General features: G+C 42.9%; 4 protein-coding genes and 1 long non-coding RNA gene across 10 annotated transcripts; 1 reads left to right on the top strand and 4 right to left on the bottom strand.

Moving 5' to 3' along the window:
- Positions 1 to 1,681: 1,681 nt before the first annotated feature.
- LOC109998065 (sialic acid synthase) lies at positions 1,682 to 6,578 on the bottom strand. The gene is made up of 6 exons (XM_020652797.3): positions 6,318 to 6,578; positions 5,003 to 5,218; positions 4,823 to 4,922; positions 4,483 to 4,637; positions 2,807 to 3,073; positions 1,682 to 2,489 (listed from the first exon to the last, which is right to left on the bottom strand). Exons 1-6 carry the CDS (start codon positions 6,447 to 6,449, stop codon positions 2,280 to 2,282), a joined length of 1,080 nt encoding a protein of 359 aa, XP_020508453.1. The 5' UTR covers positions 6,450 to 6,578; the 3' UTR covers positions 1,682 to 2,279.
- Positions 6,579 to 10,533: 3,955 nt separating this feature from the next.
- On the top strand, positions 10,534 to 28,227 carry LOC109998056 (bifunctional UDP-N-acetylglucosamine 2-epimerase/N-acetylmannosamine kinase-like). Of its 2 annotated transcripts, XM_065954375.1 has the most exons (14): positions 10,534 to 10,687; positions 15,093 to 15,164; positions 15,469 to 15,617; positions 15,745 to 15,991; positions 16,177 to 16,384; positions 16,456 to 16,608; positions 17,354 to 17,566; positions 19,498 to 19,585; positions 20,191 to 20,401; positions 20,642 to 20,771; positions 20,858 to 21,079; positions 21,280 to 21,462; positions 23,232 to 23,348; positions 23,467 to 28,227. In XM_065954375.1, the coding sequence occupies exons 2-14, from the start codon at positions 15,111 to 15,113 to the stop codon at positions 23,700 to 23,702; spliced, it is 2,211 nt and encodes a 736-aa protein (XP_065810447.1). In that variant the 5' UTR covers positions 10,534 to 10,687; positions 15,093 to 15,110; the 3' UTR covers positions 23,703 to 28,227. The 2 variants fall into 2 exon arrangements, with proteins under 2 accessions (XP_065810447.1, XP_029136807.2); XM_029280974.2 differs by lacking the exon at positions 10,534 to 10,687 and having other exon boundaries at positions 14,625 to 15,164.
- On the bottom strand, positions 15,388 to 20,196 carry LOC114921227 (uncharacterized). The gene is made up of 2 exons (XR_010666383.1): positions 18,456 to 20,196; positions 15,388 to 17,551 (listed from the first exon to the last, which is right to left on the bottom strand). It is a non-coding gene; the product is annotated as an uncharacterized lncRNA (long non-coding RNA).
- Positions 28,228 to 29,354: 1,127 nt separating the features above from the next.
- Positions 29,355 to 40,930, bottom strand: clta (clathrin, light chain A). 3 transcript variants are annotated; one of them, XM_020652780.3, is made up of 7 exons: positions 40,650 to 40,930; positions 38,947 to 38,975; positions 37,873 to 37,990; positions 37,572 to 37,683; positions 36,051 to 36,104; positions 32,703 to 32,738; positions 29,355 to 30,531 (listed from the first exon to the last, which is right to left on the bottom strand). In XM_020652780.3, the coding sequence occupies exons 1-7, from the start codon at positions 40,825 to 40,827 to the stop codon at positions 30,360 to 30,362; spliced, it is 699 nt and encodes a 232-aa protein (XP_020508436.1). In that variant the 5' UTR covers positions 40,828 to 40,930; the 3' UTR covers positions 29,355 to 30,359. The 3 variants fall into 3 exon arrangements, with proteins under 3 accessions (XP_020508436.1, XP_065810457.1, XP_020508437.1); XM_065954385.1 differs by lacking the exon at positions 32,703 to 32,738; XM_020652781.3 differs by lacking the exons at positions 32,703 to 32,738; positions 36,051 to 36,104 and having other exon boundaries at positions 40,650 to 40,929.
- A 1,852-nt stretch (positions 40,931 to 42,782) lies between these two features.
- gne (glucosamine (UDP-N-acetyl)-2-epimerase/N-acetylmannosamine kinase) lies at positions 42,783 to 60,049 on the bottom strand. Of its 3 annotated transcripts, XM_065954350.1 has the most exons (15): positions 54,469 to 54,669; positions 50,255 to 50,278; positions 50,076 to 50,147; positions 49,721 to 49,869; positions 49,363 to 49,609; positions 48,969 to 49,176; positions 48,745 to 48,897; positions 48,429 to 48,641; positions 47,105 to 47,192; positions 46,239 to 46,449; positions 45,816 to 45,945; positions 45,508 to 45,729; positions 45,125 to 45,307; positions 44,030 to 44,146; positions 42,783 to 43,906 (listed from the first exon to the last, which is right to left on the bottom strand). In XM_065954350.1, the coding sequence occupies exons 1-15, from the start codon at positions 54,505 to 54,507 to the stop codon at positions 43,671 to 43,673; spliced, it is 2,292 nt and encodes a 763-aa protein (XP_065810422.1). In that variant the 5' UTR covers positions 54,508 to 54,669; the 3' UTR covers positions 42,783 to 43,670. The 3 variants fall into 3 exon arrangements, with proteins under 3 accessions (XP_065810422.1, XP_020508444.1, XP_020508442.1); XM_020652788.3 differs by lacking the exons at positions 50,255 to 50,278; positions 54,469 to 54,669 and adding an exon at positions 59,896 to 60,049; XM_020652786.3 differs by lacking the exon at positions 50,255 to 50,278 and having other exon boundaries at positions 54,469 to 54,668.
- Between the last annotated feature and the right edge of the window lie 10,050 nt (positions 60,050 to 70,099).

Raw genomic sequence — 70,099 nt, forward strand, 5'->3', positions numbered from 1 at the left:
TGTTGTCAGGCAGGTTGTGTTGAGGCTCAGGATTAAAGATACCAGACACACATCGCCATCTAGTGGTCAAAATACCACATGACCTCCCGGATAGTTTGCTAGCGTCAGGCTGCATCTTCTGACCTTTTATAAGCAGCAGGTCCTGAGCTTACAGTCTATGGTCCTGAGGAGCGCTAAGGCTGTACTGCCCCTTCACAGTGAGTTTGACCTTTGACCCTCAGGCCGTCGTTTTAGAGCGCCTGTGAAGAACACTAAAAGACTCCAGGGCTGTATCCGAATTGCCAAGTACCTACTCAATATGTCAGTAGGCAGTATGTACTATCCGTGCTGCATACTGTTAGTACCTACTATTCAGTAGACAGATATTTGTTCCTACTTCATCTGATTCATTCAGTATGGAAGTGACGTCATTTACGTTACCCGAACCGGCCGCACCACCTGTTTTTTTTTGTTTTTGTTTAGCTTTATTCAAGAGTAATGCACAGATACAGTCATATATTAAATAACTAAATAACATACAGTACATAAAGAAAAGTACAAATGAAAGACAGTAATATACAGAATATAAAATAAACCAATAAAGACACATTTAAATAGTGAAAAATTATTTAAATAGAGGGGGAAAGGTTTTAGAATAACGCAGATATTTGTTATATTTTCTGTTGTTAATTAAAAGTAGTGATTTCAGTCGGGACTTTAACTCTAGATTAAAAATTGATTAAATTAATCCACGCTCGTTTGTTTTGATTTGGAGAAGTGACGTGACGATTTACGTTTAATTTCGCACAGCATTGTGGGTGGTAAAATACAATTAATTCCCTGAAAGCAAGCATCCGATCCATACTGCATGAAACCCGGAAGTTAGTATCCATACTGAAATGTTCAGTATACTGAGGTGGACCCAAAAAATGCATACTGAATGACCACGAAAGTTCAGTATACTGAAACTCCATACTGAATAGTCGTACTGCATACTGAACTGTGGCTATTCGGAAAAGGGTCCTGGTCTCATTTGTCCCTGTTGCAATTCATATATTAAATATCAGTTAGCCCTTTGGTTGCTTTTTTTTGGTCACTTTACCAACTTAGTAAAAATCCCTTTTTGGTCTGAGCTCTTGCTGCGATGTTTTATAGTTTTCCAAATTTTGTTGTCTGATTGTTTAACTTTGTTCTAATTCAGATTTTACCCTGACGTCGTCCTTGTGTGTGTCGTCTTCTGTGTGCTCTGAGTTTGTTCTCTACCACACTCAAAGCGTGTGCTGAGGTCCGCTTCTGGAGCAACGGCGCTCGTACATGTGAGGGGCGTGGCTTTTGAGGGGAGGGGGCGGGTGTAGACGGAGGACTGAGGGAAGGCTACTTTCAAAATCATGCTAGTTTGAGAAAATGACCAGCTCTGCCTTTAATGAACAGTGTGTGTGTGTGTGGGTAGGGGGGTCCTCAGTCTATGTTGCCCTTATTTTGGGGGTCACGACCTGGAAAGTTTGGGAACCCCCGCACTAGGCTACCGGCGCCCTATTATATCGCTTTTTAGAATTTAAATTGAGGGTTGCTAAACACGAGGTACAGCAAATATTCAAACATTTGATCCATGCTAACAGAATAGCTACGATACAAACATGGCCGACTGCAGATCAAAACGCTGCGGGGTGTTGTTGCACAAAGAAGGAAACAAACAAGAGGAAACAGGTGAAATATTTTATTGAGATGTTTCATCTTCTCACCCTTCATTAGATTCCTGTGATATTCCCAAATGATAAGATTGATAAATGTGTGTGAACAACCTGATTAGGAGACAAGCTGCTATAGGGAGTCTGCAGATGACCGAGGAAATGTGCAAACACACGACTTCTAAAAAATCTCTGCAGACGAGCGTGTGCACATTTCCTCTCAGAGTTGAATCTAACTGGTGTCATGGTGGCTGCTCTCAAAGACGCTCTACGAGTACAAACCCAGCCGGATCACTCATATTTAAAGGACTGGAGGTGTCTGTGTATCGCTCTGAGACACTGACTGTTTGACCCTCACGCCCTGTGATGTCACTGCTGCGTCATGAGAGGCTCAATATTCATTTAATGTTTCAAAACCAGATCAAACTACCACCTGATGTGAGGCAACACAGAGTTTAACGAAGAGCCCGTTAGCGGAGTCAAATTAAATTATATTAAGGCGACTTTTGGAACATTTTAAATTCTTTGGCAAAGGAGAACAAACGAGGAAATCTCAAAAGATTCGATTACGGCGTTATTATCCTCTTCAAATACAAAAACTCTTGGCCTCCCTCAGCACTTGGCCTTCTTGCCGTATTTATCAACGACTTCCGGTGTGACGCTCTGGTCCTCCTCCACACTCTCCGTCACCTTCTTTCCCACCAGCTCGTAGATGTCCTCGGCTCGGACGCCCATCGGCTCGGCCACCTTCACCGTCAACATGTCCAGAGTCAGCGTCGCTCCTTTGGGGATTTGGACCTTGGCCACCACTGATTTACCCAGCTGGAAGATAGATAGACAGATAGATAGATAGATAGATAGATAGATAGATAGATAGATACTGTATTGATCCCGAGGGAAATTCAAAGCATCCAGTTGCAGGTTACAAAGACGTACATGACATGAAACATTTGTTACAAATTAACCACAAAACTGAAAAAAAGTGTTGACCTTCTGTTGTGTTGTTTATATATGTACCGCAATGTTTAAAAAGAAGATATTCTAAACAGACATTAAATAACAGTCAGAGAAGAGCGGCGTGTGAAAAAAAGCATCAAACTGGTTTTTCTGTGTTTCCCTGCAGAGAGACGATTTCCCACCTTGTCATGGCACGGCTTCTCGCACGGTAACATCTGCTTCAGGCCGCTCCCCATCGACCTCTCCACCAGCCGGATTCCCTGAACCAGCTCTGTCAGCTCATCGGGGGTCAGAGAAGCTTCGTGGTCGCTTCCTTTCCACGTCTTGTCCAAGGTCACGTGACGTTCGATGACCTTCGCCCCCAGAGCTACAGCCGCGATTGATATAGCAATCCCGGACTCGTGGCCGGAATATCCAATGGGAATGTCTGGAAATTCCTTCTGGTATTCCTACAAGACACAAGTGGCCAGGATGAGTTTTTCTATCCTCTGCGTTAATCTGACATTCTGCGTGATTTACTTATTTGCTGTCTTGAAGAGTTTAGACGATTAGATTTATGGGACTGATAAACTTCTTGGTTTATCTCACAGCCAGCTGTGAGTTAGCTTAGCTTAGCATGAAGACTGAAAACATGCAGACAGCGCTAGCCTTCCTTCATCCAACAGGAACTAAATCATCCTTAGCGACCTCCTTTTTGCTAAAGCGTTATTTAATGAATAAAGCTAGAACATAAACCGCTATGAACATAACTGGACACTGCTCGGATATTTAATGACATACTGTCGTTCAATGCAATAAACTTTATTAATCCCTCTTGGGGCAATTGGTGTGGAGCAGCTCGTACACGAGAAAAAAACACGAACAAAGACAAGTTGACGTACAAGCAACAGATTAGCCTACACAAGAGTTAAAACATAGATAAAGGAGACACTGATATTGGACAGACTGATTAAAAGTCGGCCAGACTGAAGATGAAATGAAAACACTAGAGTGATCAGTCAAATAAAAGAATAGATAAAAGATATGTGGCGCCAAAAGATAAAATCATTAAAAAGCATTCAGTAATCTGATCGCAGAGGGGATGAACGATTTAGAGTAGCGGTTAGTTTTACAGGCAGGTAAAACATAACGGTGACGTGATGGCAGCAGACAAAATTCACCTGGTCAAGAGTGCGTGACCAGAAGAGGCTAAAATACTCTCAGCCTTTCTGAGGATCTGCTGGTTACAATAAGAGTTTAAATCTCTGTTGTTTCAAGCCGATTATCTTAAAACAGATTTGAACAATTCCTGTAAGGCTGTTTCTGTCTTCAACTGAGAGGCTGTTGAACCAACAGATAAATGAAAAACAAAGGAGACTCTCAATAAAAAACTGGTAAAAGTGACAAAGTATCACAGGACTGACTGAGAAAGATATAGCTGTCGTAGCTGTTGCAAAGCAGTCAGTTAGCTTAGCTTAGCATCAGAGACTGGTCTTGGCTGCCCACATGTCTTGTCACTGTTCACTACTTCCCCTCCTTGGGCCACATTTCATAGGTTCAGTACTGACCACAGCAGACTGGGAACGCCCCAAAGAGCAGCAGAGTTGGGAGGCTCTCACCCAGTCATCTAACCATCACAGTCAAAGTCACTCACACTTTTAGTCTGGTTCTTTTATTCCTGCTTCCAACACCTCAACGTGAGGACAAAAAGTTCACTTCCTGCCTAACATATACCCCCCTACTGACAGGAACCATTTCTAACCAGATGATCAAATGTTATTTACTGAACCCACCTGATGTCATCACAGCTGATTGTTTCTTTTATTTTTTAAATGCTCATTATTAAACATATGAAAATCAGCTGCTGGCGTCATCTCACCATTATCACTCGGAGGTTGACGTCTTCGGCTTCCAGAGGGTAGGCGCTGGTGCACTGCAGGATGGCAAAGTTCTGGTTGTGTTTCTTCACCGTTTTGTAGACCTGACGCATCGTCTCCATCGACTGCATCCCGCTGGACACCACCATGGGCCGTCCTGAAACGTCATGTCCCACAGAGCTGTGACAGCCCGCACTTACAAGAACAACATTTAAGACACCTTTCTTTCTTTTTTACATACTCTGACAGGAAACCGAGACATTTTTATCACTACTTAACTCAACGTTAAATTACCCCTCATGGCTCGATCCTACACATTCACCTGCAGATGATGGGCCTCACCTTTCTTGGCTGTTTTCTCCAGATATGGGAAGTTGTTGGTGTCTCCAGAGCCCACTTTGAAGAAAGGCACATCGAGCTCATGCAGGAACTCCACTGCCATCTAAAGAGGGAATAATCCCAGGTGAACTAAACACCTTTCACAAACTGTCAAGAAACATTCACATAGAGTCTTGTTCTTACCTCATCCATCCCTGAGGCGGTGAAGAAGATCCCCACCTCCTCCGCGTAGCTCTGCAGCTCCCTGTACTGCTCATGGCTGAACTCCAGGTGGCGCTTGTGTTCACCGTAAGTTTTCCCCCAGGAGTTTTTGGTTTCATATTTGCGCTCCAGGGCTTTCTTGTTGAATTTATGTTCTAATTCACTTTTCTGGAACTTGGCACAATCGGCTCCACAGTCCTGTGAAGGTGGATATCAGTTAGGGATGAATAAACGAGGCGGGCTCGTAAAGTATTACTGACAACTAATGATTATTTATTTTAGAGTTCCTGTAGATTCCTTTCACATTATAGAAAGCAACAAATGTAAAGCGTTTGTGTGCCTCTATTTAGAGACAGGACAGTGGACAGAGTCTGAAACCAGCGAACGACACGCGGGAAGGAAGCCACAGGTCGGAATTGAACCTGGGTGGAGGATGACAGCATCTGCACGAGGCACACGCACAAACCACTAGGCCACAGGTGTCCCAGTGGGTCCGATGACAGCCTCTGCACATGGGGCGCACACACCAACCACTAGGCCACAGGCACCCCAGTAAAGCTCTACTCTTACAGGCAGGTTCCTGAGGAGGGGTATGCATTTAAATACAAACTGGAGGAAACCATATTTAATAACCGCAATTCTCCTTCAGGTTTTATTTGTTTTATAATCACTTTATAGCAAAAAAATAATAATTAATTTTAGATTCAAGCATTAAACAACGATTTAATGACTCAGATTATTGTCTCTCATATCACTCAAGCACTCATGGTAAATCTGTCAATGATTTCTGTTTATTCAGAACTTTTTTCTACATTATTTTATTAACATTATGATTTTTGTTACAGTTTTATATCCACAGACTGTAAATTGAATATGTATATTATATTTATATTGTTAAATATTGGTATTTTTGATTGTTTGTACATTTCCATAATTCAATAAAGTTTATTAAAAAAAAGTCAAAGTTCAGTCGCCAACGCCAAGTGCCAAACCCCATTTACAAATCTGGTAATTTTACTACACTGCTAATTATCTTTTTCTTTTTTTTAACCTGAGGCAAATTGCGAAGTTTATACAGTCTTAAGTCTATTAAATTACATATATATTACTAATATATGATTAACAAAAACTTGTCTTTCATTAAAATGATTCAAACGCGACACATTTAATCGGCGCTTTTTTAAACGGAGTTCTGTGAAAAACATTCGTCCCCCGTCGTGTTGTCTGGCGTTAAAGAGGCAGAAAAATCACTTAAATCCACATTTAAAATAAGCCGAAAGGTGTGCACTTTTATTACCTTTGCCATTTTTATCATTTTCTTGGCAATCTCAATGTCTCCCTGGTGGTTTTGTCCGATTTCAGCGATGATGAAGCACGGATGATTTCCTCCGATCATCCTACCGGGGCACAGCTCAAACTTTAGCGGCATTTCGATCACTAAATACGGACAGGTAACAACCAGATAAGGTGGCAATGAAGCTGAGAGGTGGACGGGTGGAGAGTTGCGCCTTCGAAAGCAGACCGGGGATCAGTAAATGTGATGCACACGTCTCTTCCACCGGGTGTTCCCGGATTTCCGCGTTGTGTAGTTCAACGTGAGAGCCGGAAGTTCTTACAAAATAAAAGCATGCAGTCATTCAATCGTTTTCTTCGAAGTAAAAAAGGACTGGAAGCAATAAAGTAATATTTTGCACAAGTAGGCTACATTAATTAGGACGCGGCTATTGTTTTTATTTTATTTTGTATAACCCCAGGTCTAAATTATGTAGGACATTGTGTAAAATGTAAATAAAAACAGAATGTGACGAGTTTCAAACATTGGGACGCCATATTTAATTAGATAAAAACCCACAAAATGTATTTAATGTTGAAACTGAGAAATGTCATTGATTATGGGTCAACACGTTTCATAAAAAGCTTCCTCTGTTTTCCACTTTTCCTTTTGAACGACACTGTAAGCGTTTTAAGGGCCTTTCAGATAGGATGCAGAGGGCGCTGCGCTCCGTGACGGCCCCTCGGAGCGTCCGATAGGAGGGAAGATCAGATCACAACAAACTGTGTCCCACTTTCCAGAGCTCAAGTTTAAAGACCCACTGGTGGGACATCGGAGAGAAAGCTCTTCTTAGGAAAGAAATGTCCGACAGTTTGGGAGTACCAGGTGTGTTTCAAACAGCAGCAGAAATGTGTTTCATGTTCATGAAGCGGCCGTTATAGTGAGCCTAAACTCTCCCACATCCTGACTTGCCCTGAGGATTTCCTCCAGGTGAATTCTCCTGATTATATCCTGCTGCGTTCTCACGTCAGCTCACTCTGACTTTCTGCAGAATAAATATGAGGAGGCTGGAGGAGAAACTCCGGGTGAAGTCTGATCAAAAATGTGGCTGTTTACGTTTACACATGCAGCTCCTCCTGCAAATATCAGGAATTTTTCAGGAGTTTTCTGCATGTTAGAAATCCCTTTACGTGAACAGTGAAAAACGTGAAAAGTCCCGCCTCCTCTCCACCTCTTAGTCTGTTTCTTTTGTCGGAAAGCTCTTTGGAGACATCATTTCCAAAAAAGCAACTGCCATCATTAGCCTTCTAAACTACACCTCAGACACAAGTGCATGACAACACTGAGACGATACGTCGTGTTTTATACATTCTAGTATCCTGTGTTCAGAGAGGGAGATGACTACACCTCAGTTTGGACAGCTGAATGAAGATTTGAATCCAGATTCCAGTTTAACTGGTTATTTTGACACACAAATACATCAAGGCTTCTTTCAATGTCATTCGGCCTCAGCTGTAATTTTCCACGTCTGTTGTTCCCTAGACAACAGCGCCTCCATGTCCTTGTTTAGTGCCCAGACGATCTGAAAGTCAGAAAATTCACCAGAAGCTGAGCCTGATCCTCAGCCCTGAGCCCCCTTCTGGACCAAAACAGGTACTATCACACCAGCGTCAGGTTTGTTTCCAAGAACGGAAGTGCATGATTTTTTAAACCAGTCACTTACGCCTTCTCACATGTGCACTCCTGGCTCTGAATACGTCCCCAGACGTTCTCACATCGGATCACCCCGATTTCACGTGGAAAATGTACTTCTGGACTTGCAGGAAAAAATCAGAGTAAAGTCAGAGTGAAAAATGTGTCTGCGTTCACACATGCCGCTCACAGTAAAAAGTTCAGGAAGTTTTCAGGAGTTTTGTGTAATTATGAAATCTCCACATAGACACACCTGCTCTGCACAGTGACAGCTTTGCAACATTTTGAAATAGGAAAGTTTAACCTTTTTTATTTCTACCACGCTATAAAGCATGCCCTGTCCTGTAATTTTTTAAACCCTTTTCATCCCCATAAATAACATTTGGCAACATAAATCTTCTTAGCTTGATTCTTTAGGGACTCAAACAAAGATGTGCAAAGTCACAATTTAAAGCACTTAGAAGATTTCATGAAAACTCTGGAAAGCAGGAGTTTCTCCTTGGAAATGTTATGGAAAGAGTATTTAACTACAACTGACAGTACAAGAATTAGCCTGTTGAAAAGAGCCAAAATAATTGATTTGGCAAATAGCCAATTATAGATTCTGAAAATTCAGGTGGGACCTTGGGTGGCCAATAAGAGCTTTAGGGGGGCACATGCCACCCCTGGCCTTTACTCTGGACACGCCCTTGATGGGCTAATATGTACTCTGTCCTAGCTCTACCTCATCCCAGGTCCCAAGTGACTTTGTTGAAAAGGTGATTTTGTTCACTTTGCATAAAAAGGAAACATGTAAAATTCACTTTTCAAAGCTGCCTACGTCAATCGTCGTAGAGATCAAATAAGTACCTCACTATTGTGTCACTCCTGTTTGACTTGATTCAAGTTTGAAACTTGTCAGTGAAATATTCACAACCTGTTTAAGCAGAATGTCCTGATGCGTCCTTAGAGACGAGCAGCAACAAGTTAAATCATGAAGACGTGCTGCTGTGGTGATTAAAAGCAGAAAAAAAAACATTTCACATTCGATGATTTGCTGAAATTAGATACTCTAATCCACACCTTAATATCACGAGATACCTGTTATTAGATTTTAAACACCAACAAACCCTCCTGGGATTAGCGCCCTGCATCGTGTGTCATCCTTTAACGATCCAGTCAGACCGGTTCGTCCTCGATTATCTTTTCTGTAAACACTTTTCCCCTCCTCTTCATCAAACCTCTTGTCTCAGATTCTTCCCAGGTTATTCCCATTCATTGTTTAACTCCTCTGAATTCTTTTCACACAATGCAGCTCTCTCTCTCTTTATATAATAATCTTGTCCTGCAGGATGATTTCATGTGAACTTCCACCAGCTCATTTTCTCTCGAACCTTCACTGGATTAATTTCCAGGTTCAGCAGGAGGAAAACTTTACAAACTGCAGCAAAACAGAAGAAAAAGGAAACAAATCCAAGTGACAAATTATTCAAAATGTACGGATAAGGAAGGGAACTGCATCCATCCATCCATTATTATTACAACTTTTCCTGTTCAGGAGCCAGCTGTCATTGGGCGAGAAACAGAATATATATATTTTTTTGTTTCAGAAAAAAATCCAGAAAGCCTGTTTGATGTCGCTGACAATTTAGGAGTAATGAGTAGATTGCTTTTCTCAGTGAAACCTGGCAAATCAAGAGACTATCTGTTTAATGAACATGAACACACAGGCTGAAATACACACACATGCACAAACAGGATCCTATGGAACTATGGAGCATTAATGGAGAGGTCTTAGAGTGAGGGGGCTGCCCACAGCGAGCGCTCCAGAGCAGTTTTGGGGTTTGGGCAAGGCACCTCGGCAGTGCTCAGGAAGTGCAGTACCTCTCCAGCTACCAGAACAATTTCTGGAACTGGTCCGTGCCGGGACCTAAACCGACGACCCTCCGGTTCCCAACCCAAGTCCCTACAGACTGAGCTCCTGCCGCCAGTCGATCCCAGAGCTGACATATAGACACAGACATCCAGCCACACTCATTCACACCTACGGGTAATTTAGAGTTACCAGTTAACCTAACGAGCATGTCTTTGGACTGTGGGAGGAAGCAGGAGTACCCGGAGAGAACCCACACATGCACGAGGAGATCATGCAGACTCCACACTGAGAGGCTCCTGTCAGATGGGGATTCAAACCAGGAACCTCCACGCTTTGAGGCTACAGCTCTAACCACTGCTGCCCTGCATTACCTCATATTGTCAATATGAAAAATGAAGGGATGCAACATCAGGAGGGTGGTGTTAAAAACTCTTGCAGCTATTCTTCATGCATACAGTGAGATTATTTCCTGAGTTTCTTCACACCCAGCTCCAACCTGTGGGTGAAGACACACTTAAAGTTTTAGTCTTGATGTCAACACATCGCATTGGATTTTTTTATGGCTTTAATTCAACCAACCACAAGCCTCTAACCAACCCAACCCAACTGTGTGACCTCATACGGCCCCTCCCCTCCTCCAGCCGTATGGTTATGCATACTCTACTCTCCTCTATTCCTTCTCTCCTCCACCCTGCCTGCTGGCTGTTGCATGCCAGTCTCTCACTGCCGAAAGAAAGCAATAAAGAGATTTAAAAAAAAAAAAAGGATTGTCCTAAAGCTAGATTGATGAGAATCTGCGAAGTGTTGGAAAGAAAAACGTACGGCTTTCTTATTCATAAACGCTAAAGTGAGTCACATTAATTCTCTTTATCCATTCATCTTGCTTCCTTTCTGTCTCACGGTGTCTGTTTATCTGTCTGTCATCTACCTCTGTCTTCGTCTGTGGTTGGGTTATTCCCTCTGGCTGCTGATGCTGTGTGGTGATGCTTGAGTAGAAGTCAAATGGTGTTAAATGAGATTCAGGTGAAGTCGCAGGTTTTGGTCCACAACACCTGACTTATTTTTTTATTTTTATTTTTTCCATAGAAAATTAAGGCAGCCTCACTGTCATGACTTTTCTGTGAATTTTGATCATTACTAAGATCACCACCAAATCTAAGAATATGTAGGCCTAAAAAAAAGTTTGAAATTCTATTATTTTGCACGTAAAAATTGTTAGGCTTTTGTTTTGAATTGATGTACTGTACAGTATTTTTCTTGCGGTTTGAATTGAACCATAATTTTATTTTGAAATTTTGTTCTGTCTTAAACTGAGAGTACTTTATTTACTGTTTGAAATGAACCATGCTTTTATTTTGAAATTGTGTTCTGTTTTAAGATGAGAGTACTTTACTTGCTGTTTGAATTGAACCATGCTTTTATTTTGAAAATGGATTCTGTCTCAAGCTGAGAGTACTTTACTTGCTATTTGCATTCAATTATGCATTCATTTTGAAATGTTGTCCTGTCTTAATCTGGGAGTACTCTACTTGCTGTTTGCTTTTATTTTGAAAGGCCCTTCTGGTAGATGGAAGGTTAGGACATGAAGTTCAGCACAGAAACAGGAAGTGGTTAGGGATCCCAAACTGAAGTCAAACAGCTCAAAGGAACTGTAACAAAGGTCAATGTGTGATGTCATAAGGTCAATGTGTGATGTCATAAGATGGATATTACTTTGGACTCGTCAGCTGAACTGTCTGAGAGTTTGTTAAAGTGAAATGAGACATTCAAAGATGCAGCAGTGTCCTTCTTTTACATCACTGAGACTACAGGGAGACACTGAGGATGACTATCTACGGTGAGCCTGAAGGGACAAAATATCATGAGGTTAATCGTGATTAACTAGTTAATGCTGACAGCTCTACTTATGACTCTTTTCTGGTGTGAGAAGTGGCAGCTGTTCACTAGTGACCACTTAAATAAACACTGTAGATTAAAGAGATGACGTCAACTTAATCTGTAAATATTTGGACAGCTCGTTGCTTAATGTCATAGCTTTTACAGCCAGGAAATAAAAAAGGACCCAGGCACAGATGTCGAACAACCCCCTGTAAAAACATGAACGTTGCACAGATGGGCCAGGATGTGCATCTCAGTTTGTTAGCTAACACATAATGGTAATTGTCTATTAACTGGCTAACATAATCAGCATCACGAACGTGTAATTTTCACTTCTATCTATCTGTCTATCTATCTATCTATCTTTGTAACTTAGGTGAAATAGTTTCTAAAGTTAGGAGATGATAAAAGTTTCTTAGCATCTCTAAAGTCTGTGACACTACTGTTGTGATGTCGCTCACTCCGTTAGCTAAAGGGCAGGAGCGATGGTTGCACATCTGTAGCTCAGTCAGAGAGCTCACATTTGTATCGTTTAAAACATTTCTTGCAGCAGAACACAGTTTTTGTTTGGCGTCCAGGCTCCGACCTCAGGAGCCTGGAGGTTTGAGGAGTGATGGGATGATATCTTTAACCCCCCAGTCGGAGTCTACAGGTGGATGCTGGAGTGGTGGTGGGGCTGAGCAAGAGTGCAGTATGGGTGCAGGTCAGAGCAGGAGAGAACGGAAATCCTGCAGCTTAAATAGACCTCTAATTAGAAGGAAGTGATGTCAGGTGACTGTTGAGAATGTCGCATGTCAAGTGTGAAACAGTGCAGATTGAGTTGGCTTTCCTGAACAGTGATGTGTCAGTAGAGTTTACCAGAAATAACGAGAACATGACAGAAGGCGTCAGCTGTCCAATCCGAGGGGGGAACTTGAGAAAACAAATAATATGGACGCCTCCGTTTACCTGCTTGGCTAAAGTTTAAGGACTTACATTCACTTCCATCCGGCCTGCGACCCTCGGCCAGGAAAAAGAGATGAAAAAATCCAACTTGGAACCTTTTTTTAATGAATGCTCAAAACTGTTGACAGATTACCACCCCCTGAAACGCACTATATAATTGATTTATGTTTACTAATTTTGACTACACTCTCTTCTCTCAATGTTTGGAGTGGGCCTCCTGTTATTTACATATCACCCCTGGTCTCAGTGAGCTCATTAAAAGGTTTCTGAAGTGGAGTTTTTAAGCCTAATGATGACGCTTGCCTTATTGGAATTGCTTACTCAACCAAACTTTGATCAACTTAGAAACATACAAAAAGCTGAGGTGAGCCTCAAGCCACTTATAAAGCAAACTTATAAAACACTTTTTGGCTTAATGAAGTAAAAATGTACAAGATATAAAAATCTGAACTCTGTACAGTGTGTGTCAAAAAAGCAAACTCTTTATACTGATAAACATGTTGATTAATGCTGTAAAAAATATTTTTGGATCATGGGACTTCCGGGGATTCTGCAGCCTGCCCCAAGTGGACACTTGATGAACTGCAGACTCTTGCAATTTCACATTGAGTTTAATCCCTGGACTCGTTTTCAAACCTTTATTTTATTTTTGACCGACACAGAGGTGTTGGAGGCGTCCCTAACACATGACTTGGTCCAACAGGGACTTATTCAAACCAGCAACATAATTTGTTTTGACAGTTTAGTAACCAGGTGACTTTTTGGAAGGAGACTTATAAAAGTTTCAGATGCTGAACAAACACCTCAAACATGAAAAGTCGTTATCCTTTAAATCTCAAAGTCTTTCAGGATATTTGCTCCTGCTTAGCCTACACAGTCACACATTCAGCTTTAAAGCATGCAAGGGTTGCCAAAGTGTTTTTGATTTTTATCTGCAATGTCCCCAGATCTCATACCATTCTCCTGCTTTCATGGTCCTTGGGAATCTGGTTCAACCTGTTTATGACAAACAGTTTTCATGTGTCCCAGACAATGTTCAAATGTTGACTTGAGTCTTACTGGATTAGTTGTTTTATTTTTGGGTCAGTGACTGATTGAAATGTTAAATTTTGTTATAAATTAAGTTAATCCTTGTTCTGTTCTCGTGTGAATGGCAGCATCAATCATCTCTTCAGCCGCCCAAAGGTGCCATTGTCTGAGGTTAATTCAAATAGTCACATGGTAAAGTTAGAATAGGGTAGTGATTTGCATTTTAAACTGCTAAGAAATAATCTTTTTGTGTGCTCTTTGCTGGAAATGTTGGGCGGTGTACCTGATATACTTACTTACTCAGCTTGATGAGAATCATCAGCAGAATATTAAGAAACATTTTGATAATTATATTGTCTATGAAGGATCCAACAACTTTTTTATCTTATGATTCAATTAGAAATCTTTATATGCAGATGATGTTATATTCTACATGTAGGATGCTGATATTGATTTGTTCTTTAAGGCTCACATATTCTGCTAAATCCACTTCACCGTGTTTCTCTAACACTAATATGTGTCTCTAGTCTGTCTACAAACCCCCCAATAATAAGAAAAATCCATCCACTCTGTCTTTCCCCTGCTCCACTTTTCAGAAAATGTGTGCTCAAACAGGCAGTTTGGAGATTTTCCCTTCATGACATCACAAAGGGTAGTAACCCCTCCCCCAGGTGGGTGACACTCCCACAGCTAGGTGTTTGTTCTGCCCTCTGAGTCTGCCTTCTCACCGTAAACAATAGGTCATGGAGCGAGAAAGACCGAGCCACCCGAGCCCTTCCAGAGAGGGGGTGTGGCCAGACACAGCTCATTTACATATTTAAAGGTACAGACACATAAACAGCCTGTTCTGAGCTGGGCTGAAATAGAGGGGGTTTATAGGTAGGGGGGTTCAATGACAATGATCAGATAGTCAGATACTTTGTGAGGAATTTGGGGCTTGTCTTTGCTCAGCAGAACACAGAAAGACAGCAACTTTATTTAGCCAGAAACAAGGCAAATAATAAAAAGTTCCTTCACGTGTATTTGACCAAGGAGTGGCCCCCTAACTGGAGAAACCAGATGGTAATTAAAACATCCTCAAACATCCTCGATCATGACCAGCTTCCTTCTGTCATGTTACCAGAGTGAACCAGGTGTGAGTGTGACATTTGCCTTGTCATGCAAAGCACTGCAGCATGTTTCCTGTCCTTGAAGAGTACATTAGTATATGTTGTTCCCTGTGAATACAAACCATTTTTAGTGTAGCTTTGTTGTGTTTTCATGCAACAGCATCTGAATGATTGGAAGGCCCAAGTGAGTATGACCTGTGAGCGGGTTTGTACTGAAATAAAAGGATCTTAAAAAGCTCTTCAAAAAACGTCTCTGGATCTCACTCTGTGTTTTCCTCCCTTGTTTTGCAGGAGCTCTACTATCTGAGAATGCAAAGAAGCAGAGACAGGATGGAGAGGAAGAACATGGATGAGCAGAATCAGGTAGGACTGAGTGTCTTAAGATACTTGTGGAAATCAAAAACATTTTTAAGAAGCCTGTAGTTAAAGCCCAGAGTCGTGTGGAGAAGTTAATATTCCTACAGAGGGAAGAGGAGAGTGTTTTTATGTGCTGAGCTAAAAAATTAAAACCAACAAATGATCTGTGTGTGTGTGTGTGTGTGTGTGTGTGTGTGTGTGTGTGTGTGTGTGTGTGTGTGTGTGTGTGTGTGTGTGTGTGTGTGTGTGTGTGTGTGTGTGTGTGTGTGTGTGTGTGTGTGTGTGATGGTTACACCTCTGTTTGATGAAGTGTCAGAGGAAGTTGAGGGTGTGTGTGGCCACATGCAACAGAGCCGACTACTCCAAGCTGGCACCCATCATGTGTGGGATCAAATCCCACCCCGACGAGTTTGAACTGGAAGTCGTGGTGCTCGGCTCTCACCTCATCGATGACTACGGGTAAGACCAGCGGGCACAGTAGCATCCTCCTTAAAGCTTGTTGCAGAACAGTGAAGCACTGTATGGTTGGCACTGCACACTGGGTCTGCATTAATAGTGCAAACTACAATTTATTCAACATCTGCAGCAGCACGATTCGTATGATCGAGCAGGATGACTTTGACATCAGCTCCAAGCTTCACACCATTGTGAGAGGAGAGGATGAGGCAGCCATGGTGGAGAGCGTTGGTCTGGCACTTGTCAAACTCCCTGATGTCCTACAGAGGCTGCGCCCTGACATCCTGGTCGTCCACGGCGACCGCTTTGACGCGCTGGCTCTGGCAACCGCTGCAGCGCTGATGAACATTAGAATACTTCACCTGGAGGGAGGAGAGGTGAGGAGGCAGCGCTCGTACATGAGATGGTTGACTTAGTGATATATCATAACTATAGTGTTGTACTTTTTACAGTGTACAGGGGGATATCTCTCTGTAGATGAAATGTAGATGATATAGATGTTTATAAAATCTTGACTCTACTTTTTTTTTAACAAACTTTCCTCCGTTGCTCTTTCTTCCAGGTGAGCGGTACGATCGATGACTCCATCCGCCATGCCATCAGTAAACTGGCCCATTACCACGCCTGCTGCACACGCACGGCAGAGCAGCACCTCATCGCCATGTGTGAGGACCACTCTCACATCCTGCTGGCCGGCTGCCCTTCATATGACAAGCTGCTGTCCACTAGTCGTCGAGAGGACTACATGGATGTGATCAAGAGCTGGCTGGGTACGTGGAGACAAAGAAACATCATGTGAGACATTTGAGTTATACCTGTGTTAACTGTGTTCATGTTGCAGGGGACAACGTGCAGGATCATGACTACATAGTGGCTTTACAGCATCCAGTTACCACTGACATCCAGCACTCCATCAAGATCTATGGTCTGATGCTGGACGCTCTGATCTCCTTTAACAAAAAGACCCTCATCCTCTTCCCCAACATTGATGCAGGTTTGTACCCTTGCTGCTTCATCAGTGTCTTTCTGTTTTCTAGAATCACAAAGGTTAAGACATTTTGGGATAATAATAATAATAATAATAATAGCTTTATTTATATAGCACCTTTAAAAACAAATGTTTACAGTGCTGTGACAGACAAAGCAAATACAGCAACACGACAACAGAACAGAGATCAACAGAGGGGCCAAACAGAGAGGGCAAAGTTGTATAAATGCAAATAACAGGAATAATAAAGATTCAACAGGCAGGAATGGAGACACAGTTCAATACAATGAAGGAAAATTAGTTTAGAATCAACCAGGAGAGAACAAAATTAAAATTGAGGGAGAGTGGGACGACATCACATCACAGGCTGTAAACACAGAATGAAGATAAAAAGAAGGGATAAACAGGAGATTGGTTAAATGAATAAAGCAACAGAGAGCTGAAGAGTTAAAGGATAAAAGGAGTAGGAATTTAAAAAGACTAAGAGCAGTAAAATGAATACAGGAAGGGATACATTTAAAGGCTAAAATGTTTAAAGAAGAGAAAGATGAAAAGGTTAAAATAAATAAAATCAATAAAAGAAAGGGATAGATCTTTAAAGGAGAAATCACATAAAAGTAAGTCTATAAAAGTGAGTTTTAAGAAGTGATTTAAAAGATGCCACTGACTCTGCCTGCCGGATGCTAGACTTTGGTTTGCTTGAAACTTTATCGATGCATCTGTGTCCTGGCGTTTTTTTTTATGAAAACAGGAAGTAAGGGGATGGTGCGCGTGATGCGAAAGAAGGGCATCGAGAAGCACCCAAACTTTCGGGCAGTGAAGCACATTCCCTTCGAGCAGTTCATCCAGCTGGTGTGCCACGCCGGCTGCATGATCGGAAACAGCAGCTGCGGGGTACGAGAGGCCGGGGCCTTTGGCACACCTGTCATCAACCTGGGGTCACGACAAACTGGCAGAGAAACGGGTAGGTGTGACAGAAAAAACACATCTGTAGTTACTGCCAATGCCATAGTCGTAGTCCTGATTTTCTAACTGACAAAGCAAAAGGAAATGAAAAGATTGAATGTGTGTGTTTGAGTTAGGTTCTTTGTAAACTTAATCAGACTTTTTGAAACATCATTGATGAATGGTGCCAAATCTGTTCTAAAGTGCAAATGGGATGATTGACTATTTGAGTGGATTTGGCAAGCCTGCACCATCAAAGGGCAAAACCAAGGCTACAGTCTGCTTCAAAATAGCACATGAAAACATGAGCCTAGTTGCTTCATTAAACCTCCACAAATCTGGAGAGTTGGTATCATTCAACTGTTAAGGGAGGCAGGTCGTCCTTGCCGGGGAGATAGGACATGTTTGGATCATTGTGAGCAGGCCGGGGTGCAAACGGGGGAAATATGCCGCTTGGGTTGGAAATGAACAATGTCAGTTATGCTGTGCTAGATTTTAGAGAAGGTGCAAAGACTCTTTCAACACCTGCAAAAATCAGTGTGAGCATTCCTCCTCAAAATGATCCATAAAGAGTTTAAGATTTATAACATGGAGCAGAACATCTGAGAGATTTAGAGTAGATCTGTCGTCTTGAGGAAAGCTCTTTGCACACAGTCAAGTCTCTGTCGTCGGCACATTTAAAAAAATAAAAAATAAAATACAATCTCACGTTGTGCCAAACATGTTAGTACGCTGACTCGTCCCGTCATAAACGGCTTTGATTTCATGTTTTTTCGCATCCATCCCGGTGTGTGTATGTGTGTGCGTGTGTGTGTGTGTGTGCGTGTGTGTGCGTGTGTGTGTGTGTGTGTGTGTGTGTGTGTGTGTGCGTGCGTGCGTGCATGTGTGTATTTCTTCAGTGTCCCTACCTCCAACATACTGCCAGCTGCTGTTGAGGATCAATTGCTTTGCAGAAATTGGTGTTCTTCTTTTTAATCTGTGGTTCCAGTATAGCGCAGTGTATCAAACTGGACCACTGACATCCTGAAACGTACCAGGAAGCGATCGGGAAAATTCTGCAGCTCCTTATCGACAGGTGAAACTCTCTGCAGTAACCACAGGTGTCACCAGAGTTAGTGTATTTTAAATCTTTCTAGCCCTATGAGTTAAAGGACTTTTATGTTCTGAGTCCTGGACCTGGATCATTTATGCTTTTGGTCTCAAGTTTTCCTCCACTTTTTAAAAGTCTCCTCTTCCATGAGCACCGGGGTTTGAGGGATACCAGAAGCACTCCTGTTGTCTCTCTTCTTTATATATTTATGAAGCTGTTTCTTTTAGAGTCAAAGGTCTTTAAGGCTCGCCCACGTCAGAAAGTAAACTTGACAGGTCATTACTTTGATTTACGATGGATGGAGAGAGTGCGGCAAGGCTCTGATGAGTAATCTTAAGTGTTCTCTTAAGTTTGGCAGGTGATAATACAAAATAAAAGTAGTCCAGGAAGTCCTGATATGAAAGGGTGCCCCATGGGACAAAAACAATCGGACTAAAAGTTTAAACGACATCATTCATGGTAGCATAAATTATACTTTTACTAAACTTTAAACTTTTTTACAACTTTTATAAATGTTGATCTTTTATCTTTAGCGACTCATTAAAATGTTGTGGGTGACGTTCTCATAGAGACATCAGACTCAGTATGTAACCCATATAGAGGGTGTTTGTAAAAATGCCACGGGCCCCTTACATGCATACCTCCAAATGTTAACCAGAAATAATGTTAAAGATAAATACAACATGAACAAATGGTGAAAACATCAAATAAAACCAAACTTTCCTGGTTATGAAGGAAAATTCCCAGAATGCTGTGAATTTGTTAAAATCTATTTCCTTGTGATGAACATTTATTAATAATTTATCTTTATTATAAAGCATGCATTATTCCTGTGTTCATGACATTTCCCTCTGTGCCAGGTGAAAATGTTCTTCATGTGAGAGATGCCGACTCTCAGAATAAGATCTACCACGCTCTGGAGCTGCAGTTTGGAAAGAGATACCCCTGGTAAGACCTGTGTGCTGCCTCTGTCTTTATCCTTTTTATCCTCTCTAGAGCATTCTCACGTTGGCAAAGTTTCAGATCATGACGTAAACCTTGGTGTAATACCAGGATGAGTCTGCAGAAGGCGCTAAGTGGCTAGTTCCCCCGATATGAAACCAAGAACTTTACGATAAGGTTTTCAAGCCTTGCCGTGAGCCGCTCAAACCTCTAACATACACTCTCTTCTCCCAGCTCTGGAGAGCAGCCCTCCTCTGGCAGCCCTGCAGCATTCTGCATTTCCTCTTCATGCACTGTCCAATCTCAAATAAGTCTCAAATAAATCTTTAAACAACTGGACATTATTAAGTAACGGGTGAAGAATGTATATCACCATTTAAAATTAAAGATAATCAGCGAGTCAGTACTTTATGCACTTCTATAATCCTGTTCAGCTGGTTGGTCCGGGTTTGTACCACCTTGTTTTGTTTTGGAAAATAATCGTCCAATTGCACAATCGTACCATCGGCATGGGATCAAATATTGCTTAACTTTTTGGCATAATTTTCTTTTCTTTTTTAAAAAAAGTCGAAGAACAAAATAAACCAGAGTGTGTTTGTGTTTCCCATCAGCTCCAAAGTTTATGGTGACGGCAACTCAGTGTCTCGGATTCTGAAGTTTTTGCGAACCATCAACCTGGACGAGCCCCTCCAGAAGACGTTCTGTTTCCCCCCCGTGAAAGAATCCATCTCCCAGGACATCGACCACATCCTGGAGACGCAGACGGCTCTGGCTGTCGACCTGGGAGGGACCAACCTCAGAGTGGCCATCGTCTGTCAGAAGGTAATCTGCAAAGACGGCTTTAAGAGCACCAAAATGTATCCTCAAGCTGCCCCCCCCCCAACCCCCGAGAGTAAAGACATCAGATCCTCGTTTCCTTTTCAAGAGTTTCTCATTGAAGCTGTAAAACAAAAGTCATAATTAATGAATGTGCGGTTGTTGTCAGTCCTTAAATTAACGTTGGAGTCCCACTGCGCCCCTCTGTGTGATGATGATCCCCTCACTTCCTCCCTCTCTGTTCAGGGTAAGATCTTGAAAAAGTACGTGCAGCCCAATCCAAAGACCTTCCAGGCCAGGATGAAGCTCTTATTAAAGCTCTGTGCAGATGCCACTCGAGACGCTGTCGGCCTCAACTGTAGATTACTGGGTGTTGGTAAGAAAAGAGAAACTCACGCTCACATTCAAATAACAAACGCATGGTGAAGCTGTAATCTAAAAGCTCTTCCTCTACTTCTTCAGGTGTGTCCACAGGCGGGCGGGTGAACCCACAGGAGGGCGTAGTGCTTCACTCCACCAAGCTGATCCAGGAGTGGTCCTCGGTGGACCTGAGAACACCCATCTCAGACGCTCTGCACCTTCCTGTCTGGGTCGACAACGACGGCAACTGTGCCGCTCTGGCTGAGAAGAAGTTTGGTCAAGGCAAGGGGGTGGAGAACTTTGTCACCGTCATCACAGGAACAGGTGAGGGATTTCATTGATCCAGTTATTTAGTCTTTCATCTGCAGTGGAGTTCATTCTGAAAGTGGCTTTAATCGTGACCTTATTTGGAAGGCACTGAGAAGCAGAGTGTCCTGACTTCTTTCAGTTACTCATGAAGCACTTTTGTATTTGCTCTGACGGTCTGAGAAGTGTCTGAGTATCTGCTTTCTGTGTGTGTGCAGGTATTGGAGGAGGGATCATCCATCAGAACGAGCTGGTCCACGGCAGTACGTTCTGCGCTGCAGAGCTGGGTCACATCGTGGTCTCACTGGACGGCCCCGAATGTTCCTGTGGCAGCAGAGGATGTGTGGAGGCCTTCGCGTCCAGCATGGCTCTGCAGAGAGAGGCCAAAAGGCTGCACGATGGTGAGACGTCTGTTTTTATCAAGACTATCCCTGATTTAAGATTTTACCAATGTAGTGGGAGAATGTGTTCTGGGAACAATCAGCACTACTGTGTTTTTATATATCATGTATTGAGTCTAAAGCCTGACTCAGACTGCAGGACAATGGGGCTGATTTGAGTTTGATTTCCCCTTTCAAACAGTTACGGGGTGTTCCCGACTCGAGGCTGCTCGGAATTGATTATCTTCCCAAAAATATTTTTGTAGTGTGAGCGGTATAAAGATCCAATATTAAAGGGGCGCTGGTGGCACAGTGGTCAGTGCGCACGCCACATGTATGGAGGCTGTAGGCCTCCAGGCGGGCGGCCCAGGTTCGAGCCCAGCTCCTTTCCCGCATGTCGTTCCCCACTCTCTCTCTCTCTCTCTCTCTGATTTGCGACTCTATCATCTTATCTCTCAAATAAAGGCACAAAAAAAAAAAAGATCCAATATTTACGTCCTCGATCTGCTCAGAGAGCATCGAGGCCGCCCTGATTTTTATCAAACATGTTGGATATTTAGTATTTAAAAATTGTAACCGTTAAACATCATTAAAGGGTTTGAGGGAAGTTGTGTGTGACTACAAAAACCTGAGAGAACATGGAGGACAGTAGTTATGGTGACTGGCGGCAAATGGCAACCGGTACAGGTTCGCTGGACGTCTGAGATACATCTGACATTTAAAGTCTGACCTCCAGCTCTCGCTGAAGAATCCATGTTGTCCACATCCCTCCAGACTTTTCTTGACCCAAACTTTTGTTTTGTTTTTCTTGAGGCCACATGAGGTGATGCACTCCTTCATGATAATCTTAATGAAGTCCTGTAGTCTGTGATGAAATGATGGCATGATGACGCCATAGAGAAGAATATTGGTTTAGATTCTCCTGATGTGTGTGATGCTACCAGATTTCAAAATCAGGTCAGATTTTAAAACTTTAAAAAGGGGCTTAAGAGATATGTTACATCCTTTTGGGTCGGCCCTGGTTGTCTCCTAACTGGAAGGTCAGGGGTTCGATCCCCAGCTCCTGCAGCCCCATGTCCGATGTGTCCTCTGGCAAGACACTTAACCCCAAGTTGCTCCTTCTGCTTCGTTGGCGGTGTATGAATGGATGAGTAAATACTGATGGACTCTTCACACAGCAGCCTCTACCATCAGTGTGTGAATGTGTAGGTGTGACCTGCGGTGTAAAAGAGCTTTGAGTTGTCAGAAGACTAGAAAAGGAATGAACAAGCTGAAGTCCATTTACCCTTTCTGAGAACAATGTGAATCTCTGGTTTGCATGAGAGGAAAGACGAGTCTGCATGAAAAAGAAAAAAACCAAGGCTGCCAAGAAAAAGGGGCCAAAGGTGGTGACAGTCTGGATCAAAGTAACATGGGGGGAGGCGGGTCGACCTTGCCGGGGAGAAAGGACATGTTTGGAGCGTGCAGTAGGTGAAGTGTGAAAAAGTCCTGAGGGAGCGAGAAAGAAAAACATCTATTACAGTGTTTTTCACACGTGAGCTGCACTTGTGTGTTCCATGTTTGACCCCGACTTCACTCTGAGTTTTTGCTGCCACTCTGCACTAATCAGGATGAGCTGTGAATGCAGAAGATGATTCACCTTGAGCAAATGGGCGGGGCAAAAAACTCCCATCATAGCATCAGGCACTATGCTTCAACCGCCCCCCCTCCCTCTCCAAATCTCTAACCTTTATTTTCATACCAAAGGTCTCATTAATAATTAATCTGTTCTTATCGTGTGTGTCTGTCAGAGGAGCAGCTGAAGGTGGAGGGGAGGGATTTGAAGCTGGCTGAGCCAATCACGGCTCTTCACCTGTTCAGTGCTGCTAAACAGGGGAACTCCAAAGCTGAGGCTGTTCTCAACAAAGGTGAGAACACACACACACACACACACACACTGAACTTACGGAAGTGGAATGTGTCTACTTTTGCTATTAAAACAGGAGCAAATCTAACTTCTCCCCGTCTTCCTCTTCCTCTCTCCAGCCTCCACAGCGTTGGGTATGGGCATCGTGAACATCCTCCACATGATGAACCCCTCTATGGTGATTCTGTCAGGGATCTTGGCCTCTTACTACCAGGCCCCGGTGCAGAACATCATCTTGGAGAAAGCCCTCGTCTCGGCCCAGAACATCAAGGTGGTCGTCTCTCACTTGGAGGAGCCCGCTTTACTCGGAGCAGCCAGCATGGTGTTAGACTATGCAACAAGGAGGATATATTGAAGATTTTAAGTCCTCATTTCCTAAACAGAGCTACGTACAAGAGGACTGCACAGCTTTTTAGAAAAAAAGACCCTGCAGTGCTCAGATACATAAGCATGTCTAAGGGAAACTATCATGACGGCGCCACGCGCTCAATATTTTAAAGCAGGAACAACTCTGTGGCAGTTTGTGCGTTATTCTCCAGATCTCACACATCTTAGCTTGTTAGCTTGATGCTAACACGTAATGGAAGTTGCTTTTCTTGGTCTAACAGAATCAGGATCACAGTCATGGTGATTTGAACGTTAGAAACGATCTCTTAACAATTTTTTAGTAAATCAGGTCAAGAGGAGTTAAGAGATGCTTCGGCCTCGTCCACACGCAGGAGGGTATTTTTTTAAAACAGAGGTTTCCTCCTCCGTCTAAAAATATAATCACGTCCACACACACCTAATTCTCTAAAACACCTTCATCCTTGACATGCGACCATTTTCTTGCCATCCCTCTGCAAAGACCGTTTCATTTTAAAAAGTCGTCCATTTAGGCGTCTTTACTCGTCAACATAGCGGGAGAGTAACTGTGTGTGTGTGTGTGTGTGTGTGTGTGTGTGTGTGTGTGTGTGTGTGTGTGTGTGTGAGCTTTTAAAAAGTCCAGTTAGCATCGTTATCTCAAGCGCTAGTTTGGTTACGTCGGCCATCGCACGAATCTCATTTAAACTAAAGAGACAGCGTTGCACGATGACATCCCACAGAGGTGAAACCGGCACACAGTGTGGCGTTACAAGAACTAAACTCTGTTTTCTCCGTCTACACAGAAACACCTTAAAAAAAAAAAGAGTCTCTGAACATCTTCACTCTGGAAGGAATTTTCCTAAAAGAGTGTCTTCAGTGACCTATAACGCCGTTTGTGTACGAGAGGTCAAAAAATGCAGAAAAATAAATGTTTAAAAAATACCCGCCTACGTTTGGACTTAGCTTCTTAGCTTCTAAATGAATTTACCCCAAATGATACGCCAATCAAGGGGGCGGCCATGACACCTGTCGCTCATTTACACCACAGAAGTGAATGGAGGAGGATGCTTCGATGCCTGGGCTGTAAACAAATCAATTAAAAAAAAAAAAAAAGCCAATTTAGAGATATTACGTTTTGTTTTTATGTGACTTTAAAGTTCGGTTGTTGGTTCGTCCAAAATTAAAGTGAATCGCTTGTACGTTATTTGTACGAAGACCCTAAGGGGACATCAGGACCAGATACCTTCTTTTGGGCGCTCACCAGAACATTTTGCGTCTGCATTTTCTCGTGAGCACCAGAAACGTATTCTTTAAAATGTTTTCCTCTTGAGGGGCTCCGTATATTTGAAGCATCATCTTTATTGTTAAAGAAAGGGAGGGGCTTATTCCTTCTCGCTCGTTTATACCAGCTGTCCCTGTTACAGTCGTATAGAATGTCTTTTGTGGTGTCCACAAGAATTCCCCTTCTTACAGCTGTAAGAATCAAACGCTGCCTTCATGCGCTCCTCGGAAAGATCGTATTTACAGTTCTCATTATTTTTCTTTAAATGTTTATTTTTGGGGTTTCTATGTCTTTATTAAAGAGACAGGACAGGGGGTGGAGTCGGAAATCAGGGCGAGAGAGAGAGAAAGAGAGAGAGAGAGAGAGAGAGAGAGAGAGTGGGGAATGACATCGGGAAAGGAGGACCAAGTCCGCCCTTACGGGGGGAAAAGGGGAAAGTTAACGTCATGGGCGGGCTCATTGGACCTAAATGTTAGATCAGTAATGTCCGACTTTGTAAACCCACACCAGGACCTGCAGTAAATAAATTGGGCATGGACATTTGACCCCATTTGACCCCAAAACAAGAACTTTATAACAAACTTTTTTCAGTCGGCTCTAAAGGCTGATTGGATCGAGGCCGAGGACATGACTGTTAGCCAGGAGGCTATCGCTACTGATCGCTACAGAGGGTCCACTCACTCTGCCTGTAAGGAGCCCAGCCATTTCATTGGGCAGGCTTGGTTAGACTCGAACTAGCGTCCCGCACATAGGGCTCCTGCTAGGCTACCGGCGCCCCCGTGTTTACTGTATTATTGCGTTATGAGCTCATGAACAGCCCTCCAAAGTCGTCATTATCTACGAGCGGGAAATTTCAAAGTTAGCCGAGTTGAGTTGTGACGTTTCAACAATAGATGGTAAAAAAAAAAATATATATATATATATATATATATATATATATATATATATATATATATATATTGTTCATAGCAGCTATCATTTATTTTAGTAGTTGCACATTTCAGTTGGTGCATCTATGAGCTGTAGAAAGAAGGGAAACTCTAAAGCAGGGATGGGCAACTTTGGTCACAGCAAGGGCCACTTTCATATAATTCTCACTGCCAGGGGGCCAAATTGTAGCATACAAAAACAATAACAATCAATTATGTCTCAATTTAACTCAACATATATACCACTGATCTTATATTATTATGGACATATTTCTGGTTTCATGATTTATGGCAGTATTTGTCATGTGTTCTTCATGTTGATGAGTAAAAATATACCTTAGGGCCACGTTGAGGGTTGATGGGGGCCGCATGTGGCCACCGGGTCGCCAGTTGCCCACCCCTGCTCTAAATCATGCCAGGTGAGAATGTTAACATTGATAACGTTTACTTGAAGCTCAGTCGCATTCTGCGAGATAACTTAAACGCGTGCATGTTGTCGTTACGACTGCACAACTGGTAAGTACGATGTTTTCCGAGGAGCACCTGAAGGCAGCACTTTATACATCTGACCTGATGTTGGCACCTTTTTAACAGTTTGTGATACAGCTCGTTGAAATGGTTTGGATTGTGTGGGCCAGATCTCACTCTGTGTGTGACGCGACGAGGGAGGACACTTACTAATGCTAGCTATAAATCGTGTTGGTACATTTCCTATTTGTATTTTAATTTATATTTTGAAGGTGATGGGGAGTGGGCTTTAAGATGAAGGTTAGTCATTCCTGTCCCTAAAACCTTTGTGGCAAGACTTGAAATACGACCGTTGAGCGGGGGCGTGTCCAGACTTTTTCAACTGGGGTTTTTCTACCCTTTATATCCCCACTAATGATATGTCCATCCATCCATTATCTATACCGCTTTTTCCTGTTTGGGGTCGCAAAGGGGCTGGAGCTGGAGCGGTGTTACACCCTGGACTGTTCACCAGCCAATCACAGGGCTGACATATAGACAACCAGACACACTCACACCTACGGACAATTTAGAGTCACCGGTTAACGTAACGAGCATGTCTTTAGACTGTGGGAGGAAGCCGGAGTACCCGGAGAGAACCCACACATGCACGGGGAGAACATGCAGACTCCACACAGAGAGGCTCCTGTCAGACAAGGATTCAAACCAGGAACTTCCAGACCCTAATGATAAGCACATTATACAATTTGGCAACATATAAATATTCTTAACTTGATTCTTTAGGGACTCAAAATCAAAGATGGGTAAAGTCACAATTTCAAATATTTAGAAAATTGCATGCAAACTCTTGCACGCTGTCAAACTTAGAAATATTAATTTATTGGAATTTATGTCCATTTCAATGTTAGACGATGTGTCTCCTTGGATATTTTTATGGAAAGAGCAAAATATTTATTCACACCTGGAAGTACTTCAGCCTGTTGAGATCAGCCAGAATAGTTGATGTGTACTTAAGTCCCTGACTGACTAGAAAAATAGCCAATCATAAATTTGGATTTCGGGGTGGCCAATCAGATTTCATGAGGGGGGGAGGGGGCATGCCTCCCTGGCCTTCCCTCTGGACACGCCCCTGCACAAGAGGGAGAGAGAGCACTGCTGTGATTCGCTCATAGCAACTCAGACAAAGGAGTGTGATATTACTTTGTTATAGTAGTTATGTAATCCACATAAAGACGCACATTGTTAGCTCCACAGTCATGTCTGTGTAATGTGACGTGTGTTTATTAGCTTGATCTGCCTCTGTGGGGATTTGTGCCGTTTCCTCGTTGGTGCGTCTGTCTGTGTGCCATGCTGCAGGTACCCGCCAGTGATTGGACAAAGGCTGACAGTGTGCGCCAGCAGTTGATTGGACAGGAGCTGGTGCTGCGTGCCTGTGTGTGGTTGGAGAGCAGAGGATGCAGGTTTTAAAAGGGAGCTGTGGAGGATGAAACATTGCCTCCCTCGTCCTCCCTGCCAACGAGGCCGTCGTGCAGAGAGAGATTGTTGAATGTCGGCGTCAGGCAGACTGATTTGAGTGTAGTGTGTTTTTGTAAGAGGTTAATAATTCTGATGTCTTTAAGCGGTCCTGGTTCGGTTGTAGGGGAGAGTATTGGTTTTCTTTGGCTGAATCTTTTTTTCTTGTTTCTCCGTCAGGGTAGGAGGTAAGCGGTCTGTAATTTCTTTTCTGTTTTATTTTTGAGGTAAGATAGTTTGGTTTTTTCTTTGGATGAAGAATTTTTGTATACTATTTTGGGCCGCTGCTCCCCCTGAACTTTAAGTGTTTTGTGTGAAGTGAAAAATAAATAAATTATTGTGGACTGTTTGTTTTTTGTCTCATCATTGGGAGGGAGTATGGGGAGGGTAACATTTATGCTACGACTAGTTTCCCCTGTTGGCTCTGCGTAACACCAACTCAACTACGTGTAGTTTCACATCTTAACTGATAATGAGCTGTTGCCAAGCAACCCAAACCATCTCCTGCACTCTTGCTAATCACTTTCGATGCTTACACCAAGTGGCAAACCTCCAGTGTTGAAAAATGAATGAATGTCACAGTGTGACAATCGATGGAATGACAATAAGGCGTGTAGCTGACCTGATTGACAGGCGGGCGCGGTCTAACGGTTTGTCAGGAGGTTTAAAACCCGCCTCAGCTCCAGCTCTCAGCCTGTCGTTAGGTTGACTGAAAGTTAGGATGAGACAGCATTTCCAGCATGGAGACCGCCATCGATGGGACTCCAGCGCCCCCTGCATGAACAGACGGGTGATGTCACTCAGACTTCGTCCAGTAATTTTTAGTCTTTGGTTACCACAGACAAGTGGCCTGTTGCATCAGCTTCATGTACGTTTTGGTGTAAAGTCCACAATAAATCGTACACAAACATTGTCATCAGAGTGATTTTCATCTTAACTAATAAGAGTGTAACGTCTAAACTAACCAGAATATTGTCTCAGAAATGATGTTCTAACTTCACCTGAATATGTCAGGATGGTGAGAAACTGCGGCCACTCGGGAGATACTTGCACAAAAAAAAATAAAAAAAATCACAAAAGTAGTCCTTTGGCCGAGAAGAACGCAAAAACCGTCTCTTTAGAACGAGTGGTCAGAAATAAAAGGTGCTCACAGTGTGAAGAGGTGAAGCAGCACATGCTTCAGTCCTCGACCAACATCAGTGCAGTCAGAGGAGTTTGCTGCTTCATCTTTTTGCTCTGTTCATTTACTTTAAATTAAACTCTTACCGAGTAGTCCTGTGGATTCTGACGTGGAAACCTCCAGCGGGCGCTCCTTCAGGGGACAGATGTTTTTAAAGCTTCGATAAAAGATGGCGTTTAAAAATCACCATCTCTCCAGGACGCGCACGGTGTGAAGGTGGACTGAGTGCCGTCACATTCTCCGACCAACCAACAAAAAGAGAGATGGTGTGGAAGAACGACAGGAGGAAGATTTTCATCGAGGTTTTATTTCTATTGAAATCAAATGGACAACGAACACAGATGGTCAAGCAACAGCTGGCTAATATGTCTCTCTCTCTTTAAAACTGTCTAGTTTCAGTGACATTAATGTTTTATATACTGTATATATATTGCCTTTTTGTATATGTACATAGGTACACGCATAGAGCACATACACACACGGCCGAGGTTCAAACACACACACAGACGGTCACGTTTATTGTAATTACTGGACTCGATTCACTTCCTGACTGGAGAGGGGGAGGGGCAAAAGGAAATGCATAGATCGGAAAATGTTACACAATATGCCACACGTGGGGTCTACGCACACAGCTCAAAGTACACACACTGAATTTGGAGTTTTGATTTTAAAGTTTGGTCCTTAAAAAAAAAAAGAATAAAGAAAAGCTCTGAGGATCAATTCTTTATATACGAGGAACATGAGGTGGCGCATCGGGGGAGGGGAATACCAATGGTTACACATCAGTCCAACCCGGGAGGTCAGAGGAGGATTCTTTAGATTTACAGGTCGGAGAGTTAAGAGTACAGCATCGTGAGAGTGATATTGTTTGGGTGGGGGGGTAGGTGGGGGGTGGGGGGCATGTTTTCTGGTTGTAGTGTAGCTCGAGGCCCAAACAATCAGCCCTTCCCTTTTTAATGTCCCACACTCACAGTCCTCACTGCAGTGTTACACGACTCCACAGAGCATGAGACCTCTGGTTGATCTAACGGGCAAGATCTCTGTGTGTTTATGAAAGCGGCATTAAGAGGTTTCGATTGGTCTGTGAAAGAGGTGAACACAGGTGAAGGACGTGGCGAGCTGGTTCTTGAAGGGTAATCTCTACAGCCCTCCACAGGGCCGTGCATGGCGTTCAGATATGAACAGGAGGGATGTGATCCTCCTCGTCTTCAGGATTCAGATGCTGGGATATCGCTCGTTTGGTTTGGTGTAAGATGAGAATGATATGGAATGACGCCCTTGAGCCGCCCGGACTGCCTAGCGGACCAGCGGGGACTGCTTCAGGGAGATGAGGACGGAGCGCATGCGGGACACGTCTTTAGCCTGCTTGCTGGACTTGGGGTTGAAGTCGCAGAGCCGAGCCACACGCTCCCACTCAGTGCCGGGGTTGTTCTCATCCAGATCTGAAACGATGGCTTCCTCGGCCGCCCTACAGGCAACAGGGTAGAGGAGAGAGAGGAGATGGGAGTAGAGAACAGTCAGTGGAGGAAGAGGATCATGAAAAACCGAAATGCACAAACAGCCCTGAGAAAGTCCTCTGCTGAAACCCAACACCTCCCTCTTGGTTGAAAACTTAACGTTTGTCTGATGTCAGGTTGGTTACGTTAACGCATCTGTGAGGAGTTTTTAAACGCTCATGAAGTGGACTGATGCCTCAATACGACCTACAGAAGCAGAGCGTCAGCGGGAGGATTATTTCTAATGTCTGTAAACACTGCGGCGAGGAAGGTGTCAGCCGAGGCGTTTGACAGAACCCAGCCAGAACAGTCCTTTTCAGTTTCCATGGCAACGATTCAACGTGTTTGTAGATTTACATGTTAAAAGAGAGCGGGTGAGATCTCTGATCGTATGCATCAACAAGGAGAAAAAAAGATAATGCTTCGTCTACGGGGTACGCCATCTGAGGCCACGTTTACATCAGAACGTTCAACAAATAAAAAAAATTCCGAGTTCAAACAACAACGTTTTGAAAGCAACCGACGTGCACATGGATTTGCAAAGGCGACCAAAAACGCTGTAGTATACATGCAGGACCAGTAGTTGGCGGTGTGACTTCCTAATGAAAAAACACGCACATGGTCACTTACGCTTCTTTCAACTGAGCAGTGAAGTGTAAATGTAAAAAAAAAAACTGACTAATGGATGAACGATGAGTCGACCCTAAACCGCAAAAAAAGGAAATTCCAAGAAAATGTCGACTGGGAGTGAGCGGCACAAACAGAACTCTGAAGTCGGCCGTTGTTGTAGTCCACGTACTCGCGAGTGGTTATTGACTGAGCCGTGATGCGTGTGGGTGACACGGTGCATTTCCAAATCGACAAGACGACGGAGGCGGCGCCGCGTTTTTAAAGGTTTGCGTTTTCAGCCACCCGAAACGTTGTCGTGTAAACATGGCCTCGATTTCCTCACAGGAACTTTAAAGTCCAGATTAGATTCAGATCAAAGAGATTCCCTTCCTTAAAGGAATATTATCTATAATCCAACCTGTGATTGGTTGGGTTTGTCGGTTCAGCAGAGTCGACCTCAGGCTCCAACGATCACACAGAACATCCATCTGTCTTTACCCGTGGCATGCCCCCCGCTCCCCCCCCCCTAACTCTGCCCCACATCACAGTGAGCCTGAATGTCACTTTTCCACAACACTACAGGGTGCTACATGTAGGACACTGATGAGAGAAACAAAGAAAACAAGTTTACCAGGGTTATCTTAAAAACCTAGCTCAGCACAGAGCTGAAAGGGGGGGGGGGGGTTGTTACACTTCCCCTCGCCCTGTGGCTGCATGTTTACAATGTTCTCTTTGCTCTCCAAGAACCCGAGCATAGGGAGGATTCGCTCATCCTTACACTTGTCTGGTTCTGTTTTAAAAAAAATAAAAAAGCTCAAAAGAAGTTGAAGCACCGCTCGGCCTGAGCCATGCATCGTGCTGCGGCCACCAAGCAGGCTGTCTGGAGGCGTGGCTTCAAAGAAGAGAGAGAGTTAACTTTGATTTAACGCGTTATAAGAAGTTAAAGGGTCTGTGGATGTCTAACTGGTGAAGGTTGTAGTCTTATAAAGCATCGAGAAAATCCCTCAATAAAGATAAATAAGACATCTAATGTTAACCATAACTTCACCAAAAGAAGAGAAGGTGAAAACGTTGAGCCACAGATCGCTAACAAACATAAAGCTCTCATCACACCCACAGACGCATGATAGTCCCACTGCGAGGGTCCCACCCGACCTTCAAGCACAAACTCAGCTTCAGACTACGACAGAGCGAGATGGGGATGGGGTAGCCAATGAACATTCACCGTCACAACCGACTACAACATCACACGAGGGACTGGCAGGAGCACAACATCACAGAGGGGACATCAGAACAAACCCCCGACTAGGCAGTGGATTTAAGCACACTAGGTATCTGTGCGTGTTCATTATCTTACACTTACACACACACACACACACACACACACACACACACACACACACACACACACACACATATATACACACACACACATATATACACACACAGACACACACACAAAACTGCATCTATCCCCCTGTCACAAATACAGAACAATATGTGGGGGTTCTGGGATTTTGTATTTTTACTTAACTGGTCTAGGCGGTAGCAAGGATGGTTAATGTGTGTGCTTTAAGGTGCATAGGAAAAGAAAACAAGGAGAAACAGTTTCACAAGTCAGAATTTAGAAGAGAGAGAGGGGGGGGGTTAGAAAATGAAAGACAAAAAAAAAAAAAGAGCTCAATGCAGATGTTGAAAGCCAAGCATGCGAGAGCGACATCTTTTTCTCCTGAAGGGTTCTAAGTCAGACACGTGTGCAGCCTTTGATTTGCTGAGGTCAATAATACGGCCACAGTTTCTATCAGTCACAAACATGATGCATTATGGGAAAGGGTCTCATTTATAAAACTGTCTCTCAGCGTTCACAAATGATACGGCCAGCTTCCACGTTCTCTATCAGATGTTTACTGCATTGTTGAGCTCGCTCTTCACATTCTGACAGCGTGGGAGGTGTCAGTCACATCATTTGTTCCCAGTGTTTATAAATGAGGCCCGTGCACTTCCTGTAACAGCCCGTGCACTTCCTGTAACAGACTCATGATGTGATTCTGTGTCTCCTGCAGCGTTGGCTCAATCCATGGACAACTTCACACGATGCTGCATCATCTGCATCGAGGTGTGCATATTAAAAAAAAACAAAAAAAAAAAAAAAAAAAACTTTATAATTTACCTATCAGAAGGAACATCGATTTTTTAATTCACTAAAAACGCAGTCAAGCTCCTGGACACCGTCTCAATCTAATAGGGCCTCAGTCTCGGAGCGCTTCTCACCGGCGCTCATTGTTGCTAGGTTACAAAACGTAACTTCTGCTTCCCTCAGACGTGACAATTTGGTTATCTCTCCGTCTGCTTCATATTTTAATTTATATCAAGAAAACATGATGATGATGTAATTAAGTCGTGTCCTGACTTCAGCAGCAGCTCTTCACCTGGAAACTGACAAGCGTCTCTTCCGCCATTGTTATTCACAAAGATGATTTCAGAAGCCCCGCCCCTTCTCGAGTGTGATCGGTCGGTGGTCAAACATTGTATCTTAAAGACATTTTTTGCATTTTTAAATAAATGGCGCTACAGGCTGCTCTTAACACAACCTTGAAAAACAAAAATAAAACGTGGACACCACGATGCAGACCGATGAGCGTCTCAAAGCGATCTGATCGCCAAACCAAAGGCTGCACATCGAACGCTACTTGAAAGCTAGCTGGGCAAATAAGCACGTTAGCCTGCAGGAGAGCAGAAGCTACTAAGCAGCTTGTGTCTCCCTAAAGCATGGAACAGTTTGAAGCAGTTGTGTAACAGGAGCACGACCAGCGGCGTTACCGACATGTTGACATTTCTGAATCAATCTTACAAGTCAGCACTTCTAAACCACCTGAGCGTCAGTCAACATATAGTTTATAAAATGCATTCAATGTAAACATTCAGCTTCACTGTTTAGAGATGATTTCACCACTTCAGGTTGACCTTCACAGATTTGATTTGAACGACATTAAATCTGGATCGTGGTAGTATGCACTATAGATTGGGGATGGATACAATTACTCAAGGAACTCATGGTTGACGTTGTTATTCAGTTAACACGCACCGCCAATGGTTACAATAGTTCACTGTTTCCACCACGCGGTTCAGTTCGGCTCGGTAAACATTTATTGGCATTTCCACCGTCAACAGTTGGGAATGGTACCAGAATAAAGGATCTGTACCCTTCTGTTGGGGTGCCAAAGGTATCGATCAGACCCTACAGAAATGCAGTTCTGATGAGCATCACACTGCAGGAAACATAGCGGACCAGCTTAAAGAAGCTGCTGAGGAGTTGGGAGGTCTGTGCCCGACATTCTTTTAAACTGTAAAAAATAATTTAACATGCAATGAATGGATTACTGTTTCATAAGGTGACATGTGTATTTGAATATTTAAATGACCTTAAGCTAGAGTTAGGACATAGAGGAAGTTAGGGTGACACTTATGGAAGTCTGACTTATAGAGATTGAGGAGGAGGAAACGCCACAGAGAGCAAAGCCTCCTCTGCACATGTGCGGTAAAATCTCATCTCATAAACACAAGATGTGAAGACAATGAGAGGATCTCTACGAAAATCCAATAAGAATCACACAAATGCTTCAAACCAAATCTACAAGCATCCTACTCCTGACTTTAAAACTCTGCAGGTTAATTCGTGTGCATAACCCGTTAAAGAGACACAAAACAACTTTAAGAGATCATACAATCAACATCAGCAGGAAACATACGTCATGTGTTAGCAAAGTGAATGGAGACAGTACAGAGTGATGGAGGAGAATCAACACAGGCTGAGCTATGAAAGGGTTAAATGACATAGTGTGTGTGTGTGTGTGGGCATGCAGTCATTCTGTTAACTCAGACCTCGTCCACATGTAGGCAGGTATTTTTGAACACGTAGCGTTTTGACCTTTTGTCTGCAAATGGCGCTTAACGTCACTGAACACGCTCCTTTTGTAAAAGTCCTTTCAGGGTGAAGATGTTCAGAAACTTTTTTTTTTTTTTTTTTTTTTTAAAGGTGTTTCTGTGTAGATGGGGAAAACAGAGTGTTGTTCTTGTAACGTCACGCTGTGCGCCGGTTTCACCTCCGTGTGACTTCATCGTGCGACGCTGTCTCTTAAGTTTGCATGAGATTAGAGCAATGGCAGATGTAGCTAAACTAGCGCTGGTGCTAACGTTGCTAACTGGACTTTTTACATGCTCACACATTTACTCTCCCACTATGTTGACGAGCAGAGACGCCTGATTGGATGACGGAGGTTACTGCTGATTCATACAAACCCCAACTCCTACATCTGCAGTTTTAGAAGAGACCCGGTCGGACTTCCTGTTGGTGGGACAACTTTAAAAAATGACATGGTCATTACACAGGAACGGGGAGAAAATGTCTTCTGTTGTCTCGGAGTGAGCTGCTTCGCCCCCGCGCGTGAAGGACAGACTGCGATGACGTTGCCTGGAAGTGTTGCTGACTTGGCGTGCTCATGGCGGCCGTAACAGTGAGTTTCTGCATTTTCATGTGGACGAAGATGTTCTGGGAGAACTTAGTGTGTTTGGACGGGAGGTTTACCCGCCTACATGTGGACTGGACCTGACACCAACTCACAATAAACATGCAAACATGTGGGATGAAAATGAGCGACTGCAGTTTGTATTTAAAAAAAAGAAAGAAAGAAAAACGAGCCAGAGTGCAACGATTAGAGCTCCGTGTTAACAAAAGGAACACATGGGAGATTTCTAATGCCAACATTAAAAACAGGAAGGTGACGTCAATGAGCCAATGTCGGGAAGTGGATGATGAAATGATGATGGAGAAAAGAAATGTAAGAAAAAATGAGGAGGGAGGATGTTAGTTGGAGCGACATACACATAACCAATGAGCTCAGAGAAGGGCTGCTTGTAGAAGTCTTCATCCAGCACCCTGGACAAACATCGGCCCAAACGACAGAGCAGCGAGAAGGCAGGAGAGAAGAGAGAGAGAGAGAGAGAGAGAGAGAGAGAGCGGTAAAAGGGAGGAGAGGATGGAAAACACAAGTGTTATAGGTTAGCACACACATCATACGCTAAGACATGTAATCAAAGTCTCAGGTGTGTTTGGGAAGACGTGGGAGAGCAAATCTTTAATTACACGACTCCTGTGATTGGACAAACAGCGTCTGATCTTCACAGAAGAAAGAGAATACGATTATTTACTTTCACATTAGTTTGTAAACTGAATCATTGTTTTATGTTCAAGTATTTCATCCACAATTAGTAAAGTTCTGTCTCATCTTTTGCTGCAACTACAACCAACTTTTTGCTATTTTTGCAGACTCTATTCCTGTGTTTTGTGAGCTGTTGGAACAACTAGATTTCCGCTAATAGGTCTTGAATGTTTGCTCATTACAGCTTCTCTATTATGAGGATTCACTCGCTCATCATTGGATCAAATTGATAAATAATGTCGGTCAGACAAATGGTTCAAATGTTCCAACTGGAGGTGATCTTCCTTTTGCATGCAGTATTTAAGGACAGGTTATAGGCAAGGTTTGATTCTCTTGGAAAAGAGGAAATAGATTAATAATGGAGGTTAACTGTTACATGAAGTACCGTGTCCCACAGCGTGCAGGGCGGTTAGAAGAGAGGAGACTCATGGTCGCAGGTGCTTTATTATTCATCGGGCGTCTGTGCTACATTACAGTGCAGGAAAAACTCAGACGGAAACTCTGCAACATTTGTCATTACACAAATAATAAACTGAACTCTTCATATGTTTCAGCTGAGTATGAAAGGCGAGCATACACTGAGCGACTTCAGTCACACGTCTGATTCTCAAGTCGGTTTACTGTCAGCATGTTTGTTCGTACGAGTGCCTTCTGTCACACAGTGAAACAGAGCCATGAAACGATTCCACAACTTCAGGGCTCGTCTTTCCTGCGTGCGCAAACCGTCAGACAGCTTCTGAAAGCACCATGGCAACAGCATCGCGTGTCTGTTTGATGTGTCCTCCCTTCTTATCAATATATATACCGCAGAGAGAAATGCTGACAGGACATTTCAGCAGACATCGAGCTAACAGGAAACATTTGTTATGATTTAGATGCTAGTTAGCATCGTTTCCTATAGGACGATTTGATCTACTACCTGCAGGGTTAATGTGAGAACACAGCACATTGTGTTTTTAAAGCTGAAAGTTGAGGTGGATCTGTTTCTTGTCCTGCACTCTGAGCTGAACCTCTGTATTCTGTTACACGTCCTGAGGCTGAATCCGAAAGACGGAGATTATATTAGAGCTGTTTAAACCCTACATCAGTATTCTAACTAACACGTGGTTGTTTTTGTGAATCTTACAAATCTTCAACTGGGCTTGTTTTTATTCCCCGTCTTTGCCCCTCTGTTGGGCCAGTACCTGTTGTTGGTTTTGGTTTTCTCCAGTTGCTCGTTCTGCCTGGCGTGCCACTCCTCCAGCTCCACCTTGGCCTTCTCCTTCCACTCTGACTCCTGCTTGCGCGAGTTATCATCTGAGGATGAAGAAGAAAGGAAGATGCAGAGGGAAAGGTTAACGATGTGGAAGTGTTTCATTACAGGGCAAGACACACTGGATGGAATAAGGCGAGAATGTCTTGGTTTTCGATCTCATGAGATCTTTGGAGACACCAGAGACAGATCTGTCCTGTTTCTCATAATATAATACTCTGGTCTGCGCTTACCTAGCACCTCCAGCCTCTCGCTTTGTTCCTCCCTCCACTTGCGTAGGCTTTCAGGTTCGGCCTGCAGCCGGTCTGCACTGGAAATGGCTGCATAGGCGTCTGATGGGCCGTTGCTTTCCTGAGATACAAGAAGGTGGTGATAGGTTACTTCATTAAAAGTCCTTTAGTCAGAGTAATTTACATGGGATGATGAAACCTGCGAGTCACATGAGTCAAAAGTCAATCTGGAATCCTCTGGTTTAGCTACAGTTCCTGTCCTGACTCCATTTTGCATTTTGCAATCTGTTCTTTAAATGTAGTTGAATGCCATTCGAGAAGCTCTATAAATCAAGTTTGTCCCCCTCTGAGTTTTATCAGCTGAGCCTCTCTCACTGCCAGGAAGAAGTCCTGACTGTGCAAACTGCAGAAAATGTTGCAATGACAGCACAGGAAAGGGAAGTTGGAGGAAACTAACAGACAGACATTAAAATCCCTGATACAGTTCTCACCAATTTGTTTCTTCACCAATCTTCAGACCTTCTATGTGCCTTTTTCTCACATAGAAAGTCATTGCATGCAGTTTTCTATTGGCTTATAATATTTGAATCAAAATGATGATCCGGAAATAATGACGATATATTATGAGAATGATGACAACACAGTCTGAGAAGCAGGGACGTGTTCACATAGCAATGCTAATCCAACATTACTGTATTAAATGTGACTTTAGCAGCATGGTTTGGCCACTCATCAAAACAATAACAGCATCCTGAAAAGAAGCCTCTGCAGATGCAGAGTGGGCCGAGATCCAATCAGACAGCTCTTAAGAGGCTGCATGTAAAAGCTCTTCTTTTAGAGAACAAATCATCATCGACTTTTTGTTTAAGAAATGTTAATGGTGAATGGTCACTCAAAGTGATTCACACAGTCCAAGGATACTTCGTAATGTCGACTGAGTGAGCTGAGATCAAACCTTCTAATTGTAGGACGACCTGCTCTATATGTGTAAGGTGTGAAAATGTCTCAAATCATTTTTTTTTTTTTAAATAAAGTAAATAAACACAGAAACCGAGGAAGTATGTGAAGAAGTATTACCCCATGAAGCTCTCCGTTGACAGTGCCATCTACAAAGAAAGAAGAGGAGAAAAAGTTAGATTAGATATCATATGAACAAATAAATCCTTAAAAACACAACGTCACAAACCGGGAAGAAACAGTTTGTTATCATGACAAGACCAAGAAATCTTTGACTTTGACTGTATTTTCAAGATTTTCATACACAGATTTCACAACGTGATATGTCAGCACTTTGAAGCCATTATGAATCTACAGCTTCAAGGAAATGAGGCAGTCTTGTCCAAAGGTCATTAAGCTCCATCAGTTTCCTCTTGTGACAGGGAGGTGAGCTGGCAAATAAGCGTAGACTGTAAGTATGAATGGACGAAGTCTGAGTGACGTCACCCGTCTGTTCCTGCAGGGGGCTTTGGAGTCCCATCGATGGCGATCTCCATGCTGGAAATGCTGTCTCAGTCTAACTATCAGTCGACCTAATGACAGGCTGAGAGCTGGAGCTGAGGCGGGTTTTAGTAGAGATGACAGATCCGATCTAACATCGTTATCGGGTGCGATGTTGACGGAATTCTAAACATTGTAGAGAGCTGTCTCTCCCCTCCTCTCTAGAGTCGATGCTCACACAGGTTGCCATGTGGTGGACACTGAAGCTTCAGTGTTTAGCCAGCTCTGCATCAGTCTGTAAACCTTTCTGTGTTCTAACCTCTCTCCATTTTTCAAAAGCATCTCCAATATTGATCCTAGTTTGAGCACGTTTCTGCTCGTGGAGCTTATTAGAAACATGCAGAGGCTTTTTAGGTCGAGTACAATCACTTCTATCTGAACCAGTTCTCTTGCCCACTTCCATCGCTGCAACACCTGTTGGTTTGACCTGATAACTGCTCTCATATCTAGCAAACCGAGGGGCATCCAAAACAGCCATGTGGGGGTGCCTTAAAACCGCCTACCTTCTCTGGTCCAAACAAATCCAGAGCATTCAGGACCAGAATCTAAAGTTAGAAGGAGGACATACTGGCTGCTGCATTGTTGTCAGAGAAGCCAGCACTTCAACATAGCATGTTTCCTGAATGTCTGATCATATAGTAAGGTCACTTTATCATTTCACTCACTACACATGTGGACCTTTCAAAGATCCAGTGAGTTTTATCTCAGGATTTTCAAAATAGCTCAAAATGATGATTCATATCTAGAATTAATAATATTGTATCTGTGATTCTCGAACTGAAATATTAAACAGGAAGTGGTTTAATGCTAATGTTAGATGTGTTCTGGGTGTAGCTCATGTTTCTCGTGATTTTCAATATGTCTTTGTAGTTTCTTATCAGTCACTTCTTCTTCTGCTGCCTCTCGTGTGTGTCGTGCAGCCAGCAAAATAACGTTACTGCAGCTTTAAAGGAAGCAATGAATGACACGTCTTATCAGGACACCGCTAATGCTATCAGACACATTGCTGTAAGCAGCAGAAGTAATAAAGGTCACATAAATAGCGTACAATTATCCCGAGTGTTTCATTTTACGTGACCGTACGTGTCTACGTCTCACGGCTGCTATGCTACGCTAACCAGCTAGCGTTAGCATGTCTGTCTGAATGGGCTTCAGTGTCCGCTCGGGGACACAATGACGCCAGTTCTCGTCAAGATCAAAGTTTCCTTTTAAAACGATTTAAAGCTAAATTACTAGATAAATCGTTTTTTAAAAAAGGAGGTAAACAGTCTCCGGTATCTTACCGTTAGAGTCTCCAAGCGATGAAGGGACGTCTCCGCCGTCCAGGATGCTGAAGCCTTCGTCGTTTTCAATACCCGCGATCTCGCTCTCCTGCTGGGCCAAGAAAGCGGCAGCGGGGTCCTCCTCCGAGCCGACCCCGTTCCCAGCAGAGGGAGCGTTGAGCATGTCAAAGTCGTCCATGTTGTGTTGATTTGTGAGCGGAGAAATGTCAGGAAAACGGTTGTTGCAGGTGTAGCGGCTGAGACCAAGACCGATTAGCTCAACGGGAAGAAGGACGAACCAAAAAAAAAAAAAAAGAAACCTCAAGGCTAGCGAAGCGGAAACAGAGAAATAGCCAATCACAAAAGAGTATTTTTAACTGATGGTGAAACGCGCCAATCGTGGAAGAGCTGCCTCAAAATTGGACCAATCAATTGTGTGAACCCTCCCGCATACGGGTCCCATGATCCGCTACGTGCTGTCATGAGCTGTGAGACGAGTCCGCAGTCTGTGAGGCGAAATTAAAATTCATCATAAATATACACATACAAATTATTTCATATATTTAATATAGAATAAAAACCCCATACATAACACAGGACTTAACAAGAATTAGCTGAAAAAGAACAAGGGTCCTGTCTATCATATCAATCTTTTTAAATTTTTGTTTCTTTTGTCCCTTTATTTATTTTATTGCTGTTGACCACTTTATCCATCAGGAGTCCTTCTTCTAAAATCTATTATTGTTTAAATTTACCTACTCATTTACCTTTTGCACACCTGCTTTTACCTTTATGCAGTTTTTTCATTTTCTGTGATGTGATGTAATTTTCTCGTAATCTTATTATTATTATTATTGTTTTCAAAAATGTTCCTTTTTCCCCTAAAACTGTTCAGCTGATGTAATCTTTATTTTGTTAAAACATAATAGGACAATTCACAACAAATGCAGAACGCAGTTAACTAGACTGGCTCTCTCAGAACCGCGTCCTTCTGTCAAACACCAGCAGAGTATTCAGCCTTCTCCTTTCCACTCTGCTATAAAAAATAGTGAAGCACCTGGGTAACATTACCAGCCCGAGTATATTGTCCTGATGGTAAATTATTAACTAAGAGCTCAGGTGACAAGAAAGGACTCACTTGACTCGAGGTATTCGGCGTGGATGAAACACATTTGTGTGAAGACACAGGATCCTTCTTAAAGATCTCAAAGCTGCAGTGTTACAATCTTCGGCTTCTCTTCTCTGTTCATGCTGTTTGATTTGTTTTGGTTTCTTGAGAACGTTCGACGAGGTCACAACTACAGTATTGCACTTGTATCATTTTCACATTTTTGCACAATAAAAACAGAAATCTGGATTAACACAGCCTGTTCTGAGCAGGGCTGAAATAGAGGGGTTTATAGATATGATCAAATACAGGATCAGAGTGGACAAGAAACTTCACACACATGTTTTGTGAAGCTCTGAGACTTATTTAAACTAGTGGAAGAGATGTGAACTTTAAGCATTCATGCTGCACGACTGTCAAACCGGAGGATGCTGAGTCAAGTGTTTCTACAGTATAGTTCAGGTTGAATTATGCTTTGACTTTATATATCTCTAACGTGTCTCTAGTCCGTATACAAACCCCTCAATGATGAGAAAAGTCCATCCTTCCCGTCTTCTTCCTGCTCCACTTTTCAGAAAATTTGTGCTCAAACAGGCCGTTTGGAGATTTTCCCTTCATGACATCACAAAGGGCAGTAACCCCTCCCCCAGGTGGGTGACACTCCCACAGCTAGGTGTTTGTTCTGCCCTGAGTCTGCCTTCTCACCATAAACAATAGGACATGGAGTGAGAAAGCCTTAGACACCCGAGCCCTTCCAGAGAGGGGGCATGGTCAAACACAGCTCATTTACATTTAAAGGTACAGACACAGAAACAGCCTGTTCTGAGCAGGGCTGAAATAGAGGGGTTTATAGGCATGATCAAATACAGGATCAGAGTGGATTTAGAACAAGAAACTTCACACACATGTTTTTGGGAGCTCTGAGACTTAGTTAAACTGGTTGAAGAGGAGGAGAATATGTCACCTTTAACACATGATTAATCACAATTGTAAATAATTAACTGTTTGACAGCCCTTGTTAAAATATAGGACGTCCATCAAGCGTGTAGGTCGAAAACACTACGTTTTATTTATCTGGACAGAAACCACATTAAAAAAAAAGTTTTAAAATTAACAATAAGCATGTCATGTATACAACAGTTAAGTATACATACACATAAAGCACATCATTCTTTTCACATAAAGCATTTCCCAAGAAGGCATGAAAAAACAGAAATCATAAGGACTGTGGTAAATAATATGTCAAAAACATAATGTGAATCAGTCCTCTTTATTCCGTAGCAGCTTGTGACATTTCTTTATTTCAGAGAAGTCCTTTAACTTATTTTCCTTAAATTACCTATACAGCCTTTAAGACTCCATCTTAATTTCCCCTCCAGACACCTCAAATAATTTAACCAATAACAAGACATGGAGATGTAACATCTTAACAGAAACTCTCATCCCAAGGTTGAGAATAACAAATTTAAAGAGGAGAGTAAAACAAAAAGATTTTCAGGGAAGCTTCAGAAGAATGTTTCAGAAATATTTTGGTCACGTATTAAATGAGCTTCTTCGTCCTGCATGACGAAACAAGCAGAGCGTGAGAGTCCCTCTGTGGGCTGAGTATTTCTGTTTGAGGTGAATTTCTCAGAATTTCACTTTGACAACATGGGGAGCGAAAAAAAAGGGTGGTGGGATATCTGGTCCCTGCATTGGACCCACTTTGCAGAAGATGTATCGCAGGCTAGATACCCGGCAACATCTGTTCATCTATACATTTTAAAAATGTATTGAACTCGTGGCACATAATAGTTTGAACGTATTGTGACTGAAGCCTTCAAAGAGTTTCCCTTACACATGCTTATGTATCTGAGCACTGCAGGGTCTTTTTTTTTAAAGCTGTGCAGTCCTCCTGTATGTAGCTCTGTTTAGGAAATGAGAACTTAAAATCTTCAATATATCCTCCTTGTTGCATAGTCTAACACCATGCTGGCTGCTCCGAGTAAAGCGGGCTCCTCCAAGTGAGACTCGACCACCTTGATGTTCTGGGCCGAGACGAGGGCTTTCTCCAAGATGATGTTCTGCACCGGGGCCTGGTAGTAAGAGGCCAAGATCCCTGACAGAATCACCATAGAGGGGTTCATCATGTGGAGGATGTTCACGATGCCCATACCCAACGCTGTGGAGGCTGGAGAGAGGAAGAGGAAGACGGGGAGAAATCAGCCATCAGAGACTCACTAGAATTTTATACTTTATTTAAAATGTTTCCACAGAAAAAAGCACAATGTGCATTCTTTCTTGTTGCTCTCACCTTTGTTGAGAACAGCCTCAGCTCTGGAGTTCCCCAGTTTGGCTGCACTGATGAGGTGTGCAGCCGTGATTGGCTCAGCCAGCTTCATATCCATCCCCTCCACCTTCAGCTGCTCCTCTGACAGACACACAAGATGAGAGCATGTAAATAATAATGACATGACGCATATTGGCATGCGGACAAAAAGCTGTATCTATAGTATGTGACATCATAAATGTTGTTGACAATAGTTAATTTGACCATTGCACGTTACTAACAATATTACATTTGCTTTACCTAACAGCCTGTGTCCACTGATGGTGCTTTTTGCAATGGCAGCGGCGACATTTTCGACACAAAGCCAGGGCAGTTTCAGCGATCAGCATCCAGAGCTCTGAAACACCCTGCGCATCAGCTGCTTTTTGTAGCTGTGCTCACAGCACTATCAGACGGAAATAGTTCAACTTTTCCAAAAGCGCTGCCCTCGTCAATGTCACTTTCCCCCTCACGAGCCAATCAAAATCAAGACGGGGCGGGACATCTGCTACCAGAGGAGAAACTGGCAGTTTCAGGTTTAGAGCTGCTGCTGATGTCAGGACATGATTCATTTACTTTTTTTTGCCTTGGTGATATTACCTTGAACATTTAAAGGAGCAAATATTTATTTACTGCTCTGAAAACTGAGGTCACAGAAAGCGCTATCGATGGACACAGGCCCTAAATGTGTGTCTGAACTGTCCTCAGGTCTGAATCAATTCACCAATCAGGGTCAGCTTGCACAACAGGCCAATCACAGGCACTCACTGAGGATAATGTTTTTTATTTATTTAAAATATCAAACCGACAGTTACTAATAAGTGGGTGCAGAAACTTCAGGTCATTCAAAGATCATAAATGGACAAAGAGTTCCTTCAACCCCATGAATCAAACCAACCTCTTCGTGAGTCTAAAGTTTTCAAAAATGTTTAGGAACTGTTTTTAAACACATTTAATGTCACATAAGTGTGAAAGTTGTGTCAGAGTGAACAAACACACTTTCATAATCTCAGCTTCATTTACTGAGTTAAACTGACACTCCCTCCCCGACCTTCACACTGATGTAAACAAGCGTCTCACCATCGTGCAGCCTTTTGGCCTCTCTCTGCAGAGCCATGCCGGACGCGAAGGCCTCCACACATCCTCTGCTGCCACAGGAACATTCGGGGCCGTCCAGTGAGACCACGATGTGACCCAGCTCTGCAGCGCAGAACGTACTGCCGTGGACCAGCTCGTTCTGATGGATGATCCCTCCTCCAATACCTGCACACACACAGAAAGCAGATACTCAGACACTTCTCAGACCGTCAGAGCAAATACAAAAGTGCTTCATGAGTAACTGAAAGAAGTCAGGACACTCTGCTTATCAGTGCCTTCCAAATAAGGTCACGATTAAAGCCACTTTCAGAATGAACTCCACTGCAGATGAAAGACTAAATAACTGGATCAATGAAATCCCTCACCTGTTCCTGTGATGACGGTGACAAAGTTCTCCACCCCCTTGCCTTGACCAAACTTCTTCTCAGCCAGAGCGGCACAGTTGCCGTCGTTGTCGACCCAGACAGGAAGGTGCAGAGCGTCTGAGATGGGTGTTCTCAGGTCCACCGAGGACCACTCCTGGATCAGCTTGGTGGAGTGAAGCACTACGCCCTCCTGTGGGTTCACCCGCCCGCCTGTGGACACACCTGAAGAAGTAGAGGAAGAGCTTTTAGATTACAGCTTCACCATGCGTTTGTTATTTGAATGTGAGCGTGAGTTTCTCTTTTCTTACCAACACCCAGTAATCTACAGTTGAGGCCGACAGCGTCTCGAGTGGCATCTGCACAGAGCTTTAATAAGAGCTTCATCCTGGCCTGGAAGGTCTTTGGATTGGGCTGCACGTACTTTTTCAAGATCCTACCCTGAACAGAGAGGGAGGAAGTGAGGGGAGGAAGAGGGTTAAGATTTCCCTGTTTGATAGGAAGCTAAGTGTGCAAAGCTAAACTATAGCTCTGTAGCTGTACGCTGCCCTGCGTAACTGAAGGGTGTTTAACTTTGTCTCTAAGCGAGGATGCCTCAAGATTGATTGGTTACTTTCCTCCCTTAGCTGTAAATGTTTATCAGTAAGTCGACCACCCTGCATTCATAGTTTAGGTTAAACCAAAGGCTAGTAGACATGGTTACATCAGAAAGGCTAACAGTCCATGCAGGTTACCCTCTGACAGACGATGGCCACTCTGAGGTTGGTCCCTCCCAGGTCGACAGCCAGAGCCGTCTGCGTCTCCAGGATGTGGTCGATGTCCTGGGAGATGGATTCTTTCACGGGGGGGAAACAGAATGTCTTCTGGAGGGGCTCGTCCAGGTCAATGGTTCGCAAAAACTTCAGAATTCGAGGCACTGCGTTGCCGTCACCATAAATCTTAGAGCTGATGGGGAGCACGAACACACATGTTCATATCAGAGTTTCTCTTTTTTCAAAAACACGTAAATACACAAAAACAGTCTAACATTCATTTAAGATACACTGAAGGTTTATAATTCATTATCATTTTTTTTTATCACCGTCAGTCTTTCGGAAAATTAAAGATTGAGCCCTTATTTTGAAATCGTCATCACCAAACACAGATGAAGCAGTTTGTATAAATCAAAAACAAAAAAACTCATGAAGTACCTGAAATAGGTCTGAACTTTTTCACAACTAGTCCATTCACATAAATACCTTTATCTGATAATCAGGGCGGTAATGGAGAGCCGTGTTTTATATCCTAACAGTCCTCAAAACTGAGGATGATCTGGGGCGCTGGTGGCGCAGTTGTTAGTGTGCGCGCCCCATGTATGGAGGCTGTAGTCCTCGAAGCGGGCGGCCCAGGTTCAAATCCAGCCTGTGGCTCCTTTCCCGCATGTCATTCCCCACTCTCTCTCTCTCCCTGAGTTCCAACTCTATCCACTGTCCTATCTCTCCATTAAAGGCCCAAAAAGCCCAAAAATAAATATATATAAAAAAAGAAACTGAGGATGATCTAGAGAGGGAACACTGGAGGATAAAGACTCAGAGACAGACAGGCAGCACACAGGTCTTACCAGGGGTATCTCTTCCCAAACTGTAGCTCCAGAGCGTGGTAGATCTTATTCTGAGAGTCGGCGTCTCTCACATGAAGAACATTTTCACCTGGCACAGAGGGAAACGTCATGAACACAGCTGTTAACATAAACAACCTTAGGCTCATGGCATTGTTTCAGGTTCATATACAAGCTGGGTCTGATGTCTCAGAATGTCACTTATGACTTCAGAATATTTATACAGATCAGGTCTGTTTGATCGTCTGTTTCATCGCCTGTTTGCTGGAAACGAACATTCATTATGTAATTTCACTTTTTAGACTGAGGGAGGAATTCAAAAAAGAATAGATTGTGGTGCCAACAGCTCCATGATTGGGCATCAATTGCTCCAGTCATCCGCTCTTTGTTGCTGTAACAAGCCATTAAGTGCAGCTCATCCTGATGGAAACTCCCAAACGCGTCAGCGTCTGGCAGACCCACACTGAGTTAACCCGATTCTTATAATAATAATGTCAAGGTAAATTCACAGGCTTTATTTTTATAGCTCAATTATTTTTCGGAGATTGAAAGGTGGAATTGTAGCCATGCTCACTGGAAAGTTTGAGCATGATGACATCCATTATAAATACTGCGGCACAATTACCACCAAATCTCCATTTTCATTCCAACTGCGTGTGGCTGGTCGTTTTTTTTGCTGGAATGATGCTCATTTGCATAATAGGACCAATTAGTCTCAAATGCATTCAGGCTCATTTAAATATGTCGACAAAGAAAAGAGACTCTGTTTACTCTCTAACACAGTTTAAGGTGCATTTAACCCTTTGTGTGCACTTAGTGATTTAGACTGAGTCTTTAGTTGTATTTTCAAAAAAGCAGGCTCAGAAGCCACACAATCCTTTAGTGAATCATGTCTTGAGGGATGCTGCTTCCGTTTTATGGTTTAATGCACCTTTAAATATCAAACAAGACTAGCTGCACAACTTTTTTTTTTAAATATTTTCACCTGCACTTCTAAAGGAAATTAATTAGATAAGCTATCTGAGCCATGTGGTGCTTTCTTCCATCATTGTAAATCAAAGCAGTGACTTATATATACGACGTATAAACAGTATGCTTTCTTGCTTTGGCAGGTGTTGAGTGACCATTTACGATAAAAGTACCACTTCATAAAAACACATTGTCTGAAGCGGTAAACAATTTCTGTAGCAAGATCTGTTAACAGCTTTTGCAGAGCTGTTCCTAACTTCTCTTTGAGATGTTTAGCCTTCGCCCAGCAGAGGGGAAATCGAAAATGGCAACGATGGCAGAGAAAGCGAGTAATAATTTGGTTTTCTGTCACACCTACCCGTTTCTCTGCCAGTTTGTCGTGACCCCAGGTTGATGACAGGTGTGCCAAAGGCCCCGGCCTCTCGTACCCCACAGCTGCTGTTTCCGATCATGCAGCCGGCGTGGCACACCAGCTGGATGAACTGCTCGAAGGGAATGTGCTTCACTGCCCGAAAGTTTGGGTGCTGCTCGATGCCCTTCTTTCGCATCACTCGCACCATTTCTTTACTTCCTGTTTTCATAAAAACCGCCAGGACACAGATGAATCGATAAAGTTTCAAGCAAACCAAAGTCTAGCATCAGCAAGACACTGACGAAGCAGCAAGTGTACGAACCTGCATCAATGTTGGGGAAGAGGATGAGGGTCTTTTTGTTAAAGGAGATCAGAGCGTCCAGCATCAGACCATAGATCTTGATGGAGTGCTGGATGTCAGTGGTAACTGGATGCTGTAAAGCCACTATGTAGTCATGATCCTGCACGTTGTCCCCTGCAACATGAACACAGTTAACACAGGTATAACTCAAATGTCTCACATGATGTTTCTTTGTCTCCACGTACCCAGCCAGCTCTTGATCACATCCATGTAGTCCTCTCGACGACTAGTGGACAGCAGCTTGTCATATGAAGGGCAGCCGGCCAGCAGGATGCGAGAGTGGTCCTCACACATGGCGATGAGGTGCTGCTCTGCCGTGCGTGTGCAGCAGGCGTGGTAATGGGCCAGTTTACTGATGGCATGGCGGATGGAGTCATCGATCGTACCGCTCACCTGGAAGAAAGAGCAACGGAGGAAAGTTTGTAAAAAAAACAAGTAGAGTAAAGATTTTATAAACATCTATATCATCTACATTTTATCTACAGAGAGATATCCCCCTGTACACTGTAAAAAGTACAACACTATAGTTATGATATATCACTAAGTCAACCATCTCATGTACGAGCGCTGCCTCCTCACCTCTCCTCCCTCCAGGTGAAGTATTCTAATGTTCATCAGCGCTGCAGCGGTTGCCAGAGCCAGCGCGTCAAAGCGGTCGCCGTGGACGACCAGGATGTCAGGGCGCAGCCTCTGTAGGACATCAGGGAGTTTGACAAGTGCCAGACCAACGCTCTCCACCATGGCTGCCTCATCCTCTCCTCTCACAATGGTGTGAAGCTTGGAGCTGATGTCAAAGTCATCCTGCTCGATCATACGAAAAGTGTTTCTGCAGAGAGGAAAGTAGAGAAAATCATAATGAAAAAAAATCAATTAAGGACAAGAGGGTTATGATTAATGCAGATCTAAACCAAGTGTGCATCGTCTACTCTCATCTTACCCGTAGTCATCGATGAGGTGAGAGCCGAGCACCACGACTTCCAGTTCAAACTCGTCGGGGTGGGATTTGATCCCACACATGATGGGTGCCAGCTTGGAGTAGTCGGCTCTGTTGCATGTGGCCACACACACCCTCAACTTCCTCTGACACTTCATCAAACAGAGGTGTAACCATCACACACACACACACACACACAGATCATTTGTTGGTTTTAATTTTTTAGCTCAGCACATAAAAACACTCTCCTCTTCCCTCTGTAGGAATATTAACTTCTCCACACGACTCTGGGCTTTAACTACAGGCTTCTTAAAAATGTTTTTGATTTCCACAAGTATCTTAAGACACTCAGTCCTACCTGATTCTGCTCATCCATGTTCTTCCTCTCCATCCTGTCTCTGCTTCTTTGCATTCTCAGATAGTAGAGCTCCTGCAAAACAAGGGAGGAAAACACAGAGTGAGATCCAGAGACGTTTTTTGAAGAGCTTTTTAAGATCCTTTTATTTCAGTACAAACCCGCTCACAGGTCATACTCACTTGGGCCTTCCAATCATTCAGATGCTGTTGCATGAAAACACAACAAAGCTACACTAAAAATGGTTTGTATTCACAGTTAACAACATATACTAATGTACTCTTAAAGGATGGAAAACATGCTGCAGTGCTTTGCATGACAAGGCAAAAGTCACACTCACACCTGGTTCACTCTGGTAACATGACAGAAGGACATTTCTTTGGAGGGAGAATCGTTTCATTTAGATTCACTGGTTTAATTATCAGACAAGAGGCACTAAATCAGCTTAATTATTAATTCAGTCTAAGTTAACCAACAAAAATCCCTTTCCTCTCTGTGTTCAAAACGTCTTGAGGGATCTCTGGTTTCTCCTTCAGCCGTTTGAGTAGTGATGTTGTGTTGACACGTGTCACATAGAGACGGTCAGCAGAGGGAAGAGTGCTTCATGTTTATTGGCTACCCATCTGCATCGGCCAGGACTATGACCTCGGTAAATAATGACGGAGTGAATCACATTGAGATAGTTCAGATCGTTTTCAAACCTTTTTATGTGGGTGTCTTAAACTTTAACTATGTAACATCTAGCATACACCTTCATAACCCTGCCTCTGAATATATTAGTAGGAGGAGTATTCTTGTGACTTCTGAAACACTTCAGTGGTACAGAAGGTATTAGTAGTAGACGTAGTACAACATGTTTGGTATGCTAATAAGCGGCTAAGAATTCACCTGACACAAAAATGCTTCAACACTTATTTCAAAGCAGCTTTTCTTGGCACCACTGGAAAAGCAGGCGTGTCTCATAGCAGTAACATGAACTCTAGCTCTGCTCTTATCAGGACTCCGTGAAGGCTGTTTACAACACCCCTGAATGAACATAGGGACAGATACTGCCACCTGCTGCTCTAAACACAGCATGACATTTTCACAATTTAGCATTCAGAGTCTAGTTCCAAAATATAAAATATTAAAGCAAGCATGCACATTTAGAGGTGTTATTTTTTAGAGAAAACACATCGTGTGCTGGACATTTTTGAGCCGATGTGGGAAGTCACAGGGATGTCGGAATCCAGAGCGGATTGAGTGTTTGGAATTTACAACCCCCCCCTTAGGTTAGCTAAGTCCACTGACTGAACTTTCTCTATTTCACTCCTTTGCTTTCTGGGAAAAAGAATGAAGAGGAAGAATAGAAAACAACAGTTAATAAGTTAATATCGATACATTAGGTTTCCATGGCTTGATCCATTCTATACCAAAGTCCGTGTTTTATGCATTTTATGATCTAATGATGGATTCGACAGGTTTATTTCCTCATTCTTCTGCCCTGCTGTATAAAACTGACCTACCCAAATCTAGAATGAAGGCACTACTCTACAACAAAGAACTGCATTCAGTTCATTGACAGGAGAATACTGAGCCTTCTGTCAAAGAAGATGAATAAAATCTCAACAGATTTGCCTCTCCGAGGACTGTTGTGTGTCATGTGAGTACAGCTGCTTCAAGAATGCTGCTACACGCACGCACGCACACACGGACGCACGCACGCACTTGTTTTCAGCTATAGGCTGCTTTAATCAATGTTTTGACTGAGTTAAATTCCTGGGGCTGATTCACAGATAAACTGGCTCCCAGTAACAAACGTACAAACACAGGAGGACTCCCAACCGACACACACACTGAGCTGATATATTTCCTTCAATTTTATGAACGAAACAGCAATATAAATGTGTGATAGAAAACATGAGCCCATGGAATTCTAAAGGTTCATCGTCTGTTGTCTTACATGGTCAGGTTGACCCTCAAACTTGCAGCGTTATATTAGATCATGACAGAAAAAATAAGCTGCTTTAAACTTTTACCATGGGGTCCAACATTGACCTTTTGGTGGGTAGATGAAAATATCCACCAGCAAAGTATATATTTTACCAGCCAAATCAAGAGATTCAAATAATTCCACATACAAGCTACGTAGTTAGCCTAACGCTAGCTCACAACAGACCACATACAAGCTACGTAGTTAGCCTAATGCTAGCTCACAGCAGACCACATACAAGCTACGTAGTTAGCCTAACGCTAGCTCACAGCAGACTACATACAAGCTACGTAGTTAGCCTAACGCTAGCTCACAACAGACCAATTCACATTGCATTGCGGCGTTGTGGAAGCACGCCACAGGCGGAGCTCCACATATACACAGTCAGACATGCACACACACACAGCACTGCGCTCCCCTGCTCAGTTCAGAGTGGGGATCTCTTCGTCCCTTCGTACCTGGGTTACTTACCTGCATTTGGGGTTTGTGGTCTAAATGAACACCTGACTAACACCGGCCATGTTTATAGATATGTTTCTGTGACGATTACAACTCTTCAGTGAGTGTGAAAGCCAGAGTTCAAATGTTAAAAAAATAAATCTGTACTCTGAGGATCTCGTTCAGATCTTCACCTTCCATTATTTTGTTATTCTCACAATATTCGTGTTTTTAATTATAGATTTGTTGCAGTATTTGATACTGTCAGCATCACTCAGCTGTTCTGGTGGAGTTTTTTTTTTTTAAATATACACGGACAACTGGAAGTTCATGAAGAAGAACGTTGTCCTATAAATTCATACTAACAGATTATTGGTCGACTATACGACCAATAATATAGTGGTTACAGGTAAAGAATAGACTCACTCCTTAAAAGGCAAACAAACAAAATGGTACAACATTTCAGTGTCTCAAATAATATTCTGGGAAGAAAGGTTTCTCATGCAAATGCTCTCTTTTTGTTCCTGCAGATAGCGAAGTTATTAGCATTAAGGAGGGAACGGGACGAAAGCCACAAACATTAAACTGAAACCTGCTCTTGTTCTCTGTCTCGTTGTGACTTTAGAAATCGAGATTCTCTTAAGTGAAAGGTGCACAGCTTACAACATTTTACAGGTGAACCTCATTTGATAATATACAGAAATAGAAGTTTTCTTTAGGTGATATGTTCTTTACATTTGCATGAAATATAAAAGGACTTTATTTTCAGTTTCAGGCTGACACTTTCAGTTTGGTTGTGAAAGTGTCCGCCAGCATTACTCGTCATCGTACAACCATAAATCAAATTTACTCTCTAAGGATGAATGCATGATGAAAACATTGAGGGAGGAATTTCAACCACAGTTTTTTTCGTTGCACGCCTTTTACACATCAGTGTCTTTTCTCTTTTTTTAATAATTACTGTGAAAGCATTCTCGGCTGTCCGTCAAAAAGAGCCTACACAATCTCATCTGGCTCTAGGACCCTTAACACTTTAAAACACGCTCGTACTCCTATGTTTAGCAAATAGTTGAATACACGTTTATGATATCAATTGAATTAAATGATTATTGTTCATCACAGGAAAGTCAGAGAATGGTTTTAGCTCCAAACATGAACCTGTTAGAGAAAAAGCTGTGGCTCAGTGGTAGAGTTGTATCAGATGTTGACGTGTCCTTGGGCAAGAGGCCGACCCTGAGTTGCTCCCTCTGCTATTTCAGCCATGTGTGAATGTGTATGAATGGGATTAGTTCATACTGATGGACACTTTAGCCTCCTCTGCCGTCAGTGTGTCAATGTGTGGCAGCACTGTCCAACTAAAAATTAAATTTTCTTCCACTCAATATATAAAAAAATGATAACTTCACAACTTCTTTTTACTGCTCAAACCAATAAAAGTAAAAGTATTCCTGCCTGTCTTTATGCTCTGAAGAAGCTTATTTGTAGTTCTTTTAAAAAAACATTACTCTTGTCAGGATGAGGTGTTTTTTTTTTATGGCACCCTAATGAGGTTCATCATCTCTGTCGATATCATCTTAGTTTTGCAAACCGTTCCAGTTTAAATTAGAACAGCCACACAGACAAGCTACAGTGAGATTATGACAGGAAGTGTGTGCTGCCTTCCTCCAACTCTCATGTGTCAGGTCACACAAGAAAAAAAAACGCCTTCAGGACTAACTCTTGTGCTTTCACCTGATTCTCATTCAGCACACTGTGACTTCCACTCAAGCATCACAAGACAGCATCAGCGGCCAGTGTTATGGTGTGGAGGGGGGGGGAGTGAGGGACACATGCAGACGGCAAAGGCAGAGATGACACAGCAACGGAGGAAGGCAGAGACTGAGATACTGTACAGGCAGAGTAAAGCAGACTGAGAGAGGAAGGACAGGAAGACAAAGATGAAAGATACATCAGAGTGTATAAAGACTGAGAGGCCATCTGACTCACATGAGGGTTTATGAATAAAGAACCCGGATGCATTTCCATCCCACGTCTCCGCAAATGCTCAGCTAAAATCGCCCTCTGCTGTTCTTTTTTTTTTTTTTTTTTTTTAAATTTCTCAATCCTTTTATCTTTTTGCTGCTCTCTTTAGCTCAGCCGCATTAGGCTACGGAAGGAGGGCATGCATGAGCCAGCGAGCAGCGAGAGGAGAGAAAGGAAGAGAGGGAGGAAGGGTGACATACACATACAGCTGGGGGAGGGGCTGCATGAGAGAGAGGCTGGGTTGGGTTGGACTCAAGCCTGTGATTGGCTGGATGTTGGAGAAAAAAAAGAAGCAAGGAGCAATGTTGTCATCAGGGTCCACACTTAAAGTGTGACTACATCCCCGGGACAGGGCCTTCCTCTGCCCACTACAGAACTTTGAAATGTGCTAAAAGCTACAAAGTTAGAGAGGGAATGAGTCTAGATCTAAGAGGTCAGAGTTACTCACTGCCACTGAATCAAAAGCTTCAGGATTACTTAAATGTCAACAAAAAGAAAAGTCCCAACAGGTCAACTCATTGACAGCATCAGAGCTGTAGAGTAGACAGCAGGTAGAGCCACCTTCAACCCATGAAATACAGCCCTGTTTTCTTTTCAGACATTTGTCCTCACTGCCACCGACAAGCAGGTCTTGTGCATCAGGCACAAGACCTGCTTGTCGGCAGCAGCCGCCTCACCAATATATTGCGGCTCGTAGAGAAAGCCACAAACATTTGATCCAAGCACAAGACCTTCAACATCCCCTTCATCCATATCAGTTTGAAGTTGAAACATACTTTCATTCTTCTCAAATTTCTCCACAAAGCCTGTTAGCATAGCTTCCTAGCAAGATGCCGGATGTTGAGTTTCGATTCTGGGAGTGAGGTCTCACCCACTGATCTGTAATAGGTCTGTAGCTTCAGTGGGTCCCCCCCAAGTTTTTATAGCCCTCATGGGGGCCCCCTACTGGCCTGGACCCCCAAGCAGGGGCCTGCCTCGCCTGTTGACAAGGAGCGCAAGAAGCAGCTATGATACTTTTGCGACAGAAAATGTGGTTTGCAGTCGAGGACTTCTCTTTATAGGGTTTGGAGACTAACGCTGGCACTACAAACATCACCTACCCCCAGATCAGCCAACAGAACAATTCAATTGCAGACCTGAGTTGATCAACAACACTACCAAGTACCAATACGGACGGCAGTAGCTCAGTCTGCATGTCTCTCAACAACAGAGTGTGAAACTAGAATTTCAACTCAGGGACTGGTAAAGTATATATGAAAATAAAAAATATAAATATACAGAGGTGTGTAAAAAATTGGTCTCTGGGTTTAGTTACTCTTTAACAGCGTTGGTTCTCTCAATTAAAGTTACAAAATACACAACTGTCAATTAGAGATATCATTACTCCCCTCTAGTCTAAATCTGCTACCTCCGTAACACCTGAATTTTAAACTTTCACCTGAAGGTCTTTACAGAGGCTTCTTCTCGGCCCCTCTCAGCTGGAAAAACCTGTTCCTACCCAGGTAGACAGAGCAAGTCCTCCTCTTCCCTGGTTGTTTGTAAAATCTATGTTACCACTGAAGCATCAGCTGACAGACTAATGTTCTTTGCTGCCTCACCTTTTTTCCAAAACCTCTCTATGCCTGGCTTCAGTTACGGGCATGACTATGAAAGCTGATCCAGTGAATCCAGTAGATCCAGTTTGAGAATAATAATAGAAATATGTCTAACCTTCTGTGTCAGGCCTCATTGAAAAGACTGAAAGGACTGTTTATTTTTCCACACAGGGCGGAGATCAATCTGAACACAGTTTGAGCTACGTTGACTTCAACTTTGTCTGTGTTCTGCTCTAATGGTGTTTCCTCTTACGTCAGCACATGCATGTAATTTAATTTGAAGAGTCTTCAGAATCCCTAGTGAAACAAGTTCATCATGCCAGGTCGCCACAGTATACTTTGAATGTCCCAGTGGGCGGCGTTCACTTCCCCTGCATTTTGTTAATCATCGCAGTAACAATCAGCCTCTGTCCAGACCTGCACACGCCCACAAACTGAGACAGATAAGCATAAATAGAGAAACAGTTGAACATTGGCCTCAACTCCACTCACACACTGCACCATCTGTATCCCTTCATCTCATTGGTCAGGATTGTCTCCGTCCCTAGATGCCCTAAGCACTCTACCTTGATCAGACACAGCTGTAGCCAGAGGTCAAATAAAAACACAGCAATAAAATCGATGCAGCCTGCTGCAGACTGCCACGTCTCAGAGGCACTGAGTTTATTATTTCAGGGACCTAAAGGCTTCTTGTTTCTCCAAAATGGTTCTATGTGACTTTGTTGTTTTATCTTCAAAATAATTAATTTTCAGGAAAATAATTACAAATAGTTTAAAAGTAATTTGAAAGACTTCAAAGAGTCATGAACCTAGTGGAGTAATTAATGTGCCAAGGGGTTAAAACGATAACCACAATTATCACAACATAAATTAAAAAAATGATCGATAAAAGTTTGACAGATTTAAACTAGCGCTGGGCAATATATCGTAAGGCTCGATTAGATCGATATTTAATTAATGCTTGATATGGAAAAGGGAACATTGATTTTATTTTTTAAACTACTTCAAATTTTTCTGCGATATTTCGTTGCTCCGCGAGATTTCAGCAGCAGCGCTTGTTGCGCAGAGACGAAAGGGCGGAGGAGACTCCACTCCTGCCGCTGAGTAGCCTCGCTCTTGTAAGCCACCGACACGGAGGAGAAAGAGAAAGATGAGAGCGAGGCCGAATTACTTCCAAAAAAAGGCTCATAACACAGGGCTCGACATTATAACTGGCCCGCTAGCCCGGATGAATGATTGACAGAGTCCGTACATTCGCACACAGATTTTAGCGCAGGTTTTCTCTACTAAAACACACGTTTGGTTAAACGTTTTTTAAAACCATCAGATCCCGACAAAAGCAGAGCTTAAATCAGCATTCAAAGAAAAAAAATCACTGGAAAAGTCGAGAGTGACAGCAGGACATGACGAAAACAGAAGGGAGAAAAGTTTCAGCCACAGTGACAGACAGCTGGAGGAGCTGGAACACGTTAAAGTTAAAGACTAGATCCTAGTAAAGATAAAAGTTATTCACAAAGCATCTTAGCCCTTAAGAGAGCTCCTAAAGTAAAGATCTAAGGATGAAGAGTTTCTCACAGAGAAGAAAGAAGGAGAGATTCCAGCTCTATCACAGCCTCATATTAATGTCAGTCGAATTAAGTAGACTCTTACAGTTACCAGCATGGTGAATAAACAGGAGCACATAAAATATAAGAGAAATACACAATATTTTTATAATTAGAGCTCAATTAATTAAATAAAAGTTGTAATTGACTTTTGCATCAGAATGGTTCAAGAGTAAATTGGTGACTGTTATTTTTTCGAATCAAAAGTAATGTTCCTGGGCCAGTGGTTACAAAGGTCGGGCCAGTGCATTAGTGTGTTGGGCCAAATTATTATTTAGCACATATCTGTAATATACAGCTGTGTTTGAATAGAGAGGATGACAATGGTGGCAACACCTTAACAAGCCAACTGAACAAATAAAGTGACACTGGATAAACTAACTTGAGTGTTGACGCATTCAGGACATCCTGCTTGGCAAAGGTCACAGATTGAACCATGTTTCTCACACACACACACACACACACACACACTGATGAAACTTAAGAGCAAATAAAACTATCGGCCATGAACCTCAACATGACTCTCATTAACATCACACCCACTACAAATGATACATGATACACCTGTTAACCTGCTTGTGAGATTAACGGCTCCAAATGTTTAAAAAGATCAAATCAGTCCTTTAAAGAAATCCATATCAACAAGGCAGATATGACTTCCACTTTTCTTTGGTTACCTCTTCCTCTTTTATATAGCATTTCATTCAAAACCTCAAGGACCAATATCTACTTGACTTATCTTTTAAAGGCATGGCTTCAAGATAACAATCTTCAAACAATCATAAAATGATCTTCTAACAAGTTACCATCCAGGGTCTCAGTCTAGCATTTCTCTATCAATGAGATACTGCCATCTAATGTCCACTACAGGGAGGTAAACACCGTCCATCCATACACACACACAGAAACTCAAGATTCTGTTATAGCCTACCAGACAGACAGAGAAGATGTTGATGACGAAGTATGAACCAGATTACCGTAAGGAAGAATATATAAAGCATTGATAAGGGGCACAAACAAAGCAGTTTGCACCACCTTTGGTCAGAGTATGAACTCTTGAATTCAGGGCGCAGGTACAGAATGCCCAGGATGAGGACTAAAAGAGGCATTACATCCTTTGTACCGCGCAGAATTCAGCTGCTTAATAAGAACTGATTATACAGGACGAACTCGCCACTCTGCACTTTATTTAACTTGCTGAAATCCCTCATTGAATCATGTGATGCTTTAGTGTGTTTGTATGTGTTCTTATGTGCTGTCCTGTAAATTTTTGTTTGTATTGTGTTTTTTAGCTCTCTGTGCAAGGCAAAAGGGCAATAAAGGTTTCATTCATTCAGTGTTTCCCCTACCATTATATTAGGGGGGCCACGAAAGTTCAGTATACTGAAACTCCCTACTGAAAAGTAAGTACTGCCTACTGAACTGTGGCTATTCGGAAAGGGCCACAGTCACCACCACACATGTATGGAGGCCGAGAAGGTGTAATGGCAGCTTTACTTTAGGATGAGTCTGTTTTATTTTTTACAACTAAGCTACTGACTGTACCTTTAATAATGATGGTTAGAAATGGATTATTAGAAATGGAACTACTTTTTTGTATGTTTTTTGACATTAGGGGGTTAAATATAAAAATAAAAATAAAAATAGGATTTTAAATCGATATTTTGGAAGGTCTCCCAGGACCCTCCTCATGGTGGCTGGTCCCTCACTTAGGGACCCACTGATATGGATCACTGTCACTACTTCACTGTCAACCTTGTTGTAAACACTCCCACATCTTCAAGCTGAAATCATGCTTCATGTGCATAAGGAAACATTTTAAAATTTCACCCTCATGTCTGTTCGTCCCACAATGCCTTGCAAACCAATTCGCTCGCCTCCCATAGACAATGAGTAAGTTCGCCTGCGCTCTGACTTTTAGCAATAAAGTTATGCTAAGCTCGGCTAGCGCGTTGATGAACCGGAGAGGGAAACCGGTCTTAACCCATTTCAGCAACGTCAACGCAGGCCGACCTGACAGAGTTTGAAACAAGCTGCCAACGCCATCCTAAAGTCCTGACTTTACTTTATAAGGCGGGAGACATAAACTATTAAAGTTAGCTAACGTTAGCTGAACAGCCTCACTGCTACAGCTGAAGTTATAAATCCTTCACTTACCGTCGTCGCGGTGTTTTCAGAGTAACGATCATTACCTTGAATTATCCTGTGACACCGTCTTCGTGCCGAAACCATCGACTTCCTCTTCTTCTTAGTCTTCCTCTTCTGCTTTCAGGTACCTGCGGTTACCTGCCAACGTTTTCTGGGCATCTGTGGACCCCGATGTGGATCGTGCACGCGCACGAAGGCGAACCGAGTTCATGTTGTCAAGGTAACACAGAAAACCACGTCGACCGAGACCGGACGTTCGTGATTCTTGCCTTCAGAATAAAACACACCAAAAACTGTAAAAGGAGTAAAAACAAAATAAATAAATAAAAGCAAAGTGTGAACAAAAATCAGCTGAATTAATGTCGCACTTTGTTATAAGTGTTTCTCTTATAAATCTCATGTGAATTAACCCATAGGTTACATAATACCCTTTTCTATTTTGTTAATTTCAGCGATTTGCACTACTCAACATTGAACTACTGTCCTATTTAGTCTTGTACATATTAGTATTTGCTTATTTTGTGTTTTATATTGGACTTTTGAACATTGAGAGCACAGTTCAGTGCGTGCGCGCGCGCGTGTGTGTGCGTGCGTGTGTGTGTGTGTGTGCATAAGGTGATTCATATTAAAACCTTGATATCAGGTAATCATTTTTTCATCTGTGATGATTTGGGCATCAACGGGACAGCGTTTGAGTTAGAACAAATATTTAAATACCTGAGAGTTAACATTCACAAGGAGGTGACAAGGGCTATCCACAGCGCTGTGGTTGTCAAAAAGGCCCAACAAAGACTGTGCGCCCTAAAGGGTCTAATCATTATCATTACAAGACGAATAAATCGCGATCTTGAGAAAACTATCATAATGTACAGAACATGGCTAAATGTTCTCTTAGGGCTTCCATACTGACTCATATGCTACACATTTCAAAAATGTTCTTTCTATTTGTATGTTATTTTTATTGCAGGTGACTCTGTTTTCTATTTAAATTTTACTTTATTTAATTTGTCTTTTATATTTGATAATTACCCATTAAATTGGAGTCAACACACAAAAGATTTTTACATATCTGTACCCAGATTTAAAGTGACAGTTAATATCTTGAATCTAATGCTCACCTCTCAAGATAGACATTTAAGATGTATTTATTCTCTTGAGTCTTGGGGGGAAGTGGTATTGCTGTATTTTGGACAGCTTTATGCCACTGCACAGCGGTACACTTCTTCTTCAGGAAACCTGGAGACAATGCCTCACATGTAAATTAATGTCAACACCTAGAAGCATTATCAAATGTCAAACAAACCTGCTGAGCAAAATCGTCAGACCAGACAGATCAGTGCGCTAACATGTTTGATAAGGACAGATTCACAGATTCTGCCAGCTGAGTCTGAAACATTGTACATGCCATAACAAGAGGGTGCCAGTTATTTCTTTTTTGGAATTATAACTTGTTTTAAAACTTGGTTCAAGTTACAATAAAACATCTTATTATTGTTTGAACCTTGTGAGTGGGACGTGTTGTTTCTAGAATGAATCCAGCTTCCAGGTTGCACTGATTTGACCTTGAAGAACAGCCATTAAAATACTGGTCATGTTAAGGGCCACAAAGTCAGCCTGCCATGGAGCACATGTCAAATTAAGGGCCCAAAGTTGTGTTTCAACGCCGCACAGTAACCACACAGCAGCGGGGGAAGTGGCAGCGTTTTGTCCCAGCTGCAGCCCCCATAATGTCTGCCGCTATTTTATAACTGTGCTGCATTGCAGGGCTATTCCCCCCCCCCACAACCATGGCTGTGGTTGCATAAGAACAGACGGCATGATGGTGGTTTGGAGGGGAACCCTGCGAGGGAGAGATGGGTGGAGGAGGCCCGGGTGGGATCTTTGCCACGAGAGAAAAGAGAAAAAGTTGAGAAAGATGAAAAGAAAGTTATTGAAGGGACTGAGGGCTGAGGGGGAGAGTGAAGCAGAAAGAAAGCAAGAGCAGGGCCGATAGCAGAGCACGGACAGATTGATTGTTGGGAGGCTGAGCAGCGTTTGGGGGAGGAGGGTGGGGAGTGAGTCACAGAGAGAAGGAATGTGTGTGTATGTGTGTGACGCAGTAGGACGTGCACAGAGACTGAAATGCACTTACTTTATCTCCCCCTCTGCTCTCCTCCTCCTTCCACTCAGCTCAGAGATCTTACAAATGCACTTCTATACGCCACTGTGTGTGTGTGTGTGTGTGTGTGTGTGTGTGTGTGTGTGTGTGTGTGTGTGTGTGTGTGTGTGTGTGTGTGTGTGTGTGTGTGTGTGTGTGTGTGTGTGTGTGTGTGTGTGTGTGTGTGTGTGTGAGAGAGAGAGTCCAGAGGGATAGATTTTCAGTGAAGCTCTTTGTGTTGTAGATTTTAACAGTGACATTGCAATGCAGGACTGGCTGCTGTCTCAGCAACACAGCAAACACCTGATAATAAAATGAAGGTTTTCTCAGTGACATGGCAAAGTGACATAAGTTACCAGCAGCTGATACATCTACAAAATAAACAAAGGTTCTATTCCCAGCGGCAACCTGCAGTGTTGAAGTGCAAAATCCTGCAGTTCCTCGAGTGTCCACTAGAGGCTGGCTGCAGAAGCACAGGAAGTCACATACACACCCATTCTAAAAAGCCTGTTTTTACAGCAGAGATTAACATGTTTACAGCCTGGTTCAAAAAAACAAACGGGTCTGATTAGTTCATGTCTCTATCGACACACACTGTATGGGGGGGGGGTGAATGTTTTGATGACTCATCAGTTTTGATTTGATGAAGGATAAGAGTTATTCACAATAAGGCTTGTAGCTGACCTGATTGACAGGTGGGCGAGGTGTAACAGTTTGTCAGGAGGCTTAAAACCCGCCTCAGCTCCAGCTCTCAGCCTGTCGTTAGGTTGACTGAAAGTTAGGCTGAGACAGCATTTCCAGCATGGAAACCGCCATCGATGGGACTCCAGCGCCCCCTGCAGGAACAGACGGGTGACGTCACTCAGGCTTCAAACATTCATATTTACAGTCTATGGTCTGGTTTGTATTACAAACTCAACTTCCACATTGACAACTGGATACATAAAAAGACAGCATGATACAGATATTTGAAAAAAAGTAAAGTCCTTACGACACTTTTATTGTACGATATTTAATATCGACCGTACAATGCCAGGTCTCCACGGCGCTATATTCACTTATCGTACATTGACAGTATAGTATAGAAATTACCTGTACTGACTCATCACTTTAACTCACATGCAAAGATGGCTGTCAGAGAGTAACAACTCTCTATATCGCAACTCAAAACATAACAGGCACCATCTAGTGGCGCTATTTGGTACTGCCGCGATATTCTGACTGTTACAGTAGACAACTGCATTTTTTGGGGGTAATTAAAAACAAGAAATAACCTTATATTAGTTGCCATGGTATTACATTTGATCCAAAGGTTTCATATCTGCTATTGTGTAAACCCTAGAAGGTACACAGGGGACACTAAAGAATGGGATGATTGTGCACACTCATAATTTGAGACAGCTGAAAAGATGTTGCAACGATTGGTAAAAGAGAGACTCTGAACAGCTACTCCCTAATTCTTTAAGCCAGTGAGTTCATATATCATCTATGAGTAATGGTAAAAATGTTCCCTCACAAGCAGGACTGAAGATCATCGCGGATCATGTTAAAGATCAGGTACAACTTAAGGTTAATGTAGGGCGCCATGAACCTCTAATTTAGTAGTTTGCTGCTTCTTTATGGAACGGGTGTGAAAAACAGGCGATACATGAAAAAACATACAAAGTGCAGAGCTCTCCTTTTTAAAGAGCTTATTGAAAACAACACAGTGTATTCTAGTTTTGTCCTCTAACCTTAGAGGGATCTGATTCACTGCTGTTGTGGAGAAGAAGTGAAAAAGTTGAGCCATCTTGATGCATTCAACAGAAAACGTGTCCAGAGGACCCCTCTGCAGTCACTGTGTCTGATTGGCGGTTTGAGCGAAAACAACATGTAGTTAAAGTTGCATTAAATATAAAAAAAAGACAGCGTTAAAACAATCTTAAAAATGTTTAGCTGTGGATAAATATTACCATGTGTCCGTATTTTGCAACGTTCTTGGCAAGCGTTGAAATAGTGAGTTATGTCTGCTGTAGAAGAGATGGGAGGGAGAGGACAGAAGAGTCTCAGAATCTGTGACATGACATGTGAGTGAAAAGCTCTTTGCAGCACAATAAAAACGTGTCACTCAGGTCAGAGTGACATTTCTGAAGAAGTCTGAAGCAAGCAGCGACTGTGGAAGTCCAATTTTGTTCTTAAAAGTTTCCAGTGTAATGTAGGGTATTTACGCTCCTGTCTGCAATGTGTGACTCGCAGAGGCTGAATGGTGGGACGAAGTTGTTCCGCCCCTGATTCTTCGTCAGAGGTAGTGACAGAGGTGTGATTGGGGGAATGCACTGGCAATGAAAAACTTTGTAGTGAAACAACAAAAGACATTAAATATGATCAGATATTAAGGAAACATGCTATGTTGAAGTGCTGGCTTCTCTGACAACAATGCAGCAGCCAGTATGTCCTCCTTCTAACTTTAGATTCTGGTCCTGAATGCTCTGGATTTGTTTGGAGCAGAGAAGGTAGGCGGTTTTAAGGCACCCCCACACGACTGTTTTGGACGCCCCTCGGTTTGTCAGATATGAGAGCAGTTATCAGGTCAAACCAACAGGTGTTGCAGTGATGGAAGCAGCAAGTGAACTGGTTCAGATAGAAGTGATTGTACCCGACCTAAAAAGCCTCTGCATGTTTCTAATAAGCTCCACGAGCAGAAACGTGCTCAAACTAGGATCAATATTGGAGATGCTTTTGAAAAATGGAGCGAGGTTAGAACACAGAAAGGTTTACAGACAGATGCAAGAGGTTTTGTCTGCGCTGATGGTTCGGACTCCAAGAAAAAAAAGATCAGGAAAACACTGATAAAGAATCACATATGATATACAATACATACATAAACAAGTCAAAATGGGGCGGCTGTGGCTAAGTTGGTAGAGTCGGTTGTCTCTCAACTGGAAGGTCGGGGGTTTGATCCCCAGCTCCTGCAGCCACATGTCTTTACCCCAAAGTGGTCCTGCGCTTCTGATGGTCACTTTACTCAGCAGCCTCTACCATCAGTGTGTGAATGTGTCGGTGTGACCTGCAGTGTAAAAACGCTTTGAATAGTCAAAAGACTAGAAAAAAGTTATATAAGCTAATGTACCAACATGTGCTGCAACAGCACCGTGCATCCTTACATCTGTGCTCATATGATGCAGAACACCCACACAGCATCTCTCTCCCTCTCTTACGTCCACACATACAGATACACACCTGAACGTTGCAGCAGCATCAAGAATCCCCCAAAAGTAATTCTTTCTTTCATTTTTACAGGCCAGGTTTGGGCACAGAGAGCAGCTTATCTCAGCAGCCGTGTGAGATAACCGCCAGCAGAGAGCCCGGGATTTCCCTGCCTGAACAAACACACGACGGCAGCAAACAAACAAAGCAGATAAACAACTTCCCATCCAGAAACGCAGATTATCAATTGTTTCTGCTCTGCAGAGCTTTTATCTGCTTTCCCTTAAATGCTCTGCCCTTTTTCTCTTTCCTTTGGTCCCCTCTCTTTAACGCGGTTCCTGCTGCATTATTGATAAGGAGATAATAAGAGCAACAATCACTGCAAGGAAACGCCAATACAAGGAAACACTGAAGTGTCTTCTTCTGTCTTTTTAAAAAAGGATTGGTGATTGTGTTCTTCCTAAGCTTCTGTTTAGTCCAGAAGAAGAAGTTTCACTTTTTGTCTCAGCTGTGGATGAAGCTGTGAAAGTGTTGGGGAGAATGCATTCTCTTGTCATCGAATTCTACTCTCATATGGGTCATCTGAAGAACTGCAGACTTATAGATACTGTCAGATATTTGAAGAGGTGAAAAGCAGCTCCACGTTGAGATCCTGGCGTAGAATGTGCTGTGACACTTAATCTGATCAAATCTGAAACTTTAACGATCGCTCGTTGGGAACGTTTTTGAACTTGCACCATGCTCGGTATATAGAGTGAGATTTTTCCTCTGTAGGCTGCAGACTTTGGTTGGTTGCAACCAGGGCCTTGTGTCCTAATGAGGGAGAAAAGCCAGCCTGGTTTGCGTCACTATGCTGTGGGGTGATCACCTGAGTACCGACCCTGACTGTTCAAATAAACTCTGCCTCTGTGTGAGCCTGCATGTTTGGGTCTATATATTTATCCTGGTGCTGTTAAACATGTCTGATATTAACAGTTTGAGGGGAGGCTCAGACTTGCACTAAAATGATTGAATTGTCACCGAACACTTGAGGATAATTTGGACAAATAATCAGTTGCAACAAGCTCCAAAATGGAGCCAAATGTTGGGCATAGACTCATCAAGTGTAGCCAGCCGTAGTGTCAGATTCAAAAACTCTGAATGACTTGTTAACGATCATGCAAGCAATCAGGTTTCTTTTTTTTTTTTTTTTTTTTTTTTTTAAAGATTGTTGTTGGTATTTGTCTGTTTTTTCCTCAGGGAGTCACATGCCTACGACGCCCTGCAGTCTTTTCTGGTTCATTTATCAAACTGGGGGCGGTTTCAAAGACACGGAACTGGTCTAAAATAAGAATTAACAGCTGATCCTAACACACACAGTGCTTCACTTCTTTATTCCTTTTTTTTTTACACAAGTGACGTCTGTGTGATCTTAAATTGTTTAAATGCATCAGTTCTGTTTCTTTCATTGCAGAGGTTGTGAATCAGCTTCTTCACCACCATACATTAAGCAAAGTATCAGGACTTATAACTCGCTCCTAAGACTATTAAACTTCCTCATTCAGAAAAACCCCCTCCTCTCATTCAGGCAGACCGTACTGTAGGCATGCTGTAAGACCTGCTGCAGGGGGATGACAGTCTCCATGTTGTCCACAGAGGGGCAGCAGTGTAAGCAGGCTGCCTGCCGCTCTCGTTGCCATCACTGCAATGCAAGCCAAGGTCTCTTTCAAGGGCACGCATCATATCTGCAAAGTCACATGCAGAGAGAGCAGGGAGAGGCTGCTTGGGCGTTTTTCAGCCGGGCTAAACAGAGCTGTTACAGTAGGAGGAGGGAATACTGTAGGTCTAGACATTGGTTGCAAAAAGAAGTAACACTAACACTTTCACTGTAGTTCACACCCTGTTGGAGTTGCAAATACTTGGAATTAAAACTTTAAATAAGTGGAATAATGTGAGAAATGTACACATAAAGGATGTCAGGCAAGACTGTGGACATGAGAGACTTCCTCTTTGCTGTTTGCCTGCATGGTGGGCATGAAGGCTGCAGCTTGTTTCGCCTTAAATCAGACTTTTTTTTTAAAGCTGAGTAATGGCATTATTCACATCAAATTACAACATGTGGGCTATTGTGAAGAATGCTGCGTTGTTTCTGAAGTCGATACTGTGTTGTATTAAGAGTGAGCACAAAGGCCGTCATCAGCCTCACTCAGTCTTACCTTTTCATAGCCATCAAATATGCATGGACCCTCTGAGTGTACACATAATGTGTTCACTGATTTCCGCTGCTCTGGAAAGCTCGCTATCAGCAGTTTGTGTGTCTGTGTGTGTGTCTGTGTGTGTGTGTGTGTGTGTGTGTGTGTGTGTGTGTGTGTGTGTGTGTGTGTGTGTGTGTGTGTGTGTTTGTGTGTGTGTGTGTACACCTCTGCAGGACGAGACACAAAACACAGCCTGATCAATAAACACTGATTCATGGTCTGCTGAGAGAAATCCGTTAGGAAGGAGAGAAGGATACATCTGGTGTTTGTATGTTCTGTGTCTGTCAGGAAGTCGAGTGTTTTTAACAAATTAAAAAAAAAAACAATAAATGAAATCATAACAGGTTATTTCCTCGCTACTCTTTGCTTCCCCTCAAATCGATTCAACATCACAGAATTCAGCCCACATTTCCCACAGAACGTTTTGCTTCCTTATTCCTTTTGTCTCAATGTGGTTCTTGATGCTTGATCTCCTGTGAGGACTTAAGGAAGTGGCTTTGTGGCAGTTTTCTCAACCGCCATGTTTGACCTCCTGCTATGCCCAGCGGAGAAGGAAGTAGAAAGATACTCGAAGAAGGCCGCAAGCTTCACGGCAAACAGGAGTCATGTGAGTCGTACACAGCCGTATTTTCAACAGCTACATTTGAGCGAATGTAACTCTAACACCTCGTGTTTAAAATGGGTACTGCAGTCCAGATTCTAAACATTGTAGAGAGCTGTCTCTCCCCCCCCTCCTCTCTAGAGTTGATGCTCACACAGGTTGCCATGTGGTGGACACAGCTTCAGTGTTTATCCAGCTCTGCATCAGTCTGTAAACCTTTCTGCGTTCTAACCTCTCTCCATTTTTCAGAAGCATCTCCAATATTGATCCTAGTTTGAGCACGTTTCTGCTCGTGGAGCTTATTAGAAACATGCAGAGGCTTTTTAGGTCGGGTACAATCACTTCTATCTGAACCAGTTCTCTTGCCCGCTTCCATCGCTGCAACACCTGTTGGTTTGACCTGATAACTGCTCTCATATCTGACAAACTGAGGGGCGTCCAAAACGGTCGTGTGGGGGTGCCTTAAAACCGCCTACCTTCTCTGGTCCAAACAAATCCAGAGCATTCAGGACCAGAATCTAAAGTTAGAAGGAGGACATACTGGCTGCTGCATTGTTGTCAGAGAAGCCAGCACTTCAACATATCATGTTTCCTTAATGTCTGATCATATTTAATGTCTGTTGTTGTTTCACTACAAATTTTTTCATTGCCAGTGCATTCCCCCAATCACACCTCTGTCACTACCTCTGACGGAGAATCAGGGGCGGAACAACTTCGTCCCACCATTCAGCCTCTGCGAGTCACACATTGCAGACAGGAGCGTAAATACCCTACATTACACTGGAAACTTTTAAGAACAAAATTGGACTTCCACAGTCGCTGCTTGCTTCAGACTTCTTCAGAAATGTCACTCTGACCTGAGTGACACGTTTTTATTGTGCTGCAAAGAGCTTTTCACTCACATGTCATGTCACAGATTCTGAGACTCTTCTGTCCTCTCCCTCCCATCTCTTCTACAGCAGACATAACTCACTATTTCAACGCTTGCAGAGAACATTGCAAAATACCTTCTCTGGTCCAAACAAATCCAGAGCATTCAGGACCAGAAACTAAATAGGAAGTGCATGTCTGAAAACAATTATTGTTCTAGCTTTGATGTGGTTAGGTGACTTTCTGTGTCTTATTTTAATAATCTAAGTTCTCTCATTAACACAAAGTCTACTTTTGCACAAGTCGAAATGTCTAATCAAAGAAATACATCACAGAGATTTATTTAAGCGCTAATAACGCTCACCAAATTTATTCTCACTTTCACATAAGACCTTCTTCCCCCAAATTTCAACTTCTCGCTTACTTATTGATTTTACAGAATTGAAGGAAAGACATAATCCCACTTAACACTTAACACTTAAAGTGTTTCTCTCAGACAGCTTTGATCGACATCAGATACACTTAATCCATGTTTGAATCAATTGAGTTTTGGTTCATTAAGGAAGCACAATCTGACAAATATTCATCCAAACACGTTTTTTTTCCAGTCCCTGTTGATAGAAATTAAAATATGAGAAAAAAGAAGAGGTTCTTTTCGTAGATTGGAGTCATAAAAATGTAACTTTGGGACATTGGATTGTGATTTCAGCAGTGCAAACCTCAAACACTTCTTGCTCGCTCTCTCTCTCTCTCTCTCTCTCTCTCTCTCTCTCTCTGTCTCTCATCGGTCCTATGCAACGGACATACGAGGGATCTGCACACACACACAGACACACACACACACACACACACACACACACACACACACACAGACACACACACACACACACACACACACACACACACACACAGACACACACACACACACACACACACACACACACACACACACACACACACACACACACACACACACACACGCACACACACACACACACACACACACACAGACACACCCTTTCTCATTGGACCGGAGCCATGGGTGTTTACTGTAAGATTGCTCTGTCAGCACAATCTTTATCCTCCGAGGGATAGATGGAGCGTGTTTGTTAGGATGCTAGGTGTGTGAGTGTGAGTGTGTGTGTGTGTGTGTGTGTGTGTGTGTGTGTGTGTGTGTGTGTGTGTGTGTGTGTGTGTGTGTGTGTGTGTGTGTGTGAGAG

The sequence above is a fragment of the Labrus bergylta genome, chromosome 1 (assembly GCF_963930695.1).
Source record: "Labrus bergylta chromosome 1, fLabBer1.1, whole genome shotgun sequence".
NCBI lineage: Eukaryota > Metazoa > Chordata > Actinopteri > Labriformes > Labridae > Labrus > Labrus bergylta.

What these genes read in the sequence shown, in the direction of transcription:
- LOC109998056 (XM_065954375.1), top strand. Translation starts at nt 15,111, where the DNA reads ATGCAAAGAAGCAGAGACAGGATGGAGAGGAAGAACATGGATGAGCAG. An exon ending in ACATGGATGAGCAGAATCAG is followed by an intron (nt 15,165 to 15,468) that starts GTAGGACTGAGT and finishes TGTTTGATGAAG; the next exon opens with TGTCAGAGGAAGTTGAGGGT. An exon ending in TGTGATCAAGAGCTGGCTGG is followed by an intron (nt 16,385 to 16,455) that starts GTACGTGGAGAC and finishes TTCATGTTGCAG; the next exon opens with GGGACAACGTGCAGGATCAT.
- clta (XM_020652780.3), bottom strand. Translation starts at nt 40,827, where the DNA reads ATGGACGACTTTGACATGCTCAACGCTCCCTCTGCTGGGAACGGGGTC. An exon ending in ATCGCTTGGAGACTCTAACG is followed by an intron (nt 38,976 to 40,649) that starts GTAAGATACCGG and finishes CTTTCTTTGTAG; the next exon opens with ATGGCACTGTCAACGGAGAG. An exon ending in TCTGAGCTCATTGGTTATGT is followed by an intron (nt 32,739 to 36,050) that starts GTATGTCGCTCC and finishes TGCACCTTAAAG; the next exon opens with CACACACATTAACCATCCTT.
- gne (XM_065954350.1), bottom strand. Translation starts at nt 54,507, where the DNA reads ATGGAAATGCATCCGGGTTCTTTATTCATAAACCCTCAT. An exon ending in TTTGGGAAGAGATACCCCTG is followed by an intron (nt 46,450 to 47,104) that starts GTAAGACCTGTG and finishes GCTCCCCATCAG; the next exon opens with CTCTAAGATTTATGGTGACG. An exon ending in TGAGGCTGTTCTCAACAAAG is followed by an intron (nt 43,907 to 44,029) that starts GTGAGAGCAACA and finishes TCCTCTCTCCAG; the next exon opens with CCTCCACAGCGTTGGGTATG.
- LOC109998065 (XM_020652797.3), bottom strand. Translation starts at nt 6,449, where the DNA reads ATGCCGCTAAAGTTTGAGCTGTGCCCCGGTAGGATGATCGGAGGAAAT. An exon ending in AAATGATAAAAATGGCAAAG is followed by an intron (nt 5,219 to 6,317) that starts GTAATAAAAGTG and finishes CCACCTTCACAG; the next exon opens with GACTGTGGAGCCGATTGTGC. An exon ending in TCAACCTCCGAGTGATAATG is followed by an intron (nt 3,074 to 4,482) that starts GTGAGATGACGC and finishes TGTGTCTTGTAG; the next exon opens with GAATACCAGAAGGAATTTCC.